Genomic DNA, 72089 nt, shown 5'->3' with positions numbered 1-72089 from the left:
TGTCGTAAATGACTTAAGTTTACATTCAAGAACATGTTAAAATATGTGTAGTTCACAATTTCCTATCTTTTTTAGACGAGTTTTACATCAAAAGTGGCACATTATTTTATTTCGCATGTAAAATTCAATTATCAAATAGCAAAATACGTCGCAACGTCGTTTACGTCAAATGTAATAATTCTTTCTAAATGTATGGGAATAGGATGTTTGTAAAAATACATTTCTAACAAGCCATATTTTTAAATTTTAACAACATTCAATTAGCTAGAGATTACTGAGTAGGTAGTTTTTATGAAGATTTAGAGCAATAGTACTCAAATGAGAGCAAGGATGTGAAATATACAAATCGTAAAACAGGCTTAAAATCTTACGGGCTAATCTTCTGTTTTCTGCTGGCAGGTGTCAAGCTTAGGCAGCATAACTACGAATCACTCAGGTCTACCAACATGTCTCCTGGTAACGACAGACTTGTCCCTCTTTACCGTGAGAACCGACCGTCCATAGATCCGTTCACGAACGGTGAATATATTAAACATTTTATATGTTTATTCCCTACTCACTAAATTTCAATAACTAAAAATGACTTCGTTACATAAAGAATACTGTTTTACTGAATGTTTCAAAGATTTTCTTCCATTTAATTCCACTATGTTTTTATAGTTAGATGCACTTGCACTTCACTATTTAACAGATACCGGTATTTCGATTACTACTTGTAATCTTCTTCAGTGTTTGTATCAGTCTATAGGAAATTACGGGATTGTAAAGTCGTTTTATCTAGAGAAGCGGGTAGGCTGTGGTCGGTGGGTACCTAGGTGCATGAAGCTGACCGTTTTTTGCATGTAGGTAAAATTTCGAAGAGCCATGAATATCCGTTACCTTGGTCTCGATTTAATAAGAAAGGAGACGAATGTTTGAAAATTTCCAGGCTTTCAGCTACGTCTAATTTCCAAGGACTAGAGACTTGACGCTGAATTTTAATATCTTCTATAGTTAAGTTATGTTTTTCTGAAAAAGCGTGTTCCGCTACCTTGGATTTGAAGTGGAATAGTAAATCTTTAGCAGATTCTCTAGAAGCTTTTGCTATTTCCGCAATATGCTCTTTGAATCGAATTTCTAATGATCTCCTGGTTTGTCCAATATATTCCTCACACGACCCCCGACCCCGTGCAAAAACGAAACTGGACCCTTTGAATATTCAAAAATTTAATTCGTACTTATTAATGCCAAATGCCTTAGAATGTCATGAAATGTCGAGATCTACTAACACATTGAAAACTTTTTTTTAGGATAACCTTTACAGAACTTGGATTTGAGTTGAGACTGTGATTTGAAAAGGCAGCTTTTAATTTATTGTTGATGCCAAATGCCTTTAAAATGCATGAAGCCGTGTGGTATCCGGCGGGCTGAAATCTTTTTGCACTATTTCAGCCAAAAATAGAACCTCTGGGAACTGCTCCCATGTCGTAACAGGCGACTAACAACATGCTAGGTGTTCCTAGGTCGAGGTATTGCTCCGTACCGAAGACTTAACCTGGACGGACCTTAAGGTTTTCCATATTACCCTTTTTTCATTCTGCATTTAGTGAATCACTGACATACAGTCACCTTTTCTGATTCGCCATTCTCGATTGTGTACCAACGTTTTAAGTTTCTTCTGGCGGTTGTATATTAGCCGTAAAGGACGAAATCAAATTCTACACTAAGTAACAGAATATATTAATATACCGGCACTTCCACGCCAAGGTTTAAACTTTGGTTTAAAAACCGTTTAAAAAAAGGAAACTTTCATGTAGGAAATTTTTTGAATTGGCCTAAGATGGAACTGTCGAATTGCACAAAAAGTTTTTTTATGTTGCAAGTGATTTGTAGATGTGTTAAATTAGATATTTTTTTATTAAATCTGGAACCGTCTACCAACAAATCTACATTTACGAATACCTCCAAAAGTGACTTCTTGGTCTCATGAAGGCCTGACACTAGCTTTATGATGCTTTTGCTTTCCTAAACAGTGATAAAAATCTCAACATTCCAGAACTTCACTTTGTCAGAAAGTGTAGGGCCATCAGAAGCTAAAACTTCGTAAAATCGCACTCCTGGTCCTTTTTTCAAAATCATCCAGCGCAGTATTCTACGTCACTCGTTCGAATTTGCACCGCTCTTATGGTAGTCGGTATTTGCTAGTATTGCTGTTCTCCCATCCATTCTTCTTTTGGATCACCGAGGGATCCCCTGTCGTAGTGTTTATTATATTTGTTACACATAATAAACATGTCGTTTGCAATTGGTATTTAACCCAGTTATGGGAACGTGTCAGAAAGGGAGAGTGGAGATGCCAACTTGTCATTAATATTTCGCTGTGAATTTTGTCACAGTCATTTGGGATATCTTTTATACATTTGTACGACTTTCTTTGTACTGAAAACTTTGAAAATGATCATTGAAGTGTTAATAAGAAGCATTACTCCCGATGGCCGGCTGTTCGGAGTTCAAATTGTTCGTTTCGAATTCTCGGAAATTGATCGCGAGCGACTTCGTACATATTGCTAAGATCATATTGTCTATCGATGAATAGACCTCTATCATATTCCACGCGGCTTTATCCTTTCATTACGCCCCACGGAAGAATAATTTTTAAAAAGGCCTATTTGAATGGATTCATATTTCTACTGGAGGTCGCACACCTGAAAACTTTGATCTAAAATGAAAAGACAAAGCGCGTGGGTACTTAGCTAAATCACAATATCTACCAAGATATATCCTGATTCGTCTCCCTATTTACTAACACCAATCCTATCCTGTAACACTTGTGGATGATGCACAGAATTCCTCGGTCATAATAGTCATCAGTGTTGATCTAACATTCCTTCCCATCCCAAAATTGACCTGCATGGGCGTGGCCATCTACGTTATTGATCATACTATAATCTTAGTCTCTGTAGGTTGCACGTTGAGTATGATGAACTACTCCTAAGTATCATACAATTGGTTCAATATGCAATTTCAACAGGCTTTGATCAATCACGGGAAACTCACGGGCGGTCAACTAAGCTAAGCTAAGCTAAGCAAATGCCTTTAAAATGCATGAAAGGGCGAATCTTGTACCTTCTAGTAAAAAAATATTTTAAAAAAGTTGCATCTTTGGTTCATTAAATTTTTAAACTGACTGGCATTTTCAAATTAAAGTCATTTTCAAAAAAAAAACTCAAAAATTAGTTCTTTTTCCTCAAACAGACACCAGATTTTGACACTTCCTGGTTTTCTAGGCGTTTGGCAAACAAAAAAATAAAATCTGCATTTCCAAACTCAAGTCTCAATTTAAAAAATTCCATGTTCCAGAAAGGCATTTTTTAGATATTACTCGATGCTTCATGACATTTTTCTTATTGAGCTCAAATTTTGCGTAGGTGCCAATCGTTTGAGGTATGTCTGGTTTGAAAATACAGGGTGGCAATAAATATTGAATTGTCTGCCTGATCGGTTGTTTGTGCCCCGCGTTATGAAGCTGTATTGCACTGATTACAAGCAAATGAGTCTTTTTGGCAATAAGATTTGGTGTGACAATTTTGCAGAGAATCATAAAAATGACTATTGCATTAGGAACACTAAAGAGTGTGTCTATCGTGGGGGAGTTCACATGCTTTATACCCATTCCCCACGGACCAATTGCAAAGCATCTGAAGCGTTGCTTTACACGACTCTTTAAGCACTCTTTTTCAGAAATACTAAAACTATTTCGTCACTCAACAAGACAAATCATTATACTCGCTTGGCACAGGAAGAGTGTTACTATTAATAATCCCCATATGGGGACATCTTTTACTGCTCCTTAAACCTATCGGCAGATGAAATTCCTTGTAAAGACTGGAATTCTGCTCTTGAAAGGCCGCCAAATATACCAGCAAGCAGGCATTGTATTTATCGCTCATATGAATAAATGTATCCAGATAATTTGCTACTGCAACAACAAAAACTTACATTTTCACACGAAAAGTTATTGGCACTCACACAACTTCTCAGGATAAATACAATGTGTTATTTCTCCGGTTAATTAAAACTGCCGGAGAATGAGCGAATGAGCTTATCACGGTATCCTTTTTGCGCTCACTGCTTTGCTGTCACTGTCCCAAAACACGAAAAAAAACAAGTCTATCGTACTTCATTACTGCCTTTCTTTGAAATTAAATGTATATTTTGACGCTTTTATTGATTTCCACGAAATTAAAATATTATCACCTTCTCCGATGAGGAGGAAAAAAATCAAAATAAATTTTATCCGAAAAATTATTTCTCACGCTATTTGTGGAGACGGAGAATTTTGCGACTCATCTTATCTCGGAAAAGTTAGACATCGGATAAGCTTCTTCTCGCGTGAGTGAGAGAGAATTACAATGCCTGCCAGCAAGAGGAACCTCTGCAAACGAAACCGAGGTAAACAGCTCCTGGTCGTAAACATTTGAAAAGAAGCAAAAAGTTTCCAACGGTAACACCAAAAATCTTGTCAACCAGAGATTCAACTTAGTGCAGGACAACTTTGTGATATTGCGGAACATCTCTCGGCAATTTTATAACTGCTTTCAAGTAGCTTAATTTTTCATTTAAATCATTGAATTTATTTAGTTCTTTTTATTTTATTCTTTTTATGAATTTTATCGTATCTATTTACTTTATTTAATTTATTCATTTTACGGATTTTATCCAAATTGATCATTTCATATTTTATTTATTTTTTATATTTTATTTTATTTTTTACTCATATTATTCATTTTGTTCATTTCATTATGTTTTATGCATTTTGTTCATTCTTTTCATTTTATAAGTTTTATTAGTTGTATTATTTTAGTAAATCCTTCCATATTGTACATTTTATTCAGATTCTTAGTTTTATTCATTTTGTACAGTCATTCCTTTTATTGATTTCATCTAATTGGTAAGATTTAATCAATTCTATTAATTACATTTTTTTGTATTGTCTAATTTTTTACTTAGTGAGCTGAACTAATTTGATATATTTATTCTATTAATTTGATTTATATTAACCATTCCGCTCATTTTATGAATTTTATAGCTTTTTATCAATTTTTTTGTTTTAACAATTGTTAAATTTCATTTGGTTTATTATTTTTCTATAATTTATTCAGTTTATTCGAGGTGCTATTCGTGCACAGCTTGAAGCTGGGTACATCTTATCACTAGTTGGGTGCATACTTCGCATGAGCTCTGCAAACTAATGAATGAATGAATGATAAATATACGAAATGTCTCATCTCACTGATAAGTGGATTTAGTCGGTTTTTTCTCTACCTGCTGTTCACTTCTCATGTCGTATTCTTCCTTAATAACTTTTCTCTATTCACTGTTTAGTACACTATGGGGAGGTATGTGGCCAAAAATTGTATCAACTCCAATTCAATTCATTTTCTTTTGAATATCTGTTTGTTGCTTATTTAGAGCTTTAGGTGATTTGTCCGTAAAACAAAAATTATTTCAAACGATTAAAATAACATGTCAATATTTGGTACATGAGAAATTTTCTGGTTCGTAATGGAGGTGGTTTGGGGCCTCGGGAACCCACCCGGTCCGAGAGTGGCAGAAGGCCCACGGTTGGAGGATTGAGTCCGGGTATGCTGGATGATAGTTCCGGTGCGGTGGTTGGGATTGTTCGGTTCTTATGCCGTATGTTGTTGTGCGGGATCATTGCTGGAGTGGAGACCCACTTCGGTTTAAATGGTGTCGAAGAGATAGGCATCATTTATGAAGTTTAGAACAATTTCGTCTCTTACTGTATTGTGGAACAGTACGTCGCGAATTGATGGTGGGACGTTGTACCTTGTCCGGAGGTTTTGGAGTTTCAAACAACTGGCGAGTAGCAGTGATGGCATTTCACCCTAGTGATGCACTGGCGCGTAAGTGTGATGCCTACACAGAGGATACAATGATCACACACCACAGAAAAAAGCAGAACGCTCTTTCTTTCGGAGCTGTATAGACCGATTTCAAGTGTTGAGGTAGTTGGGTGCGAGATAACCGTGCTCTCTTGCTCTTTAAATTCTATGTGGCGCGCTCAGATAAAGTCACCACCGCGCGCGCGCCCCAGAGTCGCCGTGGTGTATTCACTGGCGTGTGATCTTTGGTTTGTTTTCGTCTTACAAGCGCGGGTGAGATTTATTTGATTTGCACAGGTTGTTGCGTTGTGTTGTGTGGATGGTGGTGGCTTATTTCAAGCTTATATGATTTTCTACTGAAGATTTCATACAAGTTGCTTGGTAAAGCGAACGAGTTTATAAAGTATTGTTACACTTCCTGCAAAACTAAAAGTACTCGATCCTCGGAGCAAATTGGGAAAACTTTTTACGTATCATCGTATAGAGAGTTTTATAATGACCAGAGGCACCTGATATGCAAACTCGTGTTATAAGTATTAATAGTTTTATTATAACTTAATCCTACAAGTTTAAAACGAAAACTTAGATTTCGTCGACAGGCTTGACATATTCAGTAAAATTAGGTATACGCTTGTGACGATAATTAATTTACATACAACATCACAATTGAGCGTACACCCGTTATTCATTTATTTGTCTATTATTTTGCGTGGAAATCGTTTAAACAGCAGGCGAAAGTGAATGTTGCAAGAGCATGGGAGCTAGGACCGGGATTCTGCGCGTCAATGAGCGAAATAAATTGGCTCAGTTTCGAGGTCAAGAAAAAAGGCCACTAGTGTTCACGCTTATTTTAAATGAACAATGAATCTTGTGATCCATAAAAGGATGTTATAAATGGGTCAGCAGCAACAATGTTTATTATACGTATTCTAGATTTTTGCGTCAGTTAGTATTTTAGACCGTAATTATAATGCACGGTTTCATTGCACGTAATATCAACATCAAAACAAAGTATTAGGTATCTGGTAGTATCTGTCGGAATCTCTGTCAATCTCTATGAAATTTTCGTATTTTCAAGTAACAAGTAAGGTGTTTCCTCAAGTTTAAACAAGCGATTTTCGTGTGATAAATTATTCCTCATTATAATTTTCTTGAATGAGGTGTTTTATCAAAAAGGTAGTGTTGGGAAAATATCAAAATATCAATATTCACAACAGAATCTTTTCATCGCCGATTTTCTAATAAAAAGTTCACTGATATAAAATATCGCTGCGGAAAAAATCGTCAGTGAACTTCAAGAGTGCCGATGTTTGGGAACATTATTCGGTTCAAGCAAATATCGGAAGAAGAAAAGATCGCTTGCGAACTTTTATATCAACGAAAATATAGAAAAAAAAGTTCGCCTTATGAAAACATCTTGCACGATCTTCGAACAGGGGATTTCCGAGGGATTTTCAAAGAGTCCAAAAACCTGTAGATCAACATGATATAAAAAACTACGTTCTATAATATTACGGCGATAGCTCAATAGGATAAAGCGTCAGGCTACTTCAGTGTCAACGAAGCTTTCTTCAGAAGCCATCGTGTAAAAAAAATCATCAATCGACAGAATTAAAATGGGAAAGAATTAAAATGGTGCTTGAATGGTATGTTGTCAAAATATGTATACATGGAAAAAAGCAAATTCTGGTATGGTGGCCGGTTCTTAACAACCCGTTGTTTGTATGACCGAGTATGAAAGTTATATATAGTTGAGCTAATGTATCTATAGTTGCATGTACCATAGGAGCCGTAATTAGCAATGGCTATATTAATGATACATGGTGGTGGTAATGGTACAAGAAGTTTCACATACATAAATTGGTTAATAAACAATCTTAACATTTTTTATCATTTTTGGGATTAAATGCTTTCGTTTAATATATTGACATCGCCCATAGAACTTTTCATCGATTTTTTAGCAGAATTTTCACTCAAATATTCTAGTTCTTTGCACACATACCAAAGATACGTTGAATGATTTCCCATATTTGCAATTAAAATTCTAGGGCAGTTTATAAGACACGTAGAACAACTTTCAACAATCTGCTTTTATTGCACTATATTATTAGTCTAACTAATGCTATCGTTATAATGCAGTACAAGTGCAGATTTTCAAAAAATTTATATTAGAATTAAAACGAAATATTTTTTTGTATCGCTACGTCGCTCGAGAATAGCCAAAAAAGCGTAAAATATTTGGCTTTTACTGACCCAAGCATGACTAAAATGCGACTCACACCTTAAGTGCGGAACTATTAAACTATTATGTATTTACTTTGTTAGCATTACTAGAGCATTCGAAATTGATAAATTTTGAGAAGAAAATTGAATATGTTGAGGATAATTAGTATTGTCTGATATAATATTACTAAATATCCATAAAAACTTATTCCATCAGGAATCAAATCCTATATTTCAGTTTATCAGAAAATTTGAATCACCTAATTGGACTAAGAATGAAAATCACGGAAGAGTAGTCGATTCGAAGTGTATGCATGAATACTTACAGGTGAATTGATTAATATATGTATAGAATACGAAGTTTACGTTAATTTTTGGGATAAACGTAGATCGTATTCCTTTTTCGGATCGAAATGAAAACAAAAGCACATCCTCACGTCACGAAATCAACTATAGGTTCAAGGTTTACACAAGAAGATTTTTATTCGGTGAGGTCATAAACATCCTCTGATACATAAACTTAATATTATAAGTTTCACAAATTATAAAATCACGGTAAACAGATAAACGTTCTTTGGAACAATTTAGTATGTACTGCAAAGACGGTGGATTTGCCATTTTGAACTTCTTTGCTATACTCGTACCCGAACATGTTAGGTTTTAATTTTAATTCTCTCTCTTATTATTCCATCGCATGTAAATTCGAGAGAAAACCAGCTAATTTATGTAAATGATGGCACAGAAGAAAAATACCGTCAAAAGATTCCAGAACTAATTGTTGAGGGGTTACACCACTATAGAGCACGAAAAATAGGCATATATCGGGAATTTATCTTGACGCAATAATGAAATGAATCGAGATCTTGTTTAACTTTCCGGCAGTGCACGCTGCTCTGAAAATCTAGCGAACCCGTCTTAAAGCATCAGCGGCTGCTCGTTCAGTGGGCCATAAGCGCGACTTCCAGAGGGTTAATGAGATGTATAACATTACTGTTGGATTTCGAACTAAGAATTGGTCGATCTAAGTGTCAGGAACAACTATTAATTTATTTGCTCTGCTTCCTATCAGAATGATACAGAGGTTTGATGCGAAGATATAGGTAGGTTTATTGCAACTGAACTGGACTGGCTATGATACACTAGTTTTATCGTATGTACAGACAGCAAGAAAACGTAATAAAAAAGCCTATTCTAATCTCTCTTTCACACTATCAGATGGATAGGTGATAAGGAGAGCTACTGATTGTGCGGCTGATCGAGCGAGATCAGATGTGTTTGGCATTGTACTAATTGGGGATGTTCAATTAATTTATGTAATTCATTTCACTTAACAATTACTTTATTGCAAAAAAATGATTTATTCGAGCAATTTCGTCACAAGATGGCGGCTGTGCAGCACTTTCCCGTCGGGGAGTTTTTTTTTTGGAAGCGGTCCACGGCCGGAACTCTATGTCCCGTAATTTTTGATCCAGAGCCAAAAACCAAAGCTTTTTAAACTTCTTAGAACGACAGCAAGCAGCATACGTAAGATTTTTTCTATGTCTTGATTTTTCGCGAAATGGCACATTTTTTAGTCGAAAAACGCTGAAAATGTGTTAAAAATCGATACAAAATTTGCTTATTAAAAATTATGCAATGAAAAAATTAAATCCCACGTACATCGCTGGAGAAAGTAATCTTGAACATGCTGTAAAAATTTTAGGCTCATCAAAAATCATTTGTTCGAGTTACATTTCCGGCCAGTTCAGAAAAAAAATTATTTCGAGAAAAACACGGTTAACGTTTTCAGTATACTCGAGGTATACATAAGAGGCGTTGCGAAAAAAATTGAAATTTTATTTATTGTTTTCGCGATTCATTTTTTGGAATATCATTTTCAGCATCCTAAAGCACCAGTAAACAAAATTCAACCAATACATAAAAATTAAATGTTTTAAAAAATCTACAGTGTTGTAACCTTTTGAAAGCACTGTACCGGTCAAATGGAAGCGCTTCTAAATTGGCACGTCATTATTTTTAATAATGTGTTACAGAAAAATACAAGTAACAATGTGAATTCTCGTGAACGTTATCTTGTTTTATGTGGACTTATCTCGGAAATGTTGGACATCGGATAAGCCTCTTCTCGCGTGAGTGAGAGAGAATTACAATGCCTGCGTATGACAATAATCGAAAACGTGTGTTATACCAGGACATTACTTGTAATGGATCACTTTACTTTTTGGCGTCGCCAAATTCGCAATCAAAATAAGTTAAATTACCATTGAGTTATTCAGTCGAACAAAAAATAGGCCGTTCCTAATGTGGATGTACAAATCCCGTCTTACATCTGTTATACGATTAATCTGATACTACAGACAGGGCCGCAGAGAGAAAATACGGGCCCGGGGGGTCCAACGTACGGGCCCCCACCACTGTGTATTGCCTGAGTACAAAAAAGTCATTGTTTGAAATCCATTGGAGTTCACTGATATTATGTATAGTATACTGAAATTTTATATTTATGTACCATTTTGTTGCTCTAGTTGTTTGTAGTTCCAATGAAGGAAAAAAACGTAGAGTTTTTTATACTTTGGGAGTTTTTATTACCTCTTCGACAGTTTTAGTGACTTTGAAAAGCGCCATTTTTGTAATAGTATTTATAAAATGAGGGAAATGACAAGATTAAATAAGATAAAAAACAGTAAGAAAACTAATTATTAAAAGAATGTACAAAAAAGCTAAAAACAACAAAATCAACCACATAAACAAATGTCAATTGTCAAAAAATGTTTAATCGAGAAAAACCAAAACAAAACCTATAAAAAATTGGTAAAGGAAAACAGGAAACTAGAAAAACATATTGCGAAGATTAAAAAAGTCGAACATTATTGAAGAGATGGTGAAAATAATGAAAAATCGATAGGAAATTAGGAAAAAATTAGAATCAATGAAAATGAAAAAAAACAAACTACTAAAAAGAATACAAACATTAATATAAAACTGAAAAACTCGATAAATCAAGAATAATAAAATTTATTTAACATTAAAACAAGAAATACTTCAAGCAATAGAAAAATAAATAAAACGTTAAGAATGCATAAAACTAAACGAGTATATATAAAAGACAAGAATAAAATAACCATAGAAATTAAAAAAAAATGGACGAGCCACAAAATTTTGAAAAACTGGAAAAGTTTAAATGATGAAAAGACGAAAAAGTAAAGAAAATTGGAAGTATTGAACAAAAACGTAGCAAACAGACAATATAGAAAAAATAGTAGAAAAAAGCCATACTGTAGAAACACAAAAATGAAGATATTAACACGAAAAAAATAATAAAATGGATATTATTTAAAGAATAGCAAAAGCACTAGAAATGAAATTTGAAGTAAATTCAAACAACGAACTAAATGTAAAATTAAGAAAAAATGCGCATAGTGTCAAGAAAAGATAAATCAAATGTTTTTAGGAAAATAAAAAAATATCAATGTTAACGTATTTTCCTCAACTGAAAAAGTACTTTCAAAATAGGTTAAATGGATAACATGTAGAAATAACAATAACAAATTAAATCTTAAGAAAAAACGTATAAAAATAAAAAAAATTATATTAAATGAACAATGGGAAAAAATAAAACTACGATAAACGGAAAGCTAAAAACTAGAAAATGAGAAAGAAAATAGGAGAAAGGTAAAAATTCAACAAGATTAATTAAGACAAATTGGAATGAATTTGAATAAGTAAAATTGCTTTTAGAAATGCAAAAAAAAAATATGAAAAAAAGAAATAGAAAAAGGCTATGACAAGTATAAATGTAGTAAATAAATAAATTCTAAAACTGTAATTGATTCCTAGAAATTAGTTCAAAAATAAAAATAAAATCTTTACGTTCAGGAAGCGACGTTCGAAATCTCACGCTCACTCCTCCAAAACGAAAAGATTTTGTATGCGGATTTAACTTGCTATATTAGTTAACTAATCTTGCTAACTAGTTGGTTTAGTTTGGAAGCAGAGTTAAATTTTCTCTTCGAAATCAATCAAACACAATTTAGCAATTTAGTTGCTTCTTAGAATTATTGGCAGCAGCAGGATTATGAACTGAAAGATCTTCTCTTTATTCTCCATGTCATATAAAATTTAAAACAAAACTATTAACACTATACTTGTCACGAAAGGGGCTTGTTGTGTACGCAATTTGCTGTTATAATAAAAATGTTGGCAAAAGGCCGTATTTGAAAGAATTGTAAAACGTATTTATTTATTTTTTCCATCCCTGGCCTCTTTGCCAGGGGGAATTGGTAGTCGAAAATCGCCGAAGAACCTGCGTTATTTGAGTATGACCCCTTTACAAAAATGTTTCGGTATCATCTCGTATCTGAATATGATTTTTTTTAGATTTTGTATCAATGAACGGCAAACCAAATATATTAAATTTCAAATTTAAATTTTTGGATTAATTTCGAATTCTTTTGGTATATCAAGAGTTTTTGATGACTCATTTGACCAATTGAGCTCTCAAATAGAGGTAGGGTTATCGCCTCTAGTGGTACTTTGACCAGCAGAATTTTATTGAGCAGGAGATAGACTTCAAGAGACACATGGGTATGCGTTGAAATCAATTCGAATTTCGAATTAAAGTGATCACTCGACAGAATTTTGGAGCGCTTTCATTGCTTTTTATTGTATAAAACGCTTAAAAACAAATAAATATGCACTGTTTTATTTCTTATGTAGCTCGTAGCACTACGAGGAAAAATATCTTATTTTCTCTACATTCACCGTAGAGTGTAATGTTTTGGTAAAGCACTCCACCTTTCTGTGACGTTCACATTAAGTTGTATGTTTTTGCATTTGTTAACAGTTTTGTTGATTTAGTTGCATGTAGTGATTCGCTTTCTCGGATATTCACAAGGAATCCAAAAGCACCAACCACTCTCGCTGTGAAGGATAGCCCGAGCGAGCTTTGCTCTGCTCCTCAGTAAACAAACACGGGGTGTGAAATCACACTTCAGTTTCTTTCGAGAATCTTTGTGAGGAACATAGGGCCTGCAACCCAAGGATGATGTTTATGAGGAATGGGTGCTGGGCGATTCCTGGTAAAGAAAAGGGCAACGCAAAATTGCAAAATAATCCAATGTATTCTTCCGGGCGAATTCAGATTTATCTGAACGAAGACACGGAATTCGCCTCAAAAACCGGTGTGGCAAACCTAAGCAGGGTTTTTTTCTTTCAATAATTACTTTCGATACTGATCCAGCGCTTTCGAAGATTGGAAATACAATAAATCAAAAAAATCGGTTTCAAATTGGCGAAATTTGAAGACAACCTCATGACTTCTAATCAAACAATTTAATTGTTTAACCCTTACAAGTCTAATCATATTTTTGTTTCGATTATAGACATTTCAACCTTAAAGTCATTCGCTTCTTCATTCAGGTTAGGAATTCTCTATTCCTGTGTGTGGGGTTGGGATTCGAACCCAGGTGAGCTGCGTACATGACATTCAATGTACATATTCCGCTATGCCCGCTCGAGTCTGATCTTGTTTCGATGCGAGATTTACGTTAATATAAACATAGTTGATATCAAATATGCAGTAGTTTAGAATTTTCGCCATTCTAGTTACCTCATACACAAGATATTGAATTTTTAATTGTATTCTCAAATAAATTTTGATCGAAAAAGTATTTGTCAAAATTTTAGTTTCTGTTAAAAATCAAAACTCCGGGCCCGGGGGGAAACACCCCGGTCCCCCCCCCTCTCGGCGGCCCTGACTACAGATCATTATAAAACTTTGTTTATACCAGCCGATACATTGATACGTAAAACGTTTTCCTTGTTTGCCCCTAGGCTCGAATACTTCAGGCTCCCCACGGTAGTGTAACGACACTCCATAAACTCGCAAGCTTTACCAAGCAACTATGAAATCTTCAGTAGAAAATATATAAGCTTGAAATAAGCCACCGCCATCCACACAACACAACGCAATAACCTGTGCAAATTAAATCAATCTCACCCGCAATGCCGCTTGTAAGACGAAAACAAACCAAAGATCACACGCCAGTGAATACACGCCAGTGAAACCACGCCAGTGAATACACCACAGTGACTCTGGGGCGCGCGCGGTGGCGAATTTATCTGAGCGCGCCACAGAGAATTTCAAGAGATCTTCTCCACACTCTAGATCGTTTCAGTGTTGGGTGTTTGAAAATTTACCTCTGCCATCAACGTGCGCTTACACATATCAAATACGGTGGTGTATATGAACGAAAGAGAAGCGCTCTCGTTTTGCTTGCCAGAGTGTGGGGAGCGATTTCAATTTCTCTTTACTGCACAGAGGATAGGGACATCACTGGCGAGTAGATGTTGCACTGTTTTTCGGGTCCCGCATGTGGTACAGGCTGGTACGTTGGATAATGTATGCGCACTGCGCAGTCTAGCGAAAACTTTCTATTCCTTCCAGTCCTGGCGGTCGTCCCATTCGACAGGGAGTCTCTTAATGTTCTGCAGGTGTCGCCTTGACGCCCGTCAGTGCCCAATGAAGTTGTTGTTCAGAGCCTCTGCGAAATGCCGGATGATGTCCGTGGCTGGCACTTCTTTGATGAGGGTTCTTCAGCGTTCCCCTGTATACCACAGTTTCCGAGTATCCATCAAAGTGTGGTAAGGGAATCGGCTTCGATCTCTATGATCTGGATGAAGAAGTTTCGGGACTAACCGCTCTCGAGCGCGAAATACCGAAAGGGAATCCGTGAAAATCAGGCTTCGACGGAAAATACCGAATATTCTGGCGGGAGACAGAGAAATGACCTATTCCGACTACTACTTCACTATCCTTCCTCGATCCGTCCGTATAAATCCGGATTGTATGGCTGTCCGTTGGGCGTTCCAAGGACGTCCGATGCAGCCGAACGAGTGGGGGTAGGGCGGATCTTGCGAAATCCGCGTATACTGCTTCAGCTGTTTTCATCGTTGTAGACTCGTCACCTCCATATGTCCGTTCGTGGTCGTTCAGTGTACGCCGGAAGGCCGGAATAGTAGAACGCTGGCCTCTCTCTTTATTAAGATTAGGGGGGTGGGATTAATGTGGGCTATTTTTAAGTAGTGGTACTATTGGGCATTTCTTAACGAGATTAAATATTGATCAACTAAAACTAGAAGATAGGGGGCCACATAAGTTTTGGGAAGATATTCAAGGGGGAGGAGGGGAGGGTGAAGTATTACATCTGCGTATCAGAGATAGCGGAGAGAGGGTGGATAAGGCTGGCAGCGGGGTGGGGAGATATAAACTTTCAGTTTCAGACATCGGGAATCAACGGTAAGGATTACAGATTCGGACGGATGCATCATGTATTGGGACGCCGGGCGGACTTCCTCGAGCCTCCAGACGATTTCATAGTACGGCTCAGTTGCGGATCGGCAACACATCGCGTTGCGCGTATGATTTTGTGCCGTAGGTGATTGTTGGGTCATTCGACAGAGATGTTTTGTCTTATTTTGGAGTCGCATCAAACCGGTACGGTAGGCGAAAGAGGGTACTTCTGAGAATAATAAGAAAACAGTACTCGGCGCATGCCCAGACAATATGTTCGATCTCGTGATAACCGTTGCCACAAGCGCAGATACCGCTATCCACGAGCCCAATACGCCGGAGATGTGCGTCCAGCGTGTAGTGATTGGACATGAGCCGAGACATCACGTGAATGAAATCCCGACCCACATCCATCCCCCTGAACCAAGGTTTCGTCGATACCTTAAGGATTATCGAATGTAGCCACCTTCCTAGTTCACTATTTCTCCATGAAGTTTGACAACTTTCCAGGGTTCTCTCTGAGTAATACTGCAAAATTCGCTGAAGCTAATTGGTCTTTCGTATATGTCACCTTCTAAAGCACTCGCCTTAGCTAAAGTGTCCGCTTCTTCTTTACCTGCAATGGAGCAATGCGAAGGAACCCAAGATAAGGTAATCTTGTACAATCTTACAGACAACGCACGCAGGCGCTTCGATTTCTGTCTGGGAATGAGTCCCAGCTGGCCCATTTAGCCTGGGCGATGGCTTTCCGTACATTGATGTGGAACTGCCGGAAGTCGTTGGACCAGATGGTCCAATGTGAACTGTCGGTCGGTGTTTTTCGGAAAGTTCGGAGGGCTCATCGACGGTTTTGAATGGCGCTTGCCACCTCTGTACACCAACAGCGGATGGCTCTCCGCGGGATGGTGGATGATGCCGGAGAGTTCTTCAAGCATGTACGCTTTTTGTGGGTTTAAGTTGTCCGTGTAAGCTTCCTCGAAATGGGGCCAGTCGGCTTCTTTGTAGAGCCATCGTCACCAATGGGACGTGGGAGGGGTATTTAAATAAACCGAGATGTCGGTCGATGGGTCCGGGTAGGGTGTTGGCAATCCTTGGGTTTGGTAGCGCGTTTCTCCGGATCGTACTGACGTAATATTTGTTCTTTCCTTTGAAGGATCTGGGGGTCTGGATTTGCTCCTCCGTTGCGAGTCCTTGCTTTTTGTTACGGCTCCTCTCTTGTCGGTGTCTGCTACCCAAATTCAGTCTGCTGTAATCGGTTGTGGTTTAGCAGAGTTTACATTTTGGGTGAGTGTGTTTTGTTGGGGGGTTTGGTTCTGGTTCTGGGCGGTCGGCGGTTTCGTGAGTTGCCTTTTGAGGTCGGCCAAGGCACCCCGTAACGCGGCCATCTCGTTCCAGAGATCCTGGTTAATAATCTTTTCTTCTAGCAGTTTCTCTGTTAGCTTTTTTATGCTGGCGTCCCTATCTTCGTTTGATGTGGATTCCTGGCCGCTTTTCAGGGTCTCGACCTTCCTCCTCACCAGATCTATTATTCGGTATCGTTCGTCGGGGTTCAGGGGGTACGCTTGGGCTGGGGGCCTTGTCGAGACAGCGCTCTGGCTTCGAGGAACGTTAAGTTGTTTATCCGTCAAATAGGTCGGGCAACTGCGGTCTCGAGCTGAGTGACACCGTCGCGGTTAATACAGTGGCTTGTCTGTTGGCATCGCTGGATACCTCATGTTGCTTCGCTCAGCTCAAGCAGATTTGCCTCTGCTGGTTGCGGTTCTTACTTCCGTGTCCGAACCCGCCACATCGAAAGCATCGCATGGGGTTATCGTAGTATTTCTTCACACTGACTCTAATCATACCTAGAAACACATATTCCGGTAGATGGGAGCACTGAAGTGTACGACGAGGAACGGGGTATTAGTCGCTATTCCGCTTACCGTTTCGATGATTCTGCGGACTTCTACCACCTCTTTCTTTTTCAAGCCGGCCAGTATAGTGTGAGTATCTAAGTTTTTCGTTTCCAGGTCGTGGATTATCCCTGTTGATGAAGGGGTGAGGTTAGAGTTGGACCTAGAGCCCGTTGATCAACTGGTTCATAACAAGTAGCTTGTAGTAGATCCGTTTTGAAGGTTTTCAGATATTTAGACCTGGATACGCCCTTTATGAGTGTCGTACACTATTAGCAACCCCCAACAAGCTTTTCGCGAAAGAATACCACAGAAAATATTGTTGGTCACTTTTAAGTATGAGACCTTCCCATAGTGCAATCAGCGCTCTTTAGTTTTCATTTTTACTCTTTGATTTCTTCTAGTCATCATCCTCTCTTCACTCTTCAACCGACCAAAGCCATCAAAGTCATTTCCAGTCGAACGCAACTATGCCATGGCCACCTATGACCACCTGCTGCAAAGTACCGCGGTATCAGCAAACACAGCGATCATTATCATCATCATCATTTCTACCCGAATGACGACGGGAATAACGTTTCGAATTGATTCCTTGAGAAAAAGATCCTTTCGTCCGTCCGCGGAAACATATTGTATCAGAGCATGCCTCAAAATCCTCCCAACTGTTTCTACTTCGGAAACAGTCGGCCAAGGGGTGGGAACTAGACTGTGTCCTGCCTAGAGGCTATTAGAAGCAAAATGTATATTTATTTCATTATTTATTTGGGGTAATTTTTATGAAGTTTACGTGCTAGAAATACAAATCGTAGGGAAAACATCAAACGAACAAGTGGATTTCGGTTGTTTCGTTTCGATAAACGTTGGCTGAGTGCCCCTGATTGGTTACTTCTGGAGGTCGCGAAAATATGGTGAATTACTATTGAAGCGAAGAACAATAAAAGCTAATGGAACGATTACGCAGGAATGTTTTTTGCTTAAATGACGTTTTGTTTTGCTGGCTGCTCTTGATAAAAGCTTGTTTTTCACTGAATTATTCAAATTAAATTTAACTATACTTTAGAAACTCTTGTACGTCGGTCAACGATCGATTTTACACACGAAACTGTTGTAAACTAGAATTATTCGCACCTAATATGTGAGTGAAAAAAAGAAGCTAACAGCTGTTATAACAACCAACCTCGCCATCTCAAAACTCCTAGCGCTTTCCAATGGTCGATTTAGCCTGTGACAAATTAAATTGCTTATAAGCGCCGGTTGTACCTTATTGCGTGTGTATAATGCCTAAATGGGTGCTCTGCTCACTGTGAAGCGAACACCAGCGTGGCAGTCAGTGGAGACGCGACACTGCAGCAGCAGTATATACAGTAGGCAATGTTTAAGACCTCGCACGAGGCTATCATTTATCTCCAAAGCAGGCCTGGAAGAAAACCCTATAAATTATGCACACAGCTTGTGATAATACCTACGATGCGATGGCGGTGGAAAGCTGCTATGCCACCGTCCGTGGAGCTGGTTTTGCCAAACTGCTTGTATCTGCTATAGCTATACATAGGTCGACGGCTCTGTTGTTAATATGTTGCAGAATTTATGTTGAATTCAGAGGGAATCCGTTGAATCGCAGTAGGCTTAGGAACGCGTTGCTTTTTAGTGTCAACGATTAACAATTAATAGTTGGAGAATTTTGGAATTGTAGGTGTGAACAGAGATTTCCAACAATTGACAAACATGATCTGTAGACCTAACCGTAGATTTTACGTACGTTTTTTCGATGTAAAATATACTTAACGTTTCAATATAGGTGCCATGTTTCAAAATTTCGGAGGCAGCCGTAATGTAGCAATATGGATGTATATAACTTTCGCTGTTTTGATCAAGAAGGTTTTTGGTACTATTTGGTCAAAAATATTTATAATCTTGTGTTCCATCATGTCTCAAACTTTACTCAAACCACACGTACTGTACGATCACATTGTGATATTCTATCTAAAGCAAACGAAAGACATTACTGACGAGAAGTATTCTATAAGGGACTGGTCTGTCTACTTGCCACCCACAAAGTAGAGATCTACGGCGTTATCAACGAACAGTTTTAAATGCTTTTTGAAAGCTGATTATGGCAAAATATACGGCTGCATTACTGCACTGGCATTAGAATATTTTTTCTGATGTATACATAAAATTTTGTTTACTACAGCCTCTGATCTTGGAAATTTGAGAGCGATTAGTTTTCAGCGCTTACAGAAACACCACAAATCTCAAATAGCTCAACATTTCAACCAGAGATTCAACTTAGCGCAAGACTGGGTAGGCTTAGGTTGGGCACCGCCGACTTTATGTTATTGGGGACTCCTCCCAATACCGAGAAGACTTAAATTCTCACAGTATAGCACAGAGTTTTCTTTTCAATTTTTTATTTCGATTGTGAAAGTTTGTACCTAAGAGTAATTCGCCTCTTTTTTGGGTAAAAATCTCTGTAAAAACTCTCCAACCCAACGTGCGTGGTTGGGAATTGAATCCAGGTAAGCTGTGTACAAGTTAATCGTTTTAACCAACTACGCCTTTCCCACCTCCTGTCTTTTCGATGATAATCAATCGAGCGATACAGTTTGCAATAATTTGTGCTATTTTCCAATTTGCGATGCTTTCCTGTGAGCTATCCATTTTTTTTTAAATAATGGTCAGGTCTGGCATGCTTAGTAGAATTTTAGTATTTAATACAAGTAATGTTTTGGTTCGAACATTTTAGTTCCACCTATGACCGCAGAGAAGTCCATCGGTAACCACACAGTCGCTCTCAACTCTGTGAGCGGGCATGTAGGTTGCCTTATTGAATACTTCTACTTACCCAGTAGTGGCAATTGCTTGTTTTAGACTTAGATTATTTGGGTGAGCTTTCGAGGTATCTACTACTTAGCGGAGAGTCTTTGATAAGAACATCAGATGTGGTCCGCAAGAAATCAGTGTGTGTGATTTAAATGGGAAGTCGGAGTCTTCGATGATAAATCTAGTTTGATATCAGGGTAGAGTCGGGTTGAATTCCGCAATAAATTACCTGCTCAGTAAATTCTGTCAGCACATTCTCTCTCCCGGTAAAATAATCGCTTTTGAAGGATGTTTGGAAATTAGTCGCCGTATTTCTAATATAAAATTATTATTATTTGATACTAAAAAATTGATTAATATTTCTCCAACTGATGTGTTAATTCTCCTTAAGTTTCCATCGGCGTTTTTCGTTCTGTGTGCACATCGTAAAAGGTTTTACCTTTCACATATAGAAAGGTTACGCAATCGCCCTAAAAATCGTCAACCTAATCGCGGCTTTGGCTTGTATTGGCTTAGGTAGGAGTATTCAGTAAGGGGTTGCTACTTTAAAATTATAACTAGTTTAAATTTCTTAACGGATCTTCCTCCTTGATCCGCCGTTGGTTTCAAGCGATGTTTCATTGTCGACACAAATCGTACTGAATATGTAATATGTAATATTCATTTCCACCATTGTACTGAACATAACCAGCTATGGAATCGTAGTTTGGACAAATGAGAAAGGCACAATTGCACCACTAGGTGGATTGAAACAGGTTTTTATACCAAAACTGCCCTGTCAAGTCAGCAATACTTTTTATGTTTTACACGGGTGCGTTTCGGCTTCGCCTCATCAGAAACCGACACTAACTTTTTGTTACATCGACATAAACGGCATAAACAGAACTTCTGCTCGGACGGGACATCACGTTTGATCAGTTGTTCGATTGACGTTACAACGCTCCTTTTTCAGAAAAGCGATATCTCATTGCGTTGTAACGAGCCAGAGTAGCAGCTTTTATCACATATTTCACAAACAAAAATAAACTAGCAGTTTAGCTTTGTTTAATTTGGTAAGGAATAAGTTGCCCGATCCGAGTTTATAGTATGATGTTTGTATTGTTGGGCTTAAGCAGGGTGATGTATACGACAAAGCGAGCACAATTTAAGCGCCAGACAATCGACAGTGCGAAGTACACTGAAGTATTGTATATATTATAGTTTATATTTTATAGAGAAAAGGAACACGTCACATAGTCGTGATGTTACGAAAGAAAATGTGTTACATCCAATCGTCAATTCGACGGGTTTTTAAATGTCTGCAAACACCAATAAACACTTCCTCTTCTATCTTTTTTGTGCTCATTTGAAATGTGCTAAAGCCTTTTTATTCGACTCTAAGCAATTGAGACGATTTAGTGCGGTCACTCAGATAGGTCTCTGTACACCCAATTATGTGTTTTTCCAACTTCCGGTAAATTCGAATAGATACCCATCTATATTGGATTTAATACCTCAGGCATTTCAATAACGTAGCTACTTTGACGATGTATTTGGGATTGTAACGGAAGAATTGGTTAGTTACTAACTGACGGCACGTGCGACTACAACGAAGGTTGCGGACAATCTTATAACGGGCGTCTCGTCGATGATGGCGAAGTGTGGAATGTTTGATTGCTGGGAGGAAAGAAATATTCAGGGAACGCATTATTATTCGTGGCTAAATACTAACCCGAGAACAAAGTTCGGAAATTCCTTCACAACCTTCCATCGCATGTCCTGAACTACGTTGCTGTTAGCGTGATTGCATTGGAACGTATCATATGACCAGCGTTTAGGAGAGTACAGTGTAGGTGGACTTTTAAAGAAATTTAATGTGAAGTTGTTCAATAGTTTATTAAAAATACCTCCTCCAGTGTTGTACATCAAATCTTATATAAAATTTTGTTTATTTTCTGAATCTATAATTAGGTTTGATGAAGGAGTTCATTTGAAAAAGTTATAACAGATTTAGAGAATGAAGATTGGTCAAATCGTTGTAACGTCACGAAAGAATGTGTCGATGGTATATAACCCCTTAAGCACTAAAGGATATACATTCTGAATTTAAGAATATCACGATAGTATATTTTCCTGTATACGAAACAACTTGAAAACGTTTTAAAAAACCATACGAAGTACAATTTGACACTATATCTGATAAATCATTCAAGCGTCTGATAAAAGTCAAATTACGTGACGTTACAACGCAAAGTGTATCCTGTTCTAATTTTAGTTCCACACATCCAATAAAAGAAATTGTAGGCTTTTTAGAAAAGTATTTTTAATACAAAGAGAATTCGGAATATAAATTTGAACAAAATTTCAGTTTTTTAATAAAAAAAACTCCATAAGCTGCGTCGCTAGTAGAGCGCCACACAACTCCAGTCTCGGTAACGTTTGAACCTTTAATGGTGCTTCGATTTCGAAGTTAAAAGCTGGACTGTAATTCTTCCGTTGGTATCCCTACTGCTAAGGTATGAGCAGGCTCCATACGCCTTCTCAGAGGCGTCTGAGAAACAATCGATATCGACGCTTTCCGGTGCGACCGCACATCGTGGAATCCGTAGCAAATTTAGCGAAGGCAGTTGTAACTGATACCTTCACCACTCCTCACGTACCGTTGTAGGTATAGATTCGTCCCATTGAGGTTTTGCATGAAGCATCGAAGACTACTCTCACCTCAGTCGTGGTACTGGACTCTTTCACTACAGGATGATGCGGGAAGTAACATCGTTTGACCTCGTTTTCCTGGGAATCGTCCACCCTTCGCATGTGTCCGAGCTGAAGGTATTCCGTCATGAAATCCTCATACTGTCTGCGAAGTTCATCGTCCCTGGAAAACCTTCTTTCCAGTCCTTGAAATCGTTTCATGGCGATATCCTTTGATGACCCCAACCATTCCAAGACCGCCTCGTTTTTGGGAAGTGTTAATCGTGAAAACCGACTCGGTAGTGTAACCATGAAGTGTTACAATTTACCAAAATTTTTGCAAGAAAACAAAATAACAATTTTCAACAATTTGGTATGCGTGGGAGTGACCAACCATTAATACCGACTAAACTCCATTGGGCTCCGCCATCATTCCTTCCGAGGAACTACCTCTCGGTATTACTTCTGGGGGGATGGCTGTACTAAATGTACTCATTCACTCTCACTCACGCGATCATACATCCTGTATGAGGCTTACTTGGGTGCTCTCTCAATCACACTTTGATTCACTCTCAAACACTCCCACATGAGACTGACTTGGATGCTCACCCTTTCACTCCTCTGCCACGCCATGAGGCATCGATAGCTTAGTTCCAACATACTACGCTACGACCCTCCCGTCTTGGCATGAGGCAGTCCACTTATACGCCTATACACTCACTCTTCTGTCTTGCTTCGGGGTGGCTGGGTTTACCTCTTACGCGGTTGCCATTCGCTGCGCCAACCTACCTCGGCATGAACAGACCATTCACTCCCTTTTTTGCGCTTGGCCTTTTTCGCTCCAGCTAACAAATCACTAGTTAGCCGTGCCCGTCGTCTGTTGCTCGGTTCGCCAGATTACCTGTAGCCTACTGGCAATCTGGATGGTAGCAGCCGAGACTGCGTTCCACTTCTCCACCGATTGACACATCCGCTGAATAAGGGTATCAGGGGTTGTGTCCCAGCCACAGACGTCAAGCATTGCTCTTCTTTCGACGTCGAACCGATGACATACGAACAGTATGTGTTCGGCAGTTTCATCTACACCTGGGCAGTCCGGGCAGACTGGGACCTCCGCGTGCCCGAACCTGTGGAGGTACTGTCGGAAACAGCCATGGCCTGACAGGAATTGTGTCAGGTGGAAGTGAACTTCCCCATGGGGTCTTCCCACCCAGCTCGATATGCTAGGTATCAGCCGGTGGGTCCACCTACCTTTCGAGGAGTTGTGCCACTCACGCTGCCATCTGGCGACCGAGGTCGCCCTGGTGTGCTCGCGGGCTCCCCTATTTCCACGTAGCTCAAAGCACTCCTCATCTTCCCGAATGACCAGCCCGACTGGCATCATGCTCGCTATCACGCAGGATGCATCGTGTGATACCGTGCGGTAGGCAGATATCACTCTGAGGCACATCACGCGGTAGGTGCTCTCCAGTTTCTGTAGGTAACTGGTTACCCTCAGTGCTCTTGACCATGACGGGCCGCCGTACCTGAGGATAGATACGGCAACGCCTGCCAGTAACCTACGTCTACTGGCGCACACCTTTGAGCTGTTGGATATCATCCTCGATAGAGCCGCAACAGCAGTCGATGCTCTCTTGCATGTATAGTTGACATGGCTGCCGAAGGTCAGCTTGTCGTCTATAATGACTCCGAGAGACTTCAGACTTCGCTGTGAAGTGATCGCCACTTCTCCCACATGGATAACTGCATGTTGTGCCGACTTGCGGTTGTTGACGATAACTACCTCCGTCTTATGATGAGCGAGCTCCAGGCCTCTCGCGCTCATCCATTCCGCCACCGTGCTAATCGCGTGCTCTGCGGTTAGTTCTACCTCAGAAATTGACTCCCCGTAGACCTCCAAGGTTACGTCGTCGGCAAAGCCGACGATCTTGACCCCAGGAGGAAAACTTCAGTCTCAGAACCCCGTCATACATGAGGTTCCATAGCACCGGGCCTAGGATCGAGCCCTGTGGGACTCCGGCGGTAATCGGAACCCTTTTCTGACCGGCATCGGTCTCATATAGCAGTACGCGGTTCTGGAAGTAGCTTTCCATGATCCGGTACAGACCCACCGGTAGGCTAAGCCGGTGTAACGAGAGCGCGATGGCATCCCAGCTTGCGCTGTTCAATGCGTTCTTCACATCAAGTGTCACTAACGCACAGTATCGAATACCTCGCCTTTTTTGTTGGATCGCTATCTCAGCAGTCTTTATCACTGAGTTGATAGCGTCCACTGTGGACTTACCCTTCCGAAAGCCAAACTGGTTGCTTGACATGCCGTCCGTACCTTCTGCGTAAGGGGTTAGCCTGTTGAGGATAATCCTCTCAAGCAGTTTGCCAGTCGTGTCGATCAGACAGATTGGTCTGTATGCCGATGGGTCGCCTGGCGGCTTCCCGGGCTTCGACAACCGCACCAATTTCTGTCTTTTCCATCTATCGGGGAAACGGCACTCGTCAAGGCATCTCTGCATAGCTAGCCTGAACATGTTCGGGTTCGCTATGATCGCTGCCTTGAGAGCGTTGTTTGGAACTCCATCCGGCCCTGGAGCTTTGTTCATTGCTAGGGATTTAGCCACTGCGAGTAGTTCTTCATTCGTCACTGGAGCCACCATTTCGACCGTGCCCGCACTGTCTCGTAGTGCAGGTGGCCAGGGGCTTGTGGCTCGAGACGGGAAGAGTACTTCCATAATCGTTGCCAACCGGTCCGGAGACCGTTCTGGGGGTGAGGAGCCCCCTTTGGTATTGGCCATCACAATCCGGTAGGCGTCACCCCACGGATTCGCGTTGGCACTCTCACACAGGTTGTCGAAACACGCTCTCTTGCTGCTTTTAATAGCCTTGTTAAGGGCCAATTTCGCAGCTCGAAACACTTCACGGCGGTTTTCTCTTGCATCCTCGGTGCGAGCTCTTTGCATCCTACGTCTAGCTCTGAGACAGGCTGACCGTTGATCTTAAAGCGGATTGCTAAATGATCGCTATGGGTGTAGCCTTCGTCTACCCTCCATTCCATGCCTGGAGCCAGACTCGGGCTGGCAAAGGTCAAATCAATCCACGCCTCCACTCCGTTTCTACGGAATGTACTAGCGGAGCCATCATTAGCTAGCACAGTATCGAGTTTCGCAAGCGCTTCCATTAGCGCTTGACCCCTGCTATTTGTACAGCGGCTGCCCCACTCCACTGCCCAAGCGTTAAAGTCTCGCGCTATTACTACCGGTTTTCGGCCCACTAGGTCCGACGAGAGCCTGTCGATCATCTGGTAGAACTGTTCTATTGGCCACCTTGGTGGGGCGTAGCAGCTGCAATAGAACACACCATTGATCTTGGCAATCGCCACACCCTCGGCGGAGGGGTGTATTACCTCTTGAACCGGGAACCGTCCCGTTGTACAGATTGCCACCATTCCAGACCCGTCCGACACCCACTTGCCGTTGCCGGCAGGGATGCTGTACGGGTCTGATAAGAGGGTGACATCTGTCCTCGACTCCGAGACCGTCTGCCACAGCAGCTGTTGGGCTGCTGCACAATGGTTAAGATTTAGCTGTGTGACGTTCACGGCTTCTTCTTATTTACCTCACCGAAGGGACACGAAGGTCCGCCCATAGCATGTTTATGGGCTTGCTTCTTAGAGGTGCAGATAAGGCACTTGTGTGCCTTAGTGCACCCCCGCTCTTTATGTCCCTCCTCGCCGCAGCGACGACATAATTTGCTCCTATCTATGCCTTTGCATTCGTATGCTTTGTGGCCGGACTCAAGGCACCGATAGCACCTATCCACTGAAGGCGGCTGGGGTATACTAATAGGGCATACCGACCAGCCGATCTTCAGCTTCCCTTTCTCGGTTACCTTTTTGGCATCCGCCTTCAGTAGCCTGAGGTAGGCTACTTGGGTGCCAGAGGGTCCATCTCTCAATCGCACAGAGGACCGCTCGATTGTGACGTCGCAGTGCTCCTTAACGGCTGCGACGACGTCTTCTGCGGTCGTGAACTCGTCCAAGTGCTTGCACTGGAGAGTCGTTTCCGCACCTAGCGACCTGATTTGGGCGCCCTCACCAAGGACCTCTTGGGCCAAGGCCTTGTATACTGCACTTGATTGTGCGCCTCGCTTCAGCACCAGAAGCATCTCTCCCGTGTTAGTGCCCAAGTGTTAGTGTTAGTGTTAGTGCCCAAGGGCCGAGAGGCTTTCGGCCGCCTTCATCGATTTTAGGACATCGGCGTATTTGTCCTTGTCGGTTTTTAACCACAAGGCTTCGCCTCTGTCCTTGGCCTTCTTCGCAGGCCGCGGTACCTCCGGTTTCGGTGCCGGCTTTTTCTTGGTGATCAGCGTCCAGGGGTTTGAGCCCCCCTGCCCCGGTCGTGCCGGGTTGCTGGTACCATCGCTCTCCACAGCGAGGTCACTCTCGCCCTCGCTTACCTCGCCCAAACGGCGTTTGACCTTAACGGTTGCATGCCGAGTGGTGTCGGTTTTGGCACCCTCGCCTGGCGACTTCCTAGGGCGCTTCGCGTTCGATGCCGTCTTGCGATTGCCCTTGCCTTTTCCCTTCGAGGGGAACTCGGTCGCCGCTCCGATCGACGTGGCTGCTCCGTAGAAGGTAAAGGCCACTGTCTGTGAACCTCTATCGACCTTCTCTCTTTCCTCCCTATTGGAGGCCACTGTCTGGGTTTCTCTGTCGGGCCTCTCCCGACATTCCACCCTCTTAGCATAGGCCTGCTGTTCCTGTCTTGCGACACGAATAGCTTTCCGGAGCTCCAGGAGGCTCAACTTCAACTCTTTGGCTATATTCTGCTTTGCGCTAGCGAACTCGATTATTGCATCGAGTTGCTTCGCTACTTTGCGCATCGCAGATAGTGGCCCCTCCGGTGCACTGGTAGGGCTATTTCCTACCGCTGCTGGGGAGTCACTGGTGCTTTCAGATGCAGCACTCATCGCTCCACTACTCTCCCCACGGGGGGGAGACCTCGCCAAACCACTTCTAGCGAAGGGGTTTGGCACCTCCGTCTGTTTGTTTATATTTTTAATAACTCCATGTAAAAATCCCACGAGTCGCGCGAGAAATAAATGTCCGCCACGCCAGAGCTCCGCATTAGCGTGGTAAGGGACGCTTACTGTGGGGGTTGCCCAGGTACCCCACAGGCTCCGTTAACGATCGAGCATCTTTTTCACCCCCTCGATCACTCATCTCTCGGCACTGGTCGCTTCACGCCTTGGAATTGGGGTTATGCCCTACCTTGCTTTACGTGGTGATCTCGGCCCGGATCATCACAACCATCCTCCTTTACCAGGGCTTTGGACCTGTAGCTCTGGTTCTCAATAGTTCCATGTACGTATGTTATTACAGACATGCTACTATTGAGATCCGTCATTCGCTAGCGGAGTTAAGTGATTGTACCTCTGGAGAAACCCAAACGCCTCGTGGTCGGGATTTTCAAGACCGTGAGGGAACCATCCACTGCCCAACGTAGGTTCGTGCATTACCCCGCCGCGTGCTACAGTGAAGGTAGACCGCCGTCTGCAGCAAGTTGCCATCGCTGCAGGGACTAAAGTCACTCAACCGCCAACCGTCTGTGACTGTTCCGCTACGCATCCTGCTCCGTTCCCATCGACCCGTCTCACCACCGTCACAGCCACCGCCGTGCTCATCCAGCAACCATAAAACCGTCGTCATCGTGTGTTTGAGAGTGAGTAATAGAACGTTTAAAACTAACCCCCGAATCTCGTTATTAACAAAGTCCGAACGCCTCCCCACCATCTCTTTAACGACCCTGGGACTCGAGGACCCAAAAGAGGCCTTTCGCGCTCGCCCCGCCGGCTGCCGTTGGTCTGACCAGTAGCTTGGGGTTTAGACTGATTCCCCTTCCGGGTCTCGGAGAACAATCCTCGAGGGCTAAGAGAGCCGTACCAGATAACCGGTAACATTTGGCGCCCAACTAAAATCCTGGGAGTTTCCCAGCAAGTAAAAATATTCCTAGAATATTTTTTCTTTTGAGGTGTGGGGGAGCTTTCGCGAAAATTGTATTTTCTCGCAAGTTTAATTAAAAATTCGCCCTGGTTGGTTAACCTCACTTAAAAAAAGTGTTTTCGTATTGAACTGGTGTGTGATTGTTTTATTTCACGTTCGTTAGCAGGAAAGCACATTATAGGCTGATAAAGTAGAGATATTCTTAGGCGAAATTGCACGAATACTTTCGGTATTGTTAGCGAACCTTTTGAGGTGTAAAGTAAATTATATGCTATTAAGACTTATCGGACTATACCTGAAGTTTTGATAAAGAACGCCATTTTTATTTGTGTGCGGTATAAATCGTTCCTTTTTCAGTCCATATTCGCGAACTTACCACGTGACTAAATCATTACAATGCCGCGATTTTCCGAAGAGTCCTTCTGCTCCTTGTACCGTACCCTGCGCGTTGACCATCTCGAACCCGGTGAGCTGGACTAAGAGCTGCTTCTTCGAAATACCGTGATCGCCGATGACGAGTCCCGGTATAAACGTCGACGCCGATTGAGCGAAATTCTAAAACAAGAGAGGGAGGGCCATGAACTTATTCTGAATTCTGATCACGATCCAGAGATGGATCTTGATTATTGTTTGACAAAATTTCGAGATATAAAGCGCACACTAGAAACTAGAGACAAGAACAGCGATTTCTGTAAAGCTAGATTACTCCATTTAGGTCACCGTCTGGCATTAATTAAAAACCGTTGCAGTGAAGAGTTAATTTCGAAGTGCAGTGAGGCTTTTCAAGACGTGATTGCCTTATTGCATTATGGGAACGAGAATGGCTTTGTCACCGACGACGATTCGTCTCCCTCAAGTGGGAATGAATCTCAACTGGGGGCGCCGTCACTGAAAACACCTCAGTCAGCGCCTTGCACTGGCACGAAACCTAAGCGTGCCAAGTCAAGGTATGTGACGAAGCATGACTTTACATTCGCGATGAAATCTTTCAGATCTTTTCTTTCTTTGCAGATCTTTTTAAAGATTTGACGCTGGAACTACGAGAGATAAAAACGGAACTTCAAACACGAAAGTCGGGTGCATCAAGCGAGTTTGATATTTCGGCCATACTTGTCGACCCTGTATTGACTTCCAGTAAATACTATCGAAACGATATTAGTGTTCCGGCTACTGTTACACGACCAGTTTCCAGGTCTTCAACGTATGGTTACTCAAACACCCGTATCACTGACGTCCGGTACCAGTAACCAACCGTTCAACACAACAAATCCCTTTTTGTCAGATTTTTGTCTCGGTAGGCATTCGACTGTCGAACCGATTCGAACAGAGCCGACAATCACCTTCGCCGTACCTTCTGCAACAATTCCAGAGGCTATCCCCGTATTGTCGTCTTATAGTCATTCATCCCACCCGAACACTAGTGCGGTAGATTCAAGAAGAACTTTTGAAGCCATGCAGTACCCCCGGTGGTCAGAGTCCGAAACTCTACCAGTGCCGGAGCATTGGAACTTCCCAAATACAGCCTTCTATCGTTCGCACCAACCCGTTTCTGGAACTCAGAAGTCTCGGCCGATGTCCTCGGAATATCATAATTTTCATCAGGGAGAACGACGCCCGTCTGCATTCCACCCTCGGAAAGTAATCCCAGCATCGCAGTGGAAGATTCAAAAATACAAAGCCGATGACCAAGGACTTGGGATGAACGAGTTCCTTGAAAATGTGAATCAGATGGCTCTCTCAGAACATGTTTCAGAAGAGGACTTATTTGATTCCGCAATTCATCTATTTGATGGACCTGCCCTCAGTTGGTACACGGCAACTAGAAGCCAAAACCGACTGAGATATTGGAACCATCTGGTTGAGGAATTGCAAAGGGCATTCCGCCACCCCGATCTAGACGCAGTATTAAGAGTAAAAATCTACCAATACCGCCAACAACGGAATGAAACTTTCCAGCAATATTATTTGCACATGGAAAAGCTTTTCCGTAGCATGAGTCAACCCATGTCTGAGTTGGACAAGATGGAAGTACTTAAGATGAATTTGAGGTTTGATTATCGTAAGTTGAAATAATAAATAATAATAAACTTTAACCCATATAGTCCTACGATTCCACATATTGTTTGGATGATACTCTGGACAGGTCGTTAGGCTCTCGAATCATAAGATGTTTATTAGGGATACTTGTCCAAGAAATTTACCTGACCACACTGGCTGTTGTGCGATGACCAAATCCAATGTTAATAGAGCGTTCTCGAGGTCTCCAATTCTTATAATCTGCTCGGATTGTTGAACTAGCCGACGCTTGTTGTTCAGTGTCCAATTCCCTGCGATGTATTCCTTCCAGATGCGATAAATTTCGAAAATCCGCCAGCATGCAAATAGCGATAACATGGAGCCGCACTCCGTCGAGTTGCAGGTTGGATAGCGTATCAATCCTGAAGCGTTGGTAATGGCGAAGGCCCTTTGTATAGTTGGCATTTGAATAGCGGCGTCATCTAACAGCGCGATGGCGCGGTCCTTTTATCTGCAGTCACACAGATGTATTATCCAAGTCCGCTGTTCAGCGTGGATCAAAGGGTCCCTTTGTTTCCAAATCCAAAGGTTCGAATTCCTTCCTTCCGTCGTGACGATCCGGTTCGATGGACCAGCAATGTTGGGAAAGACGACGACTGACCTTTTGATAACCTCTTTGTGGCTCGATGATCGGTTTTCCAGGGTAACTTGTGACCGTCAGTGCCTCGTCGTTCGGCCGGAATGGGCAATAAAGGCTCCTCGTGAATAAAAGGCTTCATGTTGCACACATTACACACGCGATTTTTTCCTTAACACGAACATTTAATACTCAATTTACTAGAACTAGCATATATTACGACTGTACAATAATTTGGTTACAATTAGATATCAAATTTCACGGAGGTTCCCCACCCATATTCGGCCGTGATCGGTAGCAGACTGATCTCTCCTTCGTTGGTCGATTCAACGATAGATAGATGATTTTCAAAAAAAAAAATATTTTCCTGAATATCACAGCACTGGACGAGCAAGTTAAAGGGATATATCTCCTTGGTCAATAAAGCTGACGTAAAACTGAACTTTGGACAAATTTTGTTTTTTTTTTTGATTTGTCAAATGTTAGGGACACTCCAGGTAAATTCAAATTTGTCCTTGTCGATTGCAATTTAATGATTTAGCAAGGCATCATCAGTTGTGGAAAGAAAGGTTTATATAATTTATAAATGGACAGCCAAATATGCAGTAGTAAGAATTAAATATTTTTCAATGCCCCCCCTCCTTTCAAAAAATTTGATCAACACACTTGATGAGAGCACAAAAATACTTCAAATTTTCCAATAAAAACCATCTACTTCACAAAATAAAAAAAAAATTTTGGCTTAAATTTGATATTACACAAAAAAATACGTTCGTCGCTGTCAACTCAAACCAGCAGCGCACCACAGATATACGGACCCACTAGCAGAAGGCAAACCTACCCCGGCGCAAAACTTTTCTCCCCGAACATTATCCTTCATGTGTCGTACACGATAGTCAATATATCCCACTCTCAACTAAAGATTGTGTCTTTCTGCTTCCGTCCCCTCTTCCCCACAATCGCAGCAGTAATCTCGGGGAAACTCCGACCCACGGAAAAGACAATTTCTATTTCATGAACATGCAGAAGAAAACTTTTTCTCTACTTTCTTTTTTCTGCCACAACTTCAAAATGTCGTTGGGCTGATGACTGCGGGAAGGGAGTCCACCGCACCACCACCGTGCGGAGTCATCCAGATAAGGGCAGCGAAAAGTTTGGGACACATTTTCCCCCGTGCTCTTCATACACAACAGAAAAGTCCTGTGGAAGGAACCGGGAAGTGTGTATGATTTTTCCGAGAATTTTCAAAGTTTCCTATTTTGGCCATTGTTTCAAGCTGGGGCCAAACAGATTCCACCGCCGTCGCCGTCGGATATAAAAAATCCGATAGGCAATGTGAAAAGCAATTCGGTGTAGATCGAGAGGGGAAGGAAAAAAAGTTTTTTTTCTTCATCTTCTTTCTCACTGATTAGATCAGTTTCAAGGGCCTCCGGTTCGATGTTGGGAGTTCGGGATTCTACGAAACCTAGAGTGGACGTGAGTCGCTCGGAGCCAATCTCGGCAAGTCGATTGAAACCTGTTTACGCTATATGTTGCGTACACACTTTGGGCGATTTCGTCGTAATTTAATTTGCTGTTGTACATTGTTCAGTTGTAAAAGTTGCTGTAACTTTGATGAATTTTTTTTTGGGACGCAAGGTGTTTGCGCAGTTTGGATTCTCTTCGAGGAGCAAATATAATATGTTTTAAGATGCTATTTAAAGTAAATTTTAACTGTAAAGAGAATCGATGAATGCGAAATTTAGAAAAAATGCACAATTCACCTGTTCTTATTTCTGCATATAATGCATTATTCAATTAATAGTATCAGTTAATAGCATCACCATTACCATTTTTGTCCAATGTCGTAAAGGAACTAATAATAATGAACCGAAGTTAATTTTAGAGTTTCTCACTACCGCGGTCAACTTTCGGACCGTCCGAAATAACATATTCGAATCCATTACCACCACACCATTAAAACAGATTAAAGCAGCTTCTGGGCAACCATCCACCAGCCCACTGCTCGGTAGATATATATTCTCTTTCAACGATTCGGTTAAGCACACTCCACAGCTTAACCTAATCCTCGTCTACTTGTGCTTTATTAATTAAGGTCTTATAGAAAAGCGAAACCGGCATGGAAAACGAAAGGCGTCCGTACAAATGAATGCTTCCGTCGTTCGGGATGGAGGAAGGGAAAAATCCTCTCCGCAATCTCACCAACAGCAGTGAAGTCTGTTAGTCAGCATCTCGTCAAATCCAACCGCCAACACGAAACCTTCCCCGTCGACATTCATCGTCCTGGCAGGCATCAGGAAAGAACTGCATATAATGGGAAAGTTGTTACTCGCATCGTTTTCGCATTCATTACTCTTCATTCATTTATTCATTCGGGGTTTTACTGACTGACTGCAGTCCCACCGTCCCACCGTCACTTTCCAGGAGGACAGAATTTTCTCAAGAACCGACAAATGAGAAGATGTCAATGTGCCAATGTGAAGCGAGCGAATCCTGCTTCCGGCCTTCGAAGCTCTGCTGCTGCTGCTGCTGCTATGGCACTCTGCGGGGGTTGGTGGAGCTAAACCGAGATTTAATACCACCATCACCAGGATGGTAGTATAACAAAGAGGTGAGGGAAGAGAATCCACATGGCAATAGCTGGAAGCTGACTGTATTTATTTGGTTTTAATTTCACAAGCTATTTTATCTCATCTTTTTAATCTTAATGAAAAAGAAGCTATTCGGAGTGGGTCGTTCGTTTCCCTTTGATTGTGTGGAATTCATGGTGGGAAGGTTGCAACGACTACCGAACTTGTTCGCTTCTTGCAATGCAATTGAGAAAATAGCTGTGCAAAAATGTTGTTAACTTAGAGAAAATCATTTGCGAAAGCTATCAAGCAATTAGAAAAAACTATTGGATTACTGTTTCAGATGATTAAGGAATTCGGTTCGATATTGTTAAAGCTACTTTGGACAGGGAAAAAGAATGAATTCTTTACGTAAATATGATTCAACGCGATAGCTTAACAAAGTCAATATATCGTTTCTTTAAAATTTATCAACACAAATTTAATTTAAAAAAAATCTTAAAGCTGTTGAATGATAAACCACATACAATCGGGTGTGTATTGATTTATTCGTTTCTTTCGGAGTCTTTTCACCTTCATCTGTGCTTCATTCGAGTAGTTTTCACGTCGTTGACCTTGATTTCGGTTGTAATCAGCAAACCATGGACCTTCCAAGTAAAAAAGAGACGTCATTAAATTACAGAAGAAAAATCAGAGGACCGAGACGGCCGCCTTGTGAAATACCAAAGGAAGTTAAGAACTCTTCAGATACACAGATCTTGACAACCAACGGAGTCAAAGGAGAACAGTTACACCAAAGCCAAGTGTATCGCACTTTTCCACCGAAATAGCGTGAAGGTTCGTATCGCAAGCAGCCGAAAGGTGCGCATAAATTACGTCAGTTTGAAAGGCGCCAGACAAGGCATCTGTCAGATAGGTAATGAACGACAGCAGATTCGAAGATGGCGTTGGCTTTATGTCTCGAATACAGCGTAGACAATGAAAGTCTTCGAATTATGCTGGATGATTTGAACCGTTTGCCCCGTTCTGCCTTAACTGCCGAGTAATATGTTGTATACAATCTTTAAGATCAGTTGGAATTGTTATTTCGAGAGTGTTTCTTTGACAAGCGTCTGTGCTGTGATGATTTTTTGATTTCTCGGAGCATATTGAAACCTCTTCTCAGCGCCAGCTAGACATCTTCCTGGTTTGCGATATGTGACGCTTCAACAGATGATTTGTCTCGTCGTGATGTTTGAAACTGTCGTATCCTCTGCGATCTGGTATTTTCAGGGTGAAAACGTTATTCTTCATTTTCGTGTTTAGGGCAGTTTTGGCAGAGATGCTGCACATTTCTAAATATCAATCCTGCATCAAAGCGAACAATATAACATACAATATATGAAGAAAACATTTTTATCAATTACGACAGGTATCTAAAATATACTAATATTGTTTATGTCATGAAAAAAAATCATTGAATTTCCATTTTAAAAACAAAGGTGTATTTGGGTTCTCGCTGATGTTTTCGTGATTAAGTGTCTTCAGTTAAGTTTCATGAGGGTTGATTACATCGGCTAGCACCTTCACTTTTTTTAAAGTATTTTTCTTTCGCAGCCTTGTGTATTTGTAAAGTTGGAGTAACTTTATTAAGGGTACTGTTTATCTATATGTACGTACGAGCGATATATTTCTATGTGTTGGTAGGCGTTCCTTAAAAGGAGTTTTTTGATGGTTTCTCCGTACAATGAATTTATATATCTTAGGTTTATTCCTGAAAGCTTCATTTTGAAAAAAAAAAAAAAGATATTAATTCGTTGAAATTTTCGTTTTTCCCAAAATTGACATCAATACATTATAATGCGTTCGCGGAAGTTAGTGCCTGAAACTTTAAAGAATAAATCGAAGTTTCCATACTTAAATACATATCGCCCATTTAAATATTTAGATAAATGGATTCAAAATTCTTGAATTCTTGTTTGTGGATATACCTTAATAACTTCTAGTTGACATAAATGTTCATTTACAGGGTGTTCAATAAAAAATGAGAATGATTTCAAAAGCTTTCTGTAACTAAAGTAAAGAGCGTAAATTTATTTCTCTCCAAGAGAATTACTCTCTGGACTCCCTAGAAGTTGGTGGCATGTTTCTTTTTTTTGACGCTCGGGTGCAGTCGGTTCAATCGAAGATGGCGTCGAAACAGCAAGCATTCCGCGAACGTGTTGTACGGTTTTACGAAACGCATGGTCTTCGTGGAAAAAAGTTTACGGTAGACCACTTTCAAGACGAAAACGTGCTCGTGAGTACAGTTTACAGGATCCTGGCATCCCTGAGCGTCGAGCGGAAGGCCGGTAGCGGCTGTCCGGCGAAGATAGTGACGAAGAAGAAGAAGAAGAAGGAAGCGTTCAAAAAGCTGTTCGAAAACAAGGATGGAACGAGTTTGCTTGACGCTGACCGAAAATATCACTGCTCCCATACCTTAATTCAACGGACCCCCAAGATGGAGGACATCATCTGTCGGAAGAAGCCTCGGTCCCCCGAGTACACGGACGAGCAGATTGCGATCGTGAAATCGCAGTGCCGGTGGATGACGAAGAACTACCGCGGGACGTCGTTCGTGCTGGACGACGAAAGGTACTTTCCACTCTCGAAGGCCCACATTCCAGGAAACTATTCTAGCGACAAGTCGACCACACCCCCGAAGTAAAATACAAGTTTAGTATAAATTAAAAAAAAAAGTTATGCTGTACATCGCCATATCGGACAGAGGGATTTAAAATCCGTGGTTTGGTTCAATAAGTGTACCAGGAGGAGTGTCTTGAGAAAATTCTTCTGTCGATCTTAAAGGAGCATCATGCGGATGGGAAGTACGTCTTCTGGCCGGACAAGGCGTCTTCCCATTACGCCAAGGAGATGCTGGAGTATCTTAAGCAGAAAAAGATACCGTAAGTGTCGAAGGAAAGGAACCTGACCAACTTGCCCCCGTGCCGTCCCATTTAGGATTTTTTTCGGTTCTCTCAGTGCTCCAGTGTACAAAAATAATTGACGATTCGTAGCAGTTGACCATCAGGATCTAGGATTGTATCCAAAATGGACGTCAGTGCCGTCCAGCGCTCTTGTGAGAGCATAGCGACTAAGTTATCGACCGGTAACACATAACAGAAATATTTCAAAACTACATCTCGCATTGTTACTTGTTATAAATTTCTGCTATTTTAACTACTAACGAGACCTAATTTATAACAAAATATGTTACAAAAATTGTGTTCAGTTATAATGTTGTTATTTCATTCTGATCGGGTTGCGTCGTACGGCTGACTAGGGCCTCTTCTCCAATATTCATTGGCATTTTTGTGAAGAATAAACATTATATTTTTAATAAAAAAAAATAAAAAAATGGAATAAAAAACAAGGAAAATTGACTCACTCTTAATCGTTAATAAAAATGGATAAAAAAACAAAAAATACTGATATCGTTTTTTTTTTGTTTTTTAACTTCATGACTGAAAAAATTCTCATTTTTTATTGAACACCCCTTATAAAAGCTTTTGCTCCATGAAACTTTTAACTTCCAAACAAAAAGCGCCGTAATGTATGCTATATTTTTTCTTATTTTCTATTTTTAGAAGTGCACGTCAAAATCGTTGATATCGCACAATAAGTAATATAAGGCATATTGGCTGTGGGAGATCCTAACAAAATTTATTATAATGCTGATAGAAGCGTATCACAGGTGGTCACATTTTTCATATGTATTGGAGGAATTTCTGTTACGTTTTTTGTTATTTTAACTATTAACGAGACCAGAGTTATAATACAGCTTGTAACGTAAAATCGTCAATGCAAAATAACACATTCTGTAACAATCTTCTTTTTTATTTCTGATCGGAAAGAAATTGTATTGATCCAAAGGACTTCTGTGTATCTATATGAAATGTTGAGCACTTCAGGGACATAAAATTTAACCCTCTACACCCGATGCTACTATAAAAATCATTTTGTAATATGAAAGGGTTCTCTATAGAATAAATGGAGGCACTTAGTCCTAGGTATTCTCAATGGTGTTCGAGTGGTGAGAATGTGGTTGAAGGTGGTTGAAATACCCCATTCCTTCCTTCGTTACCGGAGAACTCCGATGTGCCTTTTCTTAGTCCACGCTGATTACTGATGACAATCAGACCCTCACGTATCAAAACTATTAACAATCAGCACACTGTTGAAATCCCTGTACGGTAGTGCCGATGACAAAAACAAAGAAAATACAGAAACTTCAGCACAAACTGTTGCCCAACCAGTAAAGTCCCGGTTTGTGTTTCAACTTTATATTTTCAGAACCTGGCACTTGACCAAGGCACCAGACAGACGCATAGCCGAAATCGGAACACACCTTCTAACTTCGATGTTCCAAAAGAGACGAAGCTCTGTTAGCTTATGAATTTCTTCACTTTCGAGACATCTGAAGCTAGAAGTCGTTTAGGGCTTGATCCTCGGGGCATTAAGTGTTCGTGGGGAGGACTCATGGTCTTGTCTGTGTGGAGTGATGCTTTCAGTCATGTATGAGGGTTGAGAATTGACCATTCGCGAGAGGGATCGAAGGCCAGTTACCGATTTGCCACAGCCATACCAGCACGAAGAAATTTACCACAGCCCTGTCTCGAAAATGGTCGATATTGTTTGGTTGAGATCCAGCTCGTTTTCACTCGTGATTTTTCCTATTCGAGATTTTGTTCCAATTCCAACTATCTACAAGAATATTTCCTAAAACAAGAAAAAATAAAAACGCGCACAAATACCTGTTGTATAAGATTCCGCATTTTATTCAAATGATCGCCGGGTAAAATCAGTACGCACGCGATAGAAACCACGAAAAATTTGTCGCGGGATTGAAAAGTGACTTTACCGATTCATTAAAAAGAAAGCAATGCTCCTCATAATTGGCTATCCGGCGTTCAAGTTGCTTAAAAATCGTTTTAAAAACGACAAACGATAAATATCCCAAATTCTCGACAGCCGGCTTCCCAGAGCAATTGCTACATGATAACGATATTGGCACACTTACTAACAACTCTCCTCTTTTCGTGATACATATAGAGATGCAGAGGATTCCTCGGTCTCTAGTAGCGACATGTATCGGACTAACATTCCTTGATCAGCGTGCAGGGATCAATATGGATTGCACAATGTGGCTCATCATGTTATTCCCAAGCATGTTGTTCCAATGAACATTTTGCAATCTCGATTGGTTCTGGTCAATAACGGAAGTCAAGCAACGATAGAATCTGAACACAGTCCACGTCACCGATTAGCAGCTTAACAATGAAGCTTGCTTGTTAAGTCTTATGCCCTCGTTCAAGATGTTCGATGCCAATCAGCTGATATCTATCGGGATACGATGGGTAATTCAAAGGATCACAACATGGTAGATTCCTGCGATAAAGTCGAATGAACCTGTTTTGAACCCGCTCATTTATTAGGTTTCATGTCATATCATTTGACACCCAGACAACCGACAACTTGCCCAATATTTGTAAGCTATACAGCGAATTTTGACAATGTGGATCCGTGAAATCCTAGTCTTTTTGGGAGGAAACCAAGCTATCGATTATCCTTAACAATATCCAACGCATAGCGAGAATGGAAACAAAGTTTTGGATCTAGTAGAAACCACCATTTGTCATTCGGTCCACTTTACTGAGAACAGCATCATTGGTGTGGTTGATGAAGTTTATGGGGTCCTTGCAACGATTGAGGCTCATTACGGTACACTTACAGATGTCAACGACTAGCCTATTCCGTTGATACCAGTCGACAAACGTACCGAACAATGCTTGCCTCTGAATTCAGTCTTCTACTTAATGCATCATCACATAGATCTTCAGGTCATCGGTTTACATCTAAAGAGTAGAAAAACTCTCACGCCATTGATAAATATACGAAACAGCAGTGGGCCGAAGTTGCTTCCCTGCGGGACACCAGATGTGGTACTAACTAGAGCGAGATTCTCGAACCGAGCTTTACACGGAGTATCCTGGTAACACTAGGCTATTCGAGGCTAGGTTTGTTGAGTACTGCTTTATGATCAATTCTATCAAAAGCATCTTTCAAGTGTACGTGTGTGCTACTACATGTGCTTCACTTTCCATAGCGGACAGAGAGGTAATAGTTAGATACAACAAGTTCGAGGTTTCGATATAATTTGTATATTTGCTATCCTCATCGGCCGTAGTTAGTTGCAGTTATGATTGCGGTTGTCCGTCGTTGTTGGGCCTAGAGAAAAAAAAAATCAGGACAAATCGAACGTTCTTCTCGTGCTCAAAACAGTAATCAGCCTGAAGGAAGATTGGTCCCTACTGACAAAGCCTATAGCGCTTTACAACACTGCACGCTAAATAGTAGCCAGGTGATGGTTCAGTTTGCAAAGTCTAGTCATTGACCTGACTAGAATACTGCAATTATGCGTGGAAAAAGGAAACCAATGCTTTGACATTTTCGGACTCACATCTGAAAGAAAAGTTTTTGTTTGAAAATAAGCTTGCAATCTACGCCAAAGGTTGGCATGTTCGAGTGCAGCCCATTTGCTAATCGTGTACTTTATTCATATAGACTTACACTGCCTATGATCGCAAATCAGTCCCATAATGCTCAGTAAACCCATGGAAAATGGGACAAATATGCGATCATGGGCATCTCATTTTATCAATTCGGTGTTCAATTCTACAAGCAAATACCCGAGAATTACAACTGCCTGAAAACAACTCAGGGACAGTCGTCTGTGATGGCCTCGTACAGCTTAGAAAGTATGTATCATAAAGATAACTGAGTACTTCATTTTCATTAGACGAGTATCCACACAACTTTTTAAGTCTAGCAATTTAGGCATTTCGCCAGGGGTACCTCTAGAAGCACGCATAACTCTAGACGAAAAAGCCTCTTGTATGCTGCTATTATGAGTGAGTTTTTTATATACATGACCGCATACAAGTCACTTGGAGCTTCAATGATTGGAGATACTCATAAGATTCAGTTGCTAAGAGGTTCCAGCTCTAAGCTTTAAAATTGCGATACGTAACGATATCTAGGGAGACATTTAAATGATCAAAGATGAAGTATCTATGATCAGATAACTATGGTTCGAACTCGATCGGATGAGTCAGAACAGAGAGTTGCATCTAACACCTCTTCCCTGCCAGTGCACATGTTGACTGTGACAGCACAAATATCATGTCAATAACCCTCTTCGCCAGTTCACAAGCCAGTTCACGTTGATTAGTAATACAATTTTTGTGATACAATAGTGGAAGCTTTCTTTCCTGTACAAGGCGGTACATATTGAGAGTTGCTATACATCTATGCTGAGGATTAATTTGTGTTACTCTAACCATGGTCGATCAGAGCGTTACATATTCCTTCACCAGTAATCATTGTACAGCAACTAGAAGGTACCAAACACGTAGGCTTATAATCGTCTATAGCGAATTGCGAATCTACTCTGTCAGTGATTCGCTTGATACAGTAAGGGTAAGCCCCATGATACTCTTTGCATGATTGGCATATTTTAGTCAGCACGGAGAAACACTTTGACTATCAGAGCCGTAGCAATCCTGTTTTGCGTGAGGGGGCAATTTTTTTTTTGATTAAACTTAACGTATATTTAAAGCAAGGGACTGGAAGAAAAAAATATTTTTAATAGTTAGAGCCACAGTACTCAAGACGATTCTGACTCCTGCGGTAGAACACAAAGGGTTACATCGTCAGCAAACTCTAAGCTTGCTCATATGACCTTTTCCACGCTGTTCTAAATTTTCTTCCTTCATCGTCTCGCTCGTTACTAGATAAAAACAAGGAAGACCCACCCCTTAGTCGGCAGCTACTACGTGATTTGGTCTTTAATGTGGATGAAGCGGTTGCGCTATGTCGCGAAACGGATCCAATGTCGCACCTAGGATCCGAAGCTGCAGTATTCTTTTAAGTTGACCTGTGAACTTCAGGTCATGAATAGTAACGTGCTTCCAATTAACCTGGAAATTGTGCAGAACCTGGAAGTATTCAGTGCAGCAGTAAGATGTTTACGATACCGACTTACACCTAGAGGCGACCCGTCTCAACATCACCGGGAAAAGCAAATAGCTCCAAGGTAGCGGAGATTGGAGAGTCGGATCTCGAACAACTCTGCCGCTATCATTGCACCTACTGAGCTTCGCATGCTGGGAGCTCGCCAGCTGATGAAAAAACACGACACACTAATACAGTAAGGGAGTGTCTTATCAAAATGGCTATGGCGTTATACTTCTATGACCAAATCAGCCACATGAAGCTCAATTTCAGCGAAGGTCTACCGGATATCACCGATGTTATGGCTTTTGAACCAGTATTTAGGAGGTCCCCGTACAATATAGCGAGGGGCAACAGTGGCTTAGGCGCGAGGAGAAATGAGCAGGCGAAGAAATCGACGATGTCAGCTGTCTCCGTCGAAGCCAATGATGTACGCGAGGGTACGCAGTATCTTAGAAATTGGGCGTTACGCGAACCCCGTTTATTGCCGGATTTCAACACCCGTGGTACCACAATTCTCATCCCCAAGGACATACCAATTACCTGTCTAACAAGTCTGCACAAGATCATGAGCACCTTCATCACTACATACGTAAGGGCCCACTATGAGAAGAATAGCATCCTGACAGAGGAGCAGAGGGATGTACACTGATAGAATATATTCGTAAATCGCCAGGAATTTTTTTCGTACAGACAATTTTCATAAAATATACGAATTTTTTCGTACATATGATGAATCGTTCGAAGCTCTATTGAAACATTTTTATTTTTTATTACGAATTTTTCGTGAATACCACGAAACGACTTTCGTTGGCTTATTACGAAACAGCTTCATTCGGCAAACGAATTGTTCGCTGCTATATACGAACATCTTTGTAATATTTACGAGTACTATTCGTCAAACAAACGTCAAAAAAGCTTCAATAGAGGTAGAATACGTCAACAATTCATCACGACGGTCTCAGTCTGACTATTTAGTGGCCGTATCCGTGCCCGCCGGATTCAGGAAGATTTCCTGAACCTCTTTCGTTTACAGTTGATCCAGAATCCGGAGCAGTACGGATTCAGCTGAGCCATCGCGAACTGCTTGTTGGTTTTGTATGAATAAGATTGAGTTTTTCTCTGTCGGTGCAATATCAAAATAACATGCCATTTTTTCCTGCTCATTATTTTATTGAACAATTTATAACAAGAACAAGTTAACGCGCATCACTATATTTAATGTTTCTGTATTTTGGCTTCAAGTACATTAATGTCTGCACCCTGCATCCTGTCAATCTTTGTTCTGGCTCGGTAGAAAATAAACATTGTCATGGTCGACATGCCCTGGGACGGCGCCGTTTCGGTACATCTGTCGACGTCCGCCTTGAGAAACACAGCCTTTGGATATATCGCCGGAAGCTGATCGAACAAATGCGATATGCTTCGGCACGGTCCACACCAGGCCACGGTAAAATCCACAACGACCAATTTTCCTCCTGCTGCGACTAGTTCGGTTTGGAAGTGAGCTTCATCGGTGATTGCTTTAACAGCCATGCTGAATGCGCTGCTATCAGTTAGATGAAGATTCTAGTTACAGGGCCACTATTGTACCCGGAGAAATTAACTTTTAACGTTATGCACTTTACTCCTCACAAAATTTAACTAATCGAGAATGACGAGAGATGAACGATGGAAGATGATTACGAAAACTTCTCTTAGATGAACGAAATGAATTCGTTCGACTAACGAGATCGTTCGTAATATACACAAATGTTTATTAAAATAAGCAAAACATTTCGTTTCATTCACGAAAAATAATGTCGTTTTCAACGACAACATTCGTGCAATGTACACTGAATAAGTAAAATTTACGAAAACTTTCGTTCATCAAGCGGCCATTTCTTCACTCCACAGTAAAATCGATTTGGCCACATCGATTTTTTTAAATTAAAAAAAATCGAAGTTGTCAAACATCGATCTCAAAAGATCGACTGAAAACAATAAGAGGCTAACAAATACGAAAACTTTTCTGAAATAATCGAAATGAATTCGTGCGACCAATGAAGTCGTTCGTAATATACGCAAATATTTATTGAAGCAAACGAATCATTTCGTTTCATTTGTGCCATGTACACTAGATAAGTAAAATTTACTTAAACTTGTGTTCATCAAGCGTCCATTTCATCACACCACAATCTTTCTAGTCCTCAATACAGGTGAGCAGGTTGAAATAAAATCGATTTTGCCAGATCGATTCTTTTAGTTAGTTTAGTTAGTCGTCAAACATCGATCCTAAAATATCGATTGCAAAAATAATGAATACGAAAACTTTCCTAAGATGAACGAAATAAATTCGTGTGAGTAATTAAATCGTTCGTATTATACACAAACGTTTATTAAAATAAACGAAACATTTCGTTTCATTCACGAAAAATAGTGTCGTTATCAACGATTACATTCGTGCAGTGTACATTAAACGTGTAAAATTTACGAAAGCCTTCGTTCACCAAGCGGTCATTCTTTTTCATGAAATGAACGAAACCTACTATTACAATGCACGAAAAAACTTCGTTGCAGAAAACAACGATTAAATTCGTGCATTGCATGATCGATTTCATTATATTTACGAAGTTATATTATCAGTGTAAGAAAAAACACAAGACTGAAAAAGCCATCCTCGATGCAGTCATTGTTGGAGAAGTAGTGTGTAACCAACGGAACCTTAGTATGGCCTATATCGATTACAAGAACACAAACAACTCCATACTGCACTCGCTCCTCATCAAGGTATTAAAGATGTATAAAGTTGATCCTGTAGTCTAAGGTTCCTACGGCAGGTGATGGAGAGAGTAACGACAAAACTGCTCAGCTCAGAAGTGGAAAAGACGTGTTACGGTCTAGAATGCTTCGCATCTTGAGGGGGACCTTCCAAGACGATCCTTTTAACCCGCTCAGTAAGACAGCTCAATGACTATCACCGCATGACTATCAGATTAGGTATAGAGAAAGCTCACCGGAAGAGACGTTCCATACTTTCTACGTGGACGATATCAAGATCTATGCTGACTCGACAGAACGACTGGGTGTAGTCATAAAACTAACCGAAAGAATTAGTGGCGACATCTGCAGGGCGTTTGGCCTAGAGAAATGCCGATCTGTTCAGCTACTATTAGGGCGATTGATCGAGACTGGAGACGGCGAGATCGACGAAGGTGAGATGATTCGGGACACGATTCGCGGCGGATAATAGCAGACTGCTATTAGCAGTATATCGGATTCCAGGAGCTCTTCGGGACCAAGCTTAAGCTACGAAATAACGTTCTTGAACCAAGTGAACTGTATCTTGAAGTCTTTCCTGAACGCGGGAAATAAAGTCAGAGCAATCAATACGTTTGCTGTCTCCGTGTTAACCTACAGTTTCGGCGTCATCAAATAGAGCTGGTCAGTTCAGTTCTGGAAAATCTCGAGAGAAAATTGAGGACGGCGTTTAGCACCAGCGGGAATCCTCAGTCGACGCTGGAAAGATTCACATTGCCACGGAATGAAGGTGGACAAGAAATAGTCGACATATGTGTAGGGCAGGTGCTACGGCTGCGAGAATACTTTGTGGAAAATACCAGCCGACATGGAGTATATCAAACAGTTTGTGCTAAAGACCGCAACTATAGCGCAAGCGAACTACAATCTTAAATGCAATTTGCAGACTACGGAGGAGAAGATTGCAGAGTGGAAGTAGATAGCTGTGCACGGTGCCCATTCACACCAGTTGGAATAGCCGTACATCGACAAGACTGCATCTATTTTTTGAACAACTTGTGTTCTCATTCGGCCCTTCGTTATGCAATTTGCGATATTATGACAGATAATCTAGGCGCGGTGTTTCATGAAGCGCGGCCATTTGCGGCGATGAAATTTCGAGTCGATACTAATTAAAACAGTATAAACTATACAAATAGATCTCTTGCTTTTTATTTGAAAAATCTTTTATTTCTTTCGGCGCAAAACGCGTGAGGGGGCAAAGCCCCCTCTGGCCCCTTAGGTTGCTACGGCTCTGTTGACTATCGCTTACTATCGTTCAAAGGTTTTTGGCACTAGGTTAAAAAAATCGGCAGATAGATTTCCGGTTGTGGACCCTTTCCAAAAAATAACTCACTGCAGGTAAAATGCTGCACACCCGCCACCTTGAAATTTAATTAAAACATTATTTTTTGTACATTCTTCTCTTTAAAGTGCAAAAAAAATCTAAATATGCCAAATTTTTCGTACTCAAAAAGTTAAATATTCTAGAAACGACCACATTATTAGCGGAAATGACAGTATACAAAGAGAATACACTTTTTGCTTAAGAAAAAACGAAAATTCTTTTATGCTAACAAATTACAGTTTATTTTCCAAGGGGTTTCCAACGAGCCAAAATAGTGACACTTAATCAAGAATTACTTCCGTCGATTACTTTGGTAATCAATAATAAGCAGGGTAATTGTCTGTATTTTTAAAATAATTCGCGTAATCAACCATGAATACTATGTAATCAGTTAATCATAATGTAATTTATTACTACAAGACTCATTCTATGTTGATTTTCACATTTTTGCTCTCATTTTTTTAATATTATTTTTTGGTTATTTCACATACGAATTTCTCATTATATTTTACTTGCGGTTTAAGGAAACTGTGCCTAAGACGGCCACCTTATGGTTAAATGCTCGCAAATTGTACGCCAAGCGTGATTTGAGATCATATCTCATCAACACAGTAACTGATACTAATTAAATTTCAAACTAAAAGATAAAATGGTTGTGAAAATGAAGAACAAAATCGTCATTTCAAAAGTGCTATGGGTAAGATGGACATGTGGTGTTGATAAAGATGAAGATAGGACAAGGGAAGAGTGAAAAGCTTCGCAACTAATAAATTTAGTTTTCTGTCGGTATATCACACCGTTTCGATATTAAAAAATAGCCCAAGGGTGTACAATTTTTGCTGTGTTTCACCCAAGAAATATGCTCATCTTTCCCTACCCTATTGTGTTCGTTATACCCAGAATGATACAAAATTTAAAAAAAATGTTCCTTGATTATGAACGACTTATTAAAATTTCTGTTTTTTACCAGTCATGTGCTAAATAACCAGTGCATCATGTCAAACCATTTCCCGAGATCAATCATTATTTGCTGGTGTTAAAAATTATACCCATTAGCGTGCCCTTGATAAAAAGTATTGATTTGTTTAAATATCTGATAATTCGCGTATTAGATAATATCATTATCTTTCAAAATCATTTGATATCCTCTAAAAATGATATATGACCCATTGGGTATTCTCTCTTAAAAATTTGGGTAGAAGTAGTTTAGAGTGTATTGTTTACACTGTATTTTTACCGCTGTCAGTTTTTCGAAAATTGTTGCCGATAGATTGAAATCTGCGTGTTTTATAAGAAATACGCACGTGGAATGCATGGCGGTTTAAAACAAAATAAGTTAAGCGTGGCCATAGAGATTGCGGGAGACCTTTCTAGAGGCTCAATACTAACAATTAAGCGGACAAAACAGAAGTCGATTATTGTTGCCCTCTACACCAGACCCCTTAACATTTAAAACCAGGAAAACACTTTTCAGCTCTTGGTAAGCGCGCAAAATATTCTTTGGAAAGACATTATCACAGGGGATCAATTCTTTGGAAATACATTCACAACGGGGTCATTCACAAGAGCGATATTCGGGGGATTTATTAGTAGAGAGCATATTAGGGACAGCAAAGAGATGGCGGACAACGATGACAGAAACAAGACGAACACAAACTTGCACCATTATGGCAAGCGGCTGGTCTTTTTTAAAGACCCGACTTCCAGTCCGTTATTTGCATTCGGTTTTCAATAGTGCAGCGATAGATTTTCTGCTGGTCTTATAGTAGAGATCAGAGAATGATAGAGAAAAGAGAAGAAATAGTTTGTGTTTGGACATTTATCGCCAACATATCCAGAACCCAAAAGAAAATAATTTATCTGAGATCTGGCGCGACAATACTCATCTCATGACCAGACAACATGTTCGATGTCATGATAATCCTTCGCCACAAGCTCAAATATCGTTCTCGACAAGCCCAATATGCTGGGAATGGACATCCAACGTTAGGGCCGTCGAGAGCCGCCTTGGGGCTTGTATTATTGCCGGGTCCTTTTAAACCAAAGCCCTCTAGTTTAGTATGAGTTAGTACCTCTTCAGCCATAGGAAACTCGTGAGTCAGTGGTTTCTATTAGTCTCCGGTTGACTCATATTGCTACATCCATGGATAGCGTGCCAGACAGGAGAATTTCGACAGCTTCTTATTCTGTGGTATCCAAATTGTGTGAAATAGCCATAGCTACGAGCTTTTTAATTTGCGAGTACTCAGGAATCATGAATCAGTAGCATCTAGCTCAAATGGCACGTGCCCCATATTGATCGGAGATTTGTGCCTTGCCATTAATCGTCTTTTCATGATTTCATGAAGGATGGGGGAAGTGGTAAGGTTAGGAGTAATGAACATACCCAAGAAACCACGAAGTATTATTTAATGGCTTTAGTTCTATATTCGCATACAAAACATATTCTTTACGGCTTTATAGTTCTATAGAGATCATTAAAGCACACTTAGTGTCGGAAAAGGCGAAATAGTGTGACAGAATAGAGCAAGTTCAGAAGCACCTTAATGGCTGTCAGCAATGGTAACATAGAGCCGTGTTTTTTTAAATAACTTTACTTCTTTATCGACGCAGAAAAGGAAAAAAATAACTTTCGATAACGTACCCACCCTTCCTCTCCTCTTTTGTTTGACATGCCGACTGTTTAAATTGATGATTTAGTGCCTACAGAACTGGGATGGGAAAATTTGCATGTATACTTGGTTTATTCTAATTTCTACCTAGATGTTTGGTTTATATTACGCAAACGTCTATTGTGGATTATATTTGCAATTGTATTTTTTCGAAAAATCGTGCAGAATTTGCATTTTTATTTTAAGTTTATTGCATCATCATTTATTATATGAAGGCATACGAGGTTAGGTGACTATTGGAACGCATACGTATATTTGTTATTGTTCGGTGTCTCAAAGCACTATAAGAAGATTCTATATTAGCACTTAGAGTTTTCTATAAAAGCTTCATAGCATTTATCTTCAAAAGCTTTTTAGCACGATGTCTATGTTCTGTATGTCGATATAGTGCTAGATTCAATGCTTTACATTTTAGGTGCAGTGAAGTATTAAAAATACTTGTATATGGCTAGTTAGCAATGGAAATGCTAACTTACAGCTTATCTAGAGTTCTAAATTAGTGCTTATGGTTACCTGGGTACCTGTGTTAATTTAAACAGAGCATTCTGCACCCCGGGAAGGATGCTGAACCATCTGCAGGTGCTACAATAGCAGGAATAATTCTTCCAACCCCCGGAGGGAATTAGACTTTTTTTAATTTTTTTTTTAACAAAAAGCGGATATATTTCGTTTCGCGAAACAAACACTTCTGCTTGATTGATGGTCTGAAACATAGACAGCACGCTATGTCTAATCTTTAGCTACAAAATTAATGTATGGATCTGATAGGAATAAATATTCACTAAACAACAATCACGCCCAGTATCTCCATGCCAACAACCGGCACCACCAGCAAAAAAGCGAACGTAGAAGAGGACGGATGCGTTTGCCTGTGAGCTCGCATTTCTGTTTGACGCTCTATTGCTTTCTTCGAAAATACTTTAAATTAGCTTCTCAATATTTTGTAGTGTATTCCGTCGATTTAAACAAAAAAACTCATTTTTTTAAACTTGTACACAAGGTAGACAACTCCCTTAAGAATGTTTGTTTTAATAAATATCAACTATCAAATAAAGTTTTCATTTTTGACGCTTTCATCATATATCATTTTAAAAATGCGAATTATTACAAAGAAATTGCTATTGCTATTTTAATCTATCTTCTATGAATCTTGGACGTGTTCGCCCATCTACCAGGTAAAATCGCGGGCCCCCAAATACGACCCGGGCCCCAGGGCAATTGCCCTGGCTGCCTCCCCCTCTCATCGGGCCTGCCAACGTATAATGATTTGGCATGGGCTTCACTCGAATTAAATTACAACCCATATCCATCCCCTTGAAACAGGCTTTCGTGGATATTTGTGGGATTATAGAATGTTGCCACCTCCCTAAGTCTTTACTGCTCTTTACGAGATTTGCCTTATTTCGAGTGTCCAGTGACGACAAAATCACATGTGAAGTGAACTGATCTTTTGTAAAAATCACTTTCTAATGCACTCACTTTAGCTAGAGTTTGCGCCTTCTCATTACCCAGAATGGAGCAATTAGAAGGGACCCAAACTAATGTACTAATCTGGTATGATTTCTCAGAAGAAAAAAATCAGGAGTTTCGGTGCTTTCCCCAAAAAATTCTAGGAGTGCTTTTCACGATCTTAAACTATCCGCAACGAAGAAATAATGGTCTACAGGCAGGGTGTGAACGATCCCAAGGATATCCCAAATTACGACTGATTCTGAGACATAAACTGAAGCAGTTTGTGGAAAGCGGTGAATTTTGATTGAATGTGTCGAAGCCAGGAGACTCGTCGAGTTTTGATGAGTCTGAGCACCCCTACTATATTCTGATAATTGAATTGAAAAAAAACTTGGAAAATTGATCCTATGTTGCCACTTCTAATTCAGATTTCTAATGTGGTTTTCGAGTCGAACCAGATGACAAGATATTTTACTGCGGTGACTTGAGCGATAGTTTGACCTATTAAAAGGAGCTGTACTTATGCTGAATCGCGCTTCCTTGAAAATACGGCTAGCTTTGTTTTGTTCGTGGAAACCTTGAACCCGGTTGCAAGTTGAAGCAGACAAACTATCCAAAGTATCTTGCAGATCGATGGCCTTGGATCCTATTACGTAGACCACTCCATCATCTGCAAGTGGCATTAGCGTGTTAATATTTACAAGATATTCAAAGATGTCGTTTACAAGCAAATTGTACAAAAGGGGGCTAAGAGGAAGACGCATGCCGCTTGCCTTTTTTAATTTTATAAAAATTGTTAAAGATTGTATGAAATGATAAAAAACAAGCAAACAACAGCTTACTATTTATCCGAATAGTCGTTTGGAATTTTTGGTCGGTTCACATGGTTTGGGTTTCTTGTAGTGAGAATAATCCAACAGAGCTAGAATGTATTGAAGGTGTATGTAATAAAATAGCGATAAATTTGCTAAGCATGAACAGTTTCCGCTTAAAATAATTGAATAATCTGAAGTAATTCCAACAAGAACTCGCTTTGTTTCCAAATAATCCAGAGTAATCGAGGAATTTTATAGTAATCGAGCAATTAATTAGTAATCTGTTTTTCGAAGAAGTAATCTTTATAACCATGAAGTAATCTAGGTAATTTTTTTCGAGAGTAACATGTAATCAATGCTGTTGGAAACCCCTTGTTTATTTTCATTGAAACATAATAAACATCGCCTACTAGAATCAAAGTTAATTTTTCACGAAAAAACCTTCAAACCACGGACCAAGAACCTGTTTTCCCCGATCAGCACAAGCACCGAAAATACTCCTCCGATACAGTGGAGCACTGTCAGAACCACTTAATTGAAGTGACACCAACTATCAACTCCGCCTGCGGGCGCCATGTTTCGGACGACAACAGAACAATGAAACAAGATTTATAATCCCATAGGTGGTGTCGCCCCATTATCACAAGCCGAGTTTTCACTCCGCGCTTCCACCACCTGATCGCCGCGCTGCGGTTGGCGAACCGAACTTGTACCAAGCTCATGTACGTACCGGGGTAAATGATTTTATCAACACGCGCGCGAGGGCCTCATTTCTCGCAAAAGCGCGCCAATCTCCATCGTGTGCCACTTCACGTATGATATTTTTGCACCAAAAAGCGACATTTTCTGTTTGCTCATCTTCCTTTCCGGGCTGGTGCGGGGAGGCTCCTCGTTATGAAATTCCAGTATTTTTGGTCACATAGAGTAAGAGAGGGGAAAGCGTTTATCAAAGTTCGACTTTTCGTAAAGTTTTCCTATTCTATGTATTTAAAATAATGAGAATTCGATAAAAAATGATTTCCGCAAATCCTACATTTTTCTTCTTTAAGTTTAAACTTAATTATCCTAGAACCAAGGAATCGCAAACTTGATCTACCAGTAGAAAGGCTTTTACCCCACCCTCCTCGATATGTGTAAATGAATGAAACATATCTCATTTCGTAGATTGCATATTAAAAACGAGCCTCGACAGTTGTACCTCTCTGCCATGTTTTTGTGAGGAGTTGGCGAGTTTCCAAATATGGGTCGGAATGGGAAAAGCTTCTGAGAGTTCACATGCCACCCGGCAGCGCTGGAAGGGGACGGTCGGGCAGCCATTATCACAGACGTAGAAGCCTCCTTTTTGGCAGCCAGTACAGTCGAGTATTTATGAATATATGCAAAAACAAATAAAAATAAAGAGTAACAACTCCAGGGGTGTTTCACTCAGTGATTCTATTTCACGTATGTCCTTCGTCGAAATGTGCTCGGGGTGGGACAGTGCGGGAGTCTGAACTACCATAAAACATTATCATAATAATTTTATCACAAAATGATGTTTTCGCCGTCAGCTACAAACATGTTTATTATTTGTGTTTGCTTTCCTCGGTGCTTTGCTGGCTTTCTGTCCGTGTCGGTCGGAGTGTGCTTTGACTTCTGTGTCGTGGCAGCAGCAGCAGCAGCAGCAGCATCATCATCGTCATCGCATCGCATAGGTCGTGTGGTTTCCTAAAAACCAAGGCGGCTGGGAGCTTTTTCGGTTATTTATCTGACGGTAACTCATACACATGGCTACCGCACAACACACAGCACCACGAGAGTTTTCATTTAAGGAAAGTACTACATCAAGTGAGTCCCGGGAAAAGCCTACTTTGCCTTCGGGTTAGTTTGTTTTCGTGTTTTTTGTGCGGCGAAGGTGAACTACTATATTTGCAAAACCGACACAATCGTTTCGGTTGAGGTGGTGGTGGTGGTAGTGGTGGGATGGTATGTGGCCACGACAAACGATACCCATACCGGGACCGTGTATGATGGCGACTGCCAGCGATATCATTCGTGGAAAAGCGACACCAATGACATTTTGATATTGTCTATTAGTGGTACCAAACGCGCCGGGTGTTGTTTGAGCAGATATTTTCTGCCCAATTTCGCGAGCGTTGACTTCAGATGCGTCTATCGGAATAACTGCAGGCGTAGATGCGGATTCCGGTTCTCAATTTCCAGTCGCAGAAGATTTACATTTGATAGTTGCTTTGAGGTTTTTATCGTATTGTGTTGTGTCGAATTTTGTTATAGAGTGACCAAATGGATTGAAAACATATTAAGGACACACTGGATCTCGACCGAGATAAGTTGGAAGATTATTTCAAATCCTTAGTACAAATCTGGGAGGGAGAAACAGACTCAATAAATGTGAATGTCATAGCCAGCCAGAACGAAACTGTCACTCCGAGCCATAAAAAAGTGTTCATCGAGGAAATGAGAGTATTGTTATCATATGCTTGCTTGAAAATGTTTCCGAACGATGAGTTTCCTTGATTTTTTGTCTAGATTGGGTGTAGCAGTAAATATTACCATTATCAAATAAATTGTATTTCTATTAGAAAAACTCTAGAAAGAGAACTGCGGAGACTCCATTTTGGATCGATTGGATTCGCGTTTAGCTGTCAAAAAACGAATCCAATCGAACATTGCCTATCCTTATAACATTGGACGTGTTGCCATACAATGCCGGGGCATATGTTGCCAAAAATGCTGTTTTTCTCTCCACAGTTCTCTTACTAGAGTTTTTCTAATTTCTATGTATTCAATGATGAATAAGAATTTAGATGCGTTCAAAAGTTTCGAGCATCGTTTTAAGACAATATTGCGATCTTGCTATAATGTAAAATAAACGCTAATTTTATATGAAAATTTCAAATAATATTTACATTTTAATGAATTAATCAAAATACCAGACAAAACGACAGTTTATGAACATAAAGAGGTAATGGTCACTATAAAAAACAACTGGAGGGGGATTCAACAAAAGCGTCTTTTTCTCTTGAATCTTTATAAATCTTAATAAGTCTTTATGGTGTTTGAATTATGTAATTTATCTGTATCGTCGCCTACAAGCTCAATGAACTACGCCTAAAATATATTTTATGCTTGTTATGAAACCAGTTATGGAAATGAGACGACGCTGTAAATGTACTCTACTCCAAGAAGTGGGAATATAGAATCAAAAAATATGCTGTGACGTGCACGTTTTTTGGTAATTCAAAAATACTTTTTGGTTTAAAATAATTTATGTCATCTTTCTATTTAAAACATGTGATAAAAGCTATTTTCATATCTACAGTAAAGACAAATAATAATGGTGTAAATCGTGCGAAGAAAGTTTTAAAAATTTGTGTCTTATTTAACAATTTTAGGGCATGTTCAGGAGCGTTTTATTTTGTATAGGAGTTTCAAAGTAGAACTGGAACTGAAACATCCACATCCCCAGCAGAGCGTTTTGTTTTATAATTTCGAACAGTTTTGTTTCAAAATTTAAAACTGTTATACGACTCCGCTCTATTTGTTGCTGATTTTAAAACACGTTTAGAACTGTGTTTTAAATGCATGCAAAGTTTTCAGCATAGACACTTAGAACCGATAGACTGAGGAAAAATAAATTTGAATGCAGTAACGCTGAAGGCATGGCGAGACATGAATTTTAAACTGAGTAGAACACCCGCCAAAACTGCTGCTGGGGACAGAAAGTTCCAGTTTTAAAATTTTCAGTTTTATATTATAGAACTGTCAAAATTATAAATCTAAAACTGAAACACTCCGGAACATGCTCTTAGAATGAAAGAGGTCTTGCTAGTCAGATTTGACGGTTCTCCAGTTTTAGGGTTGCCACCTCTTGAGAGGCTTTAACCCGGAGATTTTCACTGATCTGAGGGGGGGGGGGTGGATTTTGAGTGGAACGAGACAGAAATTGGAATCAAAGCGATTGCTAGGCATTTTAGAGCACTTTAATCGCTTTTTATTACCACGTTAAAGTAAAACTATAAATTTTTCACGCTTGAGGACGGTTTTATCGGTTTAATGTGGTGTAGTATTTCACTTACCTGACTAAGTGCCAAGAATACAAAAGCACCAGCTACTCTCACTGTGGAGGTCGAACGAGCATTGCTCTCCTCCACAACTAACAGAAGAAGAAGAGCAAAGGAGGCAGAGCTGCGACATCACACTATGTGGTGTCGGTTATTCGTCACCAACAAATTTTAATTTCGCAGCAAAGGGGCAAAACTCACCTCCCTAGCCCAGCTGCTGGAGTAGCAACAACACCGCAAGAACTCGTTTGATGTTGACCTAGTCAGTTGGATTAGAACAAATCTGCCAGACCTTAGTGCAGCTGGTGATAAGCACCACTAAGAGTAAAATGATTTGGTAAAATTGCAGTAAAATAACTTTTTTACACCATTTTGAGCGACTTAGTGGAATGTAACATTTCAATTGTAGCACATAGCGAAATTTTACTTTCCGTCGCGCATATGGCTTACCGAACGAGCAGCCGCTGGTCCCCTAAGACGATTTCGCTAGATTTTCAGAGCAGCGTGCACTAGCGCGACTTCCGGAAGGTTAATTTGCAGTAAATTTTATTTGTTTTTCATTTTCATTGCTTTGTGAAAGAAATTAGCAATATTTGGTGAACTCTTCGCCACCTTGAAACGAAGGGTTAGTAGGGGAAAATAAATCTGAACCAGAGTAATAGTTTATTTAGACTTTTTAAATATTTTGTAAAGAATCAATTAATTCCAAAAAATTTAACCTATGCTTCTTCCCACCAAACCCGGAGAAATTGATGTAAAACCCGGAGACCCGGAGATCGCTCCCGAAAACCGGAGTCTCCGGGTCAAACCCGGAGGGGTGGCAACCCTATCCAGTTTAAAGTTTCTTTTGAGAGTATACTGAGAAAATGAAAATCATCAACGGCTTAGATGCATGCTAATAAATATAAACAAAGTTTCGAAAAAAATTGGCAAGTTGCTTCGATATGAATTTTGACATCGACATAATATTTTTAATGTTCGGGTGCTCATGCAGCTTAATCTGATGATCCGAATCATGAAAAAAATCCATTTCTATCTATTAGTTAAAATCTTACACTTCGAAAGTTATTTGCAAAATAACCTTGGCTAAATTTGACAGTTCGACGGTTAAAATTGTTGGATGATGTAAAAAGAAAGGTGGAAACAGTTTTCTGTATTTCATTTAGGTTGGCAATATTTTTCAGTAGTAAATAAAGGGCAAATATAAAAACGAAAACATGTTATATCAAAGGTTTTTTCGGTTATTTCATTATGTGGATATCTACGTTCCAAGGCTGCAGCCGTACCTATCTACCTATCAAATACCTATGCATTGGTCAACATTTCACAAATCAGATAAACATGCCTCTACCGGCGAGTTTCCTTATTCAAGGATTCTGTTAGTTAAATTTTTATAAAATTAAATTCTATTTTTCAGATTGAATTTAATATTGTATGGGTTTTTAATAATCAGTGTAAGAAATTTTTTAGGGAACCGTGGTAGAATGAAGGAGAAGAACGGCACAAAAATCCTATTTCAAAAATAGAACATTAGACACATTGTTCCGAAATTTGTCCCTTTTCACCCAAGTACTGGAAGCAAACTGTCGTCTGACTTTATCTTCAAATCAATGTTAAGCACCCGGAAAAAAAACTTTCACTGATTTTATACTGTCCCAAGCTCCTTTCCATCACACGATTCAAGTCATGTGCCGGTAACACGCTTGCATCAATGACACGCAAAAAGAAATTTGCTCATTTATGCGTCGCCCACCTTGATTGATTTTGGCTGTCGAAAGTTTTCTTGCTTCTTGACAAGTGCTATTATTTACACTTCGTGCGTAGTGTCTGTTTCTCCCTCCCAGGTACAAATGTAGACTTTTTTTCAATACGTCTACAAATGGGAGCCTCTCTTGGTTTATTTTCTCTTCAACTGTTTGCGTAATAAGCTAGTAAAAACCTTGGTCTTTCGAAACATACTGATAAATGTTTAAAAAGTTTTATGGTTTGCAAAACCATAATAATAATCGAAAGAGAACGCGTAAAAAGAGGGCTCTCATTTGCAGATCGGACCTAACGAAAAAAAGTCTTTAAATTACTACTCAGAACTAAGGTCTAGGTCTATGTACGGGGAACGTGCCATTTGAGCCAATTTATTCTGATTCCTGAAGGTCTAGCTTATAAGGACTGCTTTGTAAATAATCATACATTTACTTTGTACGCACGTATTTCTGATAGCGCTGATCACAGCATGCTGTGATATTTCGTTTTATTTAGTTTTTGTACGGTTTAAATTCTTCGTTTTAAAACTGCTGTGCATAGAAAATGACGAAGAATTTAAATTTTTGGACACGTGGCTAAGTTAAAAGGTTTAAACTATGCGAAATTTGGCGAAGCGCTTTGGAATTCAGCTCATAAATGTAAAATCCATCTTAAACAAATTTGGGATGAACTGTAAGGAAGGGACAGAAAAACCTAGATCACTATACCACAAAGTTGCCGGTTCTCCACCTAGGATCAACTTGTACTGCACTATATTGAATGTCTGGTTGAAACGTCAAATGAAATTTTTAGTGTCCCTGAAAGCGTTGGAAATTCCATGTTTGGTCTCAAATTTATAAGACCGACAGCTCTTTGCTCCGGCTTTGTGTCGGAGCTATTTTGAGTCGTTATTTTTGGCGGCCTCTCAAGAGTAAAGTCATCTTGATCCAAGAGATCAGAAGGGTCCCGTACACAAGGCATTAGTAATATCATTACAGAGCAGTAATGACACTTTTACAGCGCGTGTAAGGGTCCCTATAGATTTATTGTGGTGAGGGACGTTACTCTTTTAAGTATTTCGGCAAAAAGTGTCCCTTTTAAGGGAACTCTGTAGCTTCCTCGGATGCTGTTTATACGCCGAGCATGGTAATTGATCATGTGGACACACTTTTCAGCATTCCAACTCCAGCAATACAAGAATTATCCTCATGCTCCCTGAGCGATTGTCAAACCGAACCTTATTACTACAATACCAAATCCTTGCCCAAGAAAACGTTGAGTCAAATACAAAGCAGTTTCGCCACAGGTCACGTTACGCGTTTGTCCCGTCCAGTGCGAATGGGGTTCTTTAAACAGCCAGCCATAAGATTTACGCACGACAAACTCGAATCGATGACCACACCGACGATCTCAACTTTGTGCGCGTGCATGTAGATGCGGTGGTGAGACTAGTTATTTTCTTGAAACGGTGTTTGGGAACCTGATCTGGTCATAATAATCGGCGGGTAGTCGAATTCCCTGTATCTGAAGTCGCCGGGAGCTCTTCGATGAAGGCTGAGACGTTGCTGGACGGGACTATTGCGGTGAAAAGCGCTATTCTGCGGTTAGATTTGAAGCCGTTGGTTTTAGGAATGGCGCGTAGCTGATGGTATCCGAGTTTGGCAAACTGCTCTTTCAGTGAATGCTGGGGGTGTGGTATAGGATCCGTGAAGATTGAGTTGAGCTTCTCCTCTTGAAACAAGCAGACAGCGGAATCGCTTTGGATACTAAGATCATCCAACAATAGGTCTTCAGGGTCGCGATACTGTAATTTTGAATTTTTATGTGCTATGTTACCAATAGTTCGTGAGTGTATATGCGGATTACTGTTCCAGTGCCTGCGTGGTATATAGTATAGGGTCCAGGTTATTGAAGAGAGACAATTATCTTGTTGGCTGGTTGCGGAACGGATTCGTTTGGCGACATGAGCCTCGTTCTGGGGATGTAGAACGTTGTTTGCTGCCTGAAAGGAACTCCGAAGTCATGTCTACTATGACCGAGACTTACTGTACAGGGAGAAAGCGTACTCCCTTCGGACGACCTCTTGTTGTTATCCAGTTTAACTGGGCTTTAAGCGATATTTGGTGTGTGGGCTGACGAATCGCCCTTCCAATAGCCGCATAGGGTGTGTCAATGGATCCATGTAGCTGGGATGCTTGTCATCTGTGTACGGTCAGAGGCTGAAGAGCTCCGACTGGGTAGCACAGAAGTTGTGTTGGAGTCTAGTGGTTGAAGTGGATCATCCCCTGAGACTTCGGTTGGGATGCTCGCCGTGCTAGATTGTCCTTTTTGAGATTTTGTGTAGGCGTAGTATGTGTGGTTTCCGAAGTAGCCGTGTCTTCCGCTGCATGTTGTGTCAATATACAGTGTGGAGGAATGGCGGGGTAACCATGTTTATCGGTTATGTAGGTGCATCCGCTTGCCTGGCTGGGTACGACACCGGTAGTCACCGGAGGCTCGTTAATAGAGGCCGGTATATTCCCTGACAGGATTGGTGTGAGGAGTATCGATGTAGCTTCTATAGTTTTGCGATTGATGTTGTGTTGGCTAATCTGAGTTGTCGGCTGTCGACTCTTTAGCTTCATTAGAATTCCGCTTAGAGTGTTGCGGAGGGTTTGTAGGAGGCAGTTTCGGGCTATCGGCGTTGCCGAATTCCTTGTAATGGTTGTTAGTTTGTATCTGTTTAAGATTCTTGATTTGTTCTTGCCTGAATATTCTCGAAACTTTTAGGAAAGAGTACAATTCTGTCTGCCTAGGTCCGGCTTTTTCGATGAAGGAGCGTCAGAAGGAGCCGCTTGATTTATGTGAATCGTGTATAAACTTCAACTAAATATTTGTCGTAGAGCGCTCATCTCGATCCACATGTCTTTGTTGAGGATTTTCTCTTCCAAGTTGTGCTTCTTCAGATTGTGATAACTGCTGAAGGAGAAAATCTGTCTGCCGCTTCTGCTTCTAGCTGAATGGCTCCCGTGGCAGTTGACGCACTTGCTTATCTCCGAGCATGGATTGTATCTGATTGTCACGTCTGGTTTGCTGCAGTTGAAGCATTTTTCGTGTTCAAGATTTGCTTCCGTGTTAGATTTTCCCGCAGCGATAACACTAGATGAGCGAATGGCAATATTTTCATAGGCTGACTTAGGTGGTTATTGATTATTTCGACCTTACACCCGTTCGATAAATATTTTCTTTTCAAGGGCTTTCCTTAGACGATCATTGAAGAAATTCTAAGTACGCATTGGGTACCTCGGGCTTTTTTCGAAGATTTGTTTGGGTTACCAACCGTCCTTATTTTAAAGGAGATCTCCTTAATTTCGACGATTTTGAGAAGTGTCCTTTATTTCAAGTAAAATGTCTTTTATTTTAGTATAGAATCTAAAGATAATCCAATTTTTGTAGATCAAGTTTATTCCGAGGGAGCCGCTTTTTTACGGTGCTCTTTTAATCAAAAATGAATAAAGTCTGCTTCACTTAAAAATTGGACACATTATTCATTCTGTAGCAGTGCATCTAGCGGTTGGAATTAGAACGTTGTGACAGCGATTTATCAGAAAAATACAAGTTACTCAGTGGTAACAATTTCGTTTCGATACGTGCCGTCTTAAAAAAAAAAATTGCAAGATGGAAGACGAGGTAAGAAAATTAATCCTGCACACTTACTTCGAAAGCCTGACACTGGCCTGTCAACCCCCGTTGCATGTTCATCCAGCATCGAGCTATTAACCTTTTCATGCCCAACTTTTTTCTTGTGCATACAGGGGTCCAAAACTATTTTTCCTTTAAAATGGTGGGATCAAGAAACACGAAAAACCTTTCTCCATAAAGATAGGTGCTTCCATCGCAGTGCTAGAAGCTGCGCAACTTTTAGCTACCAATGCTTAATAAAACTTTCTTAGAATTTTTGCAACAATCCAATTACATGGAAAATGTGGTCGAAGACAGTCGAAATTGATAAGTTTTATCAGTTTACATTAATATTGCAAAATAAAAAAGATGTATCAAAATTTCATTTTCCATTTTCGTCAACGTAAACTGTGCCTGGCAGCACTGCACCATCGGAATCCAATCAGGCTAATTGTAATAACTGCAGTTCTAGAGCTAATACCTGTAACTGTTAGTGCTCAAATGAAAGGTAATAGTCGCATTTATTCACCTTACTTGTTTTTGGATGCAATTGTTGCCTAAACCAAAAGTTATAGCTTCTTCGTTAGAGCTTTCCGCAACTTTGAGGGTATAATTCTTTAAACTTTTTCAGCGGCTTCTGCATTAGGCCTCAGATTTGATGAATACCGGTAATGTTCCGGATCTTCAAAGCCCCATATCTCCGGTCATAAGTGCGTGCGGTGTATAACTTAACTCTTGATCACTGGAGTTTTCCGCAACTTTAAGGGTATAATTCTTTGTACTTTTTCAGCGGCTTCTGAATTAGGCCTGAGAATTGATGAATACCGGTAATGTTCCGGATTTTAAAAACCCCATATCTCCGGTCACTAGTGCGTGCGGTTAACAAATTTGATTGCATCTTGATTGCTAGAGCTTTTCGCAATTTTGAGGGTATAATTCTTTAAACTTTTTCAGCGGCTTCTGAATTGGGCCTCAGAATTGATCAATACCGGTAATGTTCCGGATCTTCAAAACCCCATATCTCCGGTCACAGGTGCGTGCGGTGAACAAATTTGATTGCCTTTTATTACCTAAAAAAATCTAAAATTGCAACTTTTGGTGTGTATGTTGTGATACTTTTTCAGCGTCTTCCAATTGATTGCCTTTTTGGTTGGATTTCTTCCACTGTGCGTTGTTGTCCACAAACAACATGGGCATGAATGGGTTAATGCAACGTCCTGAGTCATCTTTGCAGTTTTCATTACCTTCAGTTGGATGATTGTCCAATACTTCATGATTAGGCAAAATCGTGGGCAATTGGGAGGATTAGTATCATTGCGGACAAAGTACCCTTTATTGCCACGGTACTACTGTAGCACCCGGCTGTAGTAGCAGCTTGCCAAATCTAACCAAAACTTCATTAGGCCTTCTCCAGGCACTCTTGCTTATACAGCTTCAAGTCTATCGTTCTCTTGGGAATGAAATACTTGGTTTTGAATCTGCAACTGCAAATTACTTGCCAGATCATCAGTTGGTGGTTAAATTTATCGGCGAGACATTGGTTGAACTTTCTGGGTGCCTCGGGCTGTATCCAGATAAAACTTGTATGGCAGCTTGCAGAAACGGGTTTTAGGTGGGCGTGTGCACTGTCAATTTCCTGTTCTTGTCTTCCATCTAGCCCAACATTTTACTGATTGAAACAACAAGAAACTTTTACCACTGAAGCACGTGTATTTTCCAAACAATTCGCTGTTCAAACTTTCCAAATCCGACCACTAGAAGCGCTGCTACACAATTAAAAATGTATCCAAATTCTAAGTGCAACAGCCTTTAATATTTAACTCAATGTGTCCTTAATTTGCTCTCAGCCAATTTGGTAATCCTACTTTTATCCATTTGGTGGGCTCGATATCGATGGCGTTTTTAGAGAGAAACAGTTGGTCTGCAAATTCTGAGGTGTTTCCTTGGTTCCTGAATAGCTTTTAAAAATATGATTTGTTGGTCAATCTGGTCGGCGGAATTTAGAAAACGTGACATAATGACTTATGGCTGGCACCGCTCTCAAGGAATACCGAAAGTTGTGTGAACTTGTTGGATGCAATCAAAAGTTGTGTGCCGGTTTCCCCACTAACGCAATTTATATGTGGTTTCAGGTAACCGAGTAGCCTGGTTGTTATGTTCGAGCCGGGCATAACAAAGGAGCAATAGGGTAAACCTAAGCGTCATTAACCTTTGCTATTGCCGCATTTTTTATTTTCGTAAGTAAAAAGCACTTTATTTACTTGTACTAAATTGAACTAAACTTCGCTAAATCACTGGATCCTAGTGTGATCATGATTTCGGGAACCATAAATCATTTGTGAGGACCTACAAGATTTCAATCTATTGTTGGAAAATCTGCGATCCTCAGTTGAGCGGATGAGATGAAATATTTTGAGATTCTCTGTAAAGGGCCCGAAAGAAGTCTTCAGCGCTAAATACACGTTATTGGAGGAAAGCAGTAACATCGCCAGTTCCAAGTAGCTTCCCCAGGCCATTCCAGACGTAAGAGTAAATGTTGGCTCCTGGCAATGTCAACCATCTCTCGATCTGTGTGCTAGGATCGAACCAACAGCAAAAACTACATGAACCGTAAATAATATCAGTTTAAGCGCGACGACTCCCTGTTATGTAGGATATTAGACACTGCAGATAAGTCGCAGTATGAAGCGCTACTAGTTGCATTGAGCCTGAAATGGTTCCAAAATTTCCAACTCGAGACAGCACTCGATAAAGTATTCCACTATTGATTTCCTTTCCATGGACTGAAAACATGTTGGCTGATTTCAGGAATGCTGGTAAAATTCCCGAGAAAGAGAGAGAGCGAGATCAATGTGCCTTTTCAGAAGGGAATCCTTCGCGTCCCGGATTGAAATATGATTTTAACCGAGAAGAAGGGGTCCACAACTGGAATCACTTCAATTTGTTCTTGCAATTTGTTCAGTTTTAAAATGTTTTAATAAAATAATGACTTTTATCAAAAATTTTACAGCTGTTTTAAAACTAGGAGAACAATTCGATATACAAGATGGAGGAGAATAGTTTTTCATGAAAAAATACAGCTATCTTGAAACAAGAAATACAGATTACAAATTTGTGTTTTGTAGCAGAGGCTTTTACTTAGTCAAAATATTCAGAGGGGGGCTTATTTCCAACAACGGTGAGGCAGCAGTTGTATCAGCGACAGTAGAGAGAAAGCGGACATGATGGCAGGGAATGAAGAAAAAAAACTTGTTACTTTCAATCAAACAGGAAATCAGCGACATGATTTGGATCCTTAGGCTACTGAGACGTCAAAAAACGCATCGGCTCTACGAGGCAAGACAGAAAATTTGTAAAAACGAGAAATAAAAGAGAGGACCTAACATGGGATATCTATAATTCTTATAAAAAAGTAAACAAGGAACATATAGGTTAGATCGCGATTTGCCAGCATATCCCGAACTGGGATATTGAGCGATCTACCTCGGGGCTGAAGGGAATTCTTTAACTGAGATCTGGTGTCACAATACCTGTCGCATACCCAGACAACGTGCTCGATGTCGTGATAGTCCTCGTCAAAAGCGCACAGACTACTCTCTGCAATAACAATACGTCGCAAATGCGCATCCAACGTGTAGTGGTTGGACATAAGCCGGAATATTACACGAATGAAATCCCGACCCAAATCCATCCCCCTGAACCAAAACTTCATTGATACCTTCGGGATAGTATATTGTAGCCATCATCCAAGTTCCCCATCGCTCCAAAAGTTCTGCCAACTGTTTAGTGTCTTCTAATGACAAATGCCGAAAAATGCATTGAAGTAAATTAGTGTTAGATGTCTGATGACACATTCCAGCGTTAGGGGACAACGTTTGCACGCATCATGCAACTGTTAACAGCTTGTCGTTTGAAAAATCCTACGATGTACGCTCAAAACACTAAATTGAATACTTTAAAAGTCCTAACACAACGTTAATGTTATGGGTTCGATATTTTTCAGGTTGTCATTTCATTCTGAGAGGTGAACATGTCGCGTTAGGGGACAACAGAGCAAAATATATTGATTTTCCAACCTACACTTGTATTTATCAAAAAACCTGCTCTATCTCAAACTCTAGAGCATCCATTTGTTCTAGGAATTTGATCATCGATAGTCACAGAACAATACTGTATACTTAGATTTTCGTGCTTTCATGAAATTTTTTTCACGACCGGTGCAAACGCTGCGTTAGGGGACAACACCAAAATGAACACAAACGGTCACATATGAAGTGTTGTCCCCTAACGCGACCGAAGTGTTTCTTGAAGCTCAAACAAAGCGAAGTATATTACCTCTAGACATGTAAATAACTGAAAACAAAGATTTGCAATGCCAAACTAGATGTATTTGTAGTTTCACCTTCATGTGAATTTGACAAATGATATTTAGAAATCAAATTAATATGGATTGAGAACAGGACACACCGCATACCACAGTGTGGCCCGGTATAGAAAAAATTGTAGACCACAATCGCCACTTTCTAATGGTTCGAAAAAGGTGGTTTCAAGTAGTTTTGGTAAGTTGAATACATTATTGACATCGGAAAATATATTAAATAAAATTAACTGTATATTAGGGTGACTCAACAAATTTTTATTTTGTTAGCCAAATTTTTTTCAAACAATTTTAATGCGTTGACTTTGTTTTTTGACATTATAAAATCCCCTGGACCGGATGGGATTCCAGCTGCTGTCTACTGTCGCTGGGCCGTCGCTTTTGCTCAACCTTTGTCTCGCATCTTCAACCAATCATATGACCAGGCTAAGTTCCCCGAGGTTTGGAAACAATCCTACATGTTCCCGGTGTTCAAAGCCGGAGATAAGAGAAATATCAAACAGTACCGCGAAATAACGAATCTTTCAGCTGGAGTTATTTGAAATTGTTGTCAATCAATTCTTCCTCAGCCGTACTGTAAGTTATATCTCACCAGACCAACAGGGATTCACGCCCGGGCGATCCGTTTTAACAAACCTGCTGTAATTTACGTCAACTTGCATCAATTGCATGGAGAAGAAAACACAAGTCCAGTTGTATACACCTGTATACACCGTTTTGAAATCTGATTTTGACCGAATTTCCCATTAAATTTTTCTCAAGAAGTCGTACAAGTTAGGAGCGTCCGACAAGCTTACGTTGTGGCTACGCTCCTATCTTACGCACAGAACGCTTTGTGTGAAGCTGTACTTTTGTATATCGACTCCATTTACCAATAGATCAGGTGTACCGCAGGGCAGCAATCTGGGCCCTCTGCTTTTCACTGTTTTTAATGATGTAACTGGGGTGCTAGTTTCCGGGTACAAGCTCATATTTGCCGACGACCTTAAGCTGTACTTAGTCATCCAGTCATTCGAGGACTGCCGTCGGCTGCAAGCACTATTGGATTGCTTTGTGAAGTAGTATCGAATGAATCAGCTTACTGTACACATTGCGAAATGCTCCGTGATTACGTTCTGTAGGAAGAACGAACCGTTAATCTTCGATTACAGTATCGATGGGGTTGCATTACAGAGAATCAATTAAGTCTGTGACCTGGGTGTAATTCTGGACCAAATCGGCAGTTGGCATTCATTTCTAAGATTTCACGGGATTTTACGGATCCGTACTGTCTAAAATTTCTATACTGCGCATTGGTCAAACCAATCCTCGAGTTCGTCTCACAGGTTTGGAATCAGTATTACCTAACTTTGTGTTCAAAATTGGATAAGAGTACAGAAAAGGCTCATACGCTTCACTCTTGGGAACTTGCCTTGGCGTGATGCGTAAAATTTATCACCGTTGCCAGCTGCTCAATCTGGAGTCCTTTGAATGTCGTCACAATATCCAGCAAGCTGTGCTACCTTGGTGAAAATTTTAAACGAAGTATGTGATGCGCCTGAATTGCTGTCCCGCTTGGATTTCCGAGTAGCGAGAGGAACATATTATTATTGCCGAAGTTCCATCGGACATCTTTTCTATTCCACGAAGCACTGTCTTTAATGGTTCGAAACTTTTCTTGTGCTGTATCGGAGGCATATATTTAGTCTAAATATTCAGGGAAGAGAAGGTGGACATGATGACAAGGAAAGAGGAAAAAACTTGCAGCTTTCAGAAAAAGAAAGATCAGCGACATGATATGAAGCCTGAGGCTACCAAGACGTTTGAATATAAAGCCGGAGAAATTATATCTAAAAGATACAGAGAACCAAGAAAAACAAATTGGGATCTTTATCGTTTTCATCTCAACAATCATACCTTCATTCAAAGTAGCGAAATCAAAACTATTGAGAAATTTGAACATGCTTCAAACTTTTAGGTTAGGTGTATGGCTTTGCAGTCTAATTTTTAAGCAAAAACAAACTATTTTGTCTTCATCCGACATTTCGGTCCGTTTGGGACCTTTTTCAAGGATTCGATAATTGTTGTTTTGTTGTCAGATCTGTTGTTGTACAACAATGAATTGTCATATGGTTTTTCAGGATCATCTGTTCCGATCGTGTAAAGTTTTATCGGGATCGAAATTCTTGTCTTCTTCCTCTGAATTCGGTTCAGTTAATATCTTTCAGCTAACTGCTAACTTAACCTAACCTAAAAATTGGAAACAGTCGACTCCAGTTCAAACATGCTTCAAATCAAATTATAAAGAATATTGTGGATTCCTACAAAGCCAGTTGTCCTATACGAAAGCAATTTTCAAATAGAGATGTTTTTTGGTGGAATAAAGCCCTATCAGTATTAAGAAAAAACGTCGGTAGGTTGATCAATACAGCAAAAGCCACAGGTGTCTGGGATGATTACAAAAGGGCCCTAACAGGTTATAACAAATATACGTAAATGTAAAGACTGGAAACGCACTTAGCTTAGCTTAGCTTAGTTGACCGCCCGTGAGTTTCCCGTGATTGATCAAAGCCTGTTGAAATTGCATATTGAACCAATTGTATGATACTTGGGAGTAGTTCATCATACTCAACGTGCAACCTAAAGAGACTAAGATTATAATATGATCAATAACGTAGATGGCCACGCCCATGCAGATCAATTTTGGGATGGGAAGGAATGTTAGTTCAACACTTGTGACAATTATGACCGAGAAAATTCTCTGCATCATCCACAAGTGTCACAGGATAGGATTGGTGTTAGTAGGTAGGGAGATGAATCAGGATATATCTTGGTAGATATTGTGATTTAGCTAAGTACTCACAGTACTTTGTCTTTTCATTTTAGATCAAAGTTTTCAGGTAGAAATATGAATCCATTCAAATAGGCATTTTAAAAATTATTCTTCCGTGGGGCGTAATGAAAGGATAAAGCTGCGTGGAATATGATGGAGGTCTATTCATCTATAGACAATATGATCTTAGCAATATGTACGAAGTCGCTCGCGATCAATTTCCGAGAATTCGAAACGAACAATTTGAACTCCAAGCAGCCGCCCATCGGGAGTAATGCTTTTTATTAACACTTCAATAATCATTTTCAAAGTTTGTAGTACAAAGAAAGCGTACAAATGTATAAAAGATATCCCAAATGAATGTGAAAAAATTCACTGCGAAATGTTAATGACACGTTGGCTTCTCCACTCTCACTATCAGACACGTTCCCATAATTGGGTTAAATACTAATTGCAAACGACAGGTTTACTATGCGTAACAAATATAATAAACACTACGACAGGGGATCCCTCGGTGATCCAGAAGAAGAATGGTTCGGAGAACAGCAATACTAGCAAATACCGACTACCATATGAGCGGCGCAAATTCGAACGAGTAACGTAGAGTACTGCACTGGATGATTTTGAAGAAAGGTCCAGGAGTGCGATTTTACGAAGTTTTAGCTTCCGATGACACTACATTTTCTGACAAAGTGAAGTTATGGAATGTTGAGATTTTTATCACTATTTAGGAAAGCAAAAGTATTATAAAGCTAGTGTCAGGCCTTGATGAGACCTCAAGAAGTCACTTTTGGAGGTATTCGTAAATATAGATTTGTCGGTAGATGGTTCCAGATTTAATAAAAAAAAATACATAATTTAACACATCTACAGATTGCTTGCAACATAAAAAACTTTTTGTGCAATTCGACAGCTCCAACTTAGGCCAATTCAATAAATTTCCTATATGAAAGTTTACTTAAAAAAACGGTTTTTAACCCAAAGCTTTGGAAGTTAAACCTTGGCGTGGAAGAGCCGGTATATTAATATATGCTGTTACTTAGTGTAGAATTAGATTTCTTCCTTTGCGGCTAATATACAAACTTAAAACGTTGGTACACAATCGAGAATAGCAAATTAGAAAAGGTGACTGTATGTCAGTGATTCACTAAATACAGAATGGATAAAGGTTATGAGGTAAAACCTTAAGGTCCGTCCAGGTTAAGTCTTCGATACGGAGCAATACCTCGACCTATGAACTCTTAGCGTGTTGTTAGTCACCTCTTACGACATGGGAGCAGTTCCCAGAGGTTCTACTCTTAGCTGAAATAGTGCAAAAAGATTTCAGCCCGCCGGACACCACACGGCATCGTAAAGACTGGAAACGCACTTGCGAAAAAATTGAAAGTGCTCCGGTAGTTGCTAGGCTACATAAAGTGCTATCAAAGGAGTCATTCAAATGATTTAGGTAGACTTAAAAATGAAGATGGGATTCTTACAAAAGACTCCTCTGAAACATTGGAAGTTATGATGAAAACTCATTTCCCGAGTTCGATTTCTATTTCTGAGGAAGATCATCTGGTATCGAATAGAGTAGGTCCAACACAAGATTGGTCCGCGAATGCCTATGCTAAAGCCAGTGAAATCTTTACTCGATCTAGAGTCGAATGAGCACTAGGTTCTTTCCAACCATTCAAAGCAGTGGGGAAAGACGAAATATTTCCGGCATTTTTTCAACAAGGGAAAGAGACAATAAGTACATACATAACTGAAGTATTTAGAGCCAGTATTACTCTAGGCTATATTCCAAAAGGCTGGAGACAGGTACGGGTAACCTTCATTCCAAAAGCTGGAAAAATGGACAGAAGGTCCCCCAAAGCTTTGCGTCCAATTAGTATATCTTCAGTGTTACTTAAAACAATGGAAAAAATCTTAGATGACTTTATAAAGTCTACGTGTCTCAAGCGATTTCCTCTAAGCAAAATTCAATTTGCTTACCAAAGTGGGAAATCAACTGTAACAGCATTATATTTATTAGTAAACAAAATCGAAGGGGCATTTGATAATGCTTCATATGGTTCCATGCGGACAGCTATGGAAAATAGAAGTTTCGATAAAATGTATTATCGATTGGATTCAGGCAATGCTCGCTACCCGAAAGATCTCAGCTGATTTAGGAGAGGAAAGATTAGTAATCAGATCACAGAAGGGCTGTCCTCAGGGAGGAGTTTTATCGCCCTTATTGTGGTGTTTAGTAGTCGACGATCTCCTGTGTAAACTAGAGAGTCTCGGTTTCGAGGTAATTGGTTTTGCTGATGACGTCTGCATCATCGTGCGGGGGAAGTACGAAAGCACAATTTCCAGCCGACTGCAAGCGGCACTAAATTTTACATTTAAGTTATGCAAAAATTTCCATCTTAACATTAATCCTTCACAGACAGCAATAGTTCCGTTTACTAAACGAAATTTCATTAACACATTTAACTCTAGATGTATTTCTAATTAAATTCCCAAAAGAAGTTAAATATCTCGGTGTTATTTTCGACAGCAAGCTCAATTGCAACTTACACCATTGGAACAGGTAATTAGTAAAGCTACAAATGCCTTCTGGGTCTGCAAAAGAACTTACGGTAAAAATGGGGCCTTCGGCCTAAAATGATTCAATGGTTTTATACGACAACAGTAAGGCCTAGAAGAACTTATGCTTCATTAATATTGTGGCCCAAAACTAAAGAGGTGACCGCCCAGAAAAAATTGAATAAACTGCAAAGACTAGCTGTATTGCAACAACTGGGGTGATTCGGAGCACACCTTCCGTGGCTCTGAATGCTCTTCTAAATCTCCTACCGCTTCATCAGTTCGTCGAATTGCAGACAGAAAAAAGTACCTTGCAATTAACTCAATCTACAAAAATTGTAGAAAGAGATATGACAGTACATCTAACGATCCTCAAAAAATTCTATATAAATAGTATTTCACATTCAATAATAGACTGGATGCAGACGAAGGCAAACCAAGAAATTCTCTATAATGTGACTGTAACAAGCAGACATGTGTGGCAAACAGATGGGCCAAATCTACGTTCAGGCACAATTGTTTGCTTTACGGATGGTTTGAAAATGAATAGCAGTCCAGGAGCCGGGGTGTTTGGACCCGGGATAAGAACAACTATCGATGGGACACTACCCAACTGTATTTCAGGCGGAGATTCAAGCAATTCTTGAGTGTGCGTATATCTGTCTCAAGAGGGAATATAGATTTGTAACGATCTGTATCTTTTCAGACAGCTTAGCAGCTCTTAATGCTTTGAAAGCCTCAACTTGTCAGTCGAAGTTAGTATGGGAATGCATTACCTTACTTAAGCAACTGTCAGAGAGTAATGAAGTAAACTTGCTTTGGGTGCCCGGTCACAGTGGAATTCCAGGAAACGAATCAGCTGATAGTTTGGCAAGACAAGGTTTCGAGACCGCGTTTATAGGCCCAGAACCTTTCTGCGGAGTCTCAACCTGTACTTTAAATATGGAACTTAGGAAATGGGAAATGTCTATGGTAGAATCAAACTGGAACGCCACAGATACTGCAAAGCATGCAAGGAAATTTGTAAAGCTGAGTACCAAAGCCGCTCGAACTTTACTTAATCTAAGCAAGAAGAACCTTAGAATAATAACTGGTTCAAAAGAAAAATTTAAAGTCCGAGTTGTCGTTTCTGTCAATTTAAGAATGAGACAGCGGAGCATCTACTTTGTGATTGCAGCGCTCTTGTTAGTTACAGATATTCAATTCATGGAAAAGGGTTCCTACAGCCATCTGAGATTAGGCAATCAAATCCTAGAGAGGTAATCAGATTCATTAAACGAGTTGATTCTAACTGGGAGAATATGCAAAATCAGACAAGGTCCTTCGTATCTTAATTATGAAGGGAAAGCTGAGGTGCATAACATAAAATTGAGTCATACCACAATATTCCTTTAAATGCTTAAAAAAAGTTCCTTATCGCTCCAAAAGTTTTGCCAACTGTTTAGTGTCTTCTAAAGACAAATACTGAAGAATTCATTGAAGTAAATTGGTGTTTCATAGATGTCTAATGCGCTTACCTTTGCTAAAGAGTTCACTTTTCATTGCCCGGGATAGAGCAATGAGAAGGCACCCACACAAAGGTAATTTGGTAAGATTTTTGAGATATAGTATGGAGGAACTCTCGTATATTCCCCAGAAAATACGAGAATTGCTTTTTTGGCTTCATCGCACGAAGAGCCTCAATAGAACTGAGGCTGTCCGAAATGATGAAGTAGTGCACTGAATAGGGGATAATTCCGTGAGGCAAACTGAAGCGAGATCATTGAGCTTGAATGAAGTGC

The 72089-nt window shown here is 40.3% G+C and overlaps 1 protein-coding gene across 1 annotated transcript; it reads right to left on the bottom strand.

Moving 5' to 3' along the window:
- Window positions 1–43251: 43251 nt before the first annotated feature.
- LOC131686792 (thioredoxin-like protein 1) lies at window positions 43252–43569 on the bottom strand. The gene has a single exon (XM_058970787.1). The coding sequence runs from the start codon at window positions 43567–43569 to the stop codon at window positions 43252–43254; it is 318 nt and encodes a 105-aa protein (XP_058826770.1).
- Window positions 43570–72089: the final 28520 nt, after the last annotated feature.

The sequence above is a fragment of the Topomyia yanbarensis genome, chromosome 3 (assembly GCF_030247195.1).
Source record: "Topomyia yanbarensis strain Yona2022 chromosome 3, ASM3024719v1, whole genome shotgun sequence".
Taxonomy (NCBI): domain Eukaryota; kingdom Metazoa; phylum Arthropoda; class Insecta; order Diptera; family Culicidae; genus Topomyia; species Topomyia yanbarensis.
Note: the sequence above shows the minus strand (reverse complement) of the source record. Positions and strands in the feature narration are given on the sequence as shown.

Bases quoted from the DNA above. Each gene is read 5' to 3' on its own strand.
- LOC131686792 (XM_058970787.1), bottom strand. From the start codon at position 43,569: ATGGCTGTTAAAGCAATCACCGATGAAGCTCACTTCCAAACCGAACTA.